Source organism: Peromyscus leucopus, chromosome 15 (assembly GCF_004664715.2).
Source record: "Peromyscus leucopus breed LL Stock chromosome 15, UCI_PerLeu_2.1, whole genome shotgun sequence".
Classification (NCBI taxonomy): Eukaryota; Metazoa; Chordata; class Mammalia; order Rodentia; family Cricetidae; genus Peromyscus; species Peromyscus leucopus.
Window position 1 is genome coordinate 65,834,456 of NC_051076.1, and position 72,089 is coordinate 65,906,544.

Genomic DNA, 72,089 nt, shown 5'->3' on the forward strand with positions numbered 1-72,089 from the left:
GAGCAAATGAGTGCAAGAGAATGAGCCATGGGGACATGGAGGAAGAGAGAATGCAAGACAAGATAGAAAGAAATTTGTGGGAAAGTGTTGTATCTATAAAAGACCCTCTGTGGAATTTACGTTTTCAGTCCTCCTTGCATGTGTTTTCTTACTAACACTTGTTTAAAATAACTTTTAAAGGATGTGTGAGATGGTTCAGTGGGTAAAGCATTTGCTTTGCAAGCATGAAAACCTGGGTTCAAATCTCCAGTAACCACAATATGGTTGCACATGCATCTGAGATCTCAGCACTCCTATGGAGTAGTCTGAAGGGAATACTGGGAAGTTTCCTAGAAACTTTTCAGCAGTCTAGAATGGTGCACACAGCAGCAAATAACAAAATGATCCTGTCTCAAGCAAGGTGGAAGGTGAGCACTGATATGCAAGGTTATCCTTCATGCAACCCAGCCCCTACTAATACATGCACACACAGATACACAATCATCACACACAAAGATTCGATAACGAGAAATAATGAGGTATAGCACTGTACATCTCCAAGGTGTGGTGACTGGGAGATTCAGGCTTAATGCATGTGAATGCCTCATGCTGTGGTGCCACCCCTCAGCTTAAATGCAACAGTTTAACCTTCCTCAGAAATAAAGGCCAATCATGGGAGCCCGTAAAGTCACCCTCTGTAAGACAAATCCTACTGATTTTAAATAGAGAACATGCATGCACAATCTCACATTTGGTACTGAAGTGGGAAGTTAAAGAATTCACTCTCATTGGTTCTAAGTCAATTCTGAATGAAAAAATTATCTCCTCACTTATGAGTTCAAGCCATAAACACAGCTTTAAAGTACTGTGTGTGTGTGTGTGTGTGTGTGTGTGTGTGTGTGTGTGAATTTTAAGCTCATCATTTCATGCCTTTATGATATGGAAGATTCAACTTGCAGCAGAAGCATGGATGCCTCTCTCCCTCCAGGATGACAATACCATTATGAAAACAGCATTTTGCAAGGGTCAGACCTAAAGGCAATAGACAAGAGAAGGAAACTCTGAGGAGATTTTCTTTGTGAGACTGTTTGCCCTACTTTTCAACTCCCAATAGCTCTACCTCCCCATTGCTAGCTCACAGTGCATTCAAGGTAATCCCTTCCCTCTTTCATAGACTCCCAGGCAATCACTCCTGCCTAATCAGAAGTGCAGTGAGTTACCAAGGAGACATGCTTGTATTCAAATGAAACAAAGTAGAATAGAAATATAACTAAAGCATGCTTAAGCATTCCAACAGTCATGTCTTCACTATGTAGTACATGTGAGAGAAACATTTCTGTTAGAAACAGAAGACACATAGTTGGCCTTGCAGAGGGTATTTAATTAATCTGCACACTCCTGCCCTTATGGCAGACATCCTTAATATTGAATGATCTTGAGATAATACAATGATATTTCAATGCCTTGTAGGGAGGTCTCTTATAACCTAATTCCTCCCTTAGTTCCTGGAAGCAATACCAGGGTAGGAAAGCCTAGCTTCCAGGAAGATTCTCAGAACACAAGCTTCTCTGGAGCCCGGAATCACCTCACCCCTGTCTTGTAAATGTTCATAGTTTTGAACTGAGAAGATAAGCAAGATCAAAAAGAAAGAGCTGTGAGGAAAAGAGAAAACTGAGACCAGTGAAACCTCCTGTTGGCGTGGCTGACATTCATGTCACTTGAGCACATGCTGTAGGCACCCCAGAAATATGTTATTAATTACTATTAATGATAGTCACCTTTTAGATGAACAGGAAATAACTATTTTCTAAACTCATTCTGTTTTGATAGTTCCCTTTACTATAGCCGTTGGGCTGAGCTCTTTATCATTAGTCTGCTTCATGAAGCATTTCCTTACACTTCTCTTCTTGGTTGGTGTGTGTGTGTGTGTGTGTGTGTGTGTGTGTGTGTGTGTAACAGAAGAAAGAAAGAATTAATTAGTATAAAGGAGAAATGACGACAACTTTATTTCACTCTTGCATTGAATGTAGTTTCCACTTTTTATTCCATGTTTATGTGTGTGTGCCCACACTGCAGCACACCTGTGGAGATCAGAGAGCAAGTTACAGGAGTCAGTTCTCTCCTTCCACCACATGGTCTTGGGGATCCAACCTAGTCATCTGGCTTGGTGGCAGGTGCCTCTTACTCACTGGGCCATCGCGCTGGCTCCTTGATGGCCTGATTTTGTTCAATATATGAGGATCCTTGTGTGTGTTTCTCTTTGAGGATATTCTTGGCCGTGATTAGCTCAATCATTTCTTCTTCTTGGTGACTCTTCTTTGGTGTTTTAAAGGCTTTGTTGCTGAGCCCCATGTGGTTTTCTTATGGCTCTTGGAGACTTCCCATTTAGTTAGCCTCAGTCTTACTGTCTTTGACAGTCTTCATTTATATTCATTATTTAAAAAAAAAATAATGCTTTCCTTGTAGCTCTTTCTTAGGATTTCTATATCTCTGAAAGCATTGGCTACATGTTTTTTCTATGTTTCTTTCCTTTTTAAATTAAGTCTCTTAACAAAGTAAATTCAATTCCTGCCTGATGATTTGGAAAGTTCTTTTTTTCCCCCAATTAAAAAAAAAAGTTTAGTATTGATACTGGTTCTGTCATACTATAATTGGTTTGGATGGTTTGTACATTTTGTATTTTTGGTGTTGCTAAAATTCAGACATTGGAGCTAGGGATGTGGCTAAGTTGGTAGAGAGCTTGCCTGGTATTCCTAAAGCCAGGTTCTGTCCACAGTGCTGCATTAACCAGCCATGGCAGCTCAGGCCTCTAACCTCGGCACTTAGGAAGTGGAGAAAGGAAGATCGTGAGACTCAAGTTCATCTTCAGCTTATATAGCAAGTTCGAAGTCAACCTGGAATACATAAAGCCCTGGAGAGAGAGAGAAGAGAGAGAGAGAGAGAGGAGAGAGAGAGAGAGAGAGAGAGAGAGAGAGAGAGAGAGAGTCATTGAGTTGGAAAGAGGATAGACAAGTCTTGTAAGGATTTATGAACTTGAGGTGAGAAGCAGAGCCACACTTAATGCTTCCTGGGCATTAAATATGGGCACAAAACAGCATTCCTGTTTTCCAGCATCTTCTTGCTCCCATTGCCTTTGGGATTCCCTAAGAACTCTGCCTCAGAGAAATCCCCTGCCTTGCAGCTGTTGTCTGTCATCCCCACGATGGCACTGGAGTCAAGGCTGTGAAGACGATGTTTGTGCACCAGTAAGGGTTGTTAAAATTCAATTTTAGCCTCAGAGTAGAGCCAGGACTCAGATTTTTGTCCTGCACCAGCGCGTAGTATCCTCTACCCTCATCATCAACTTTGCAAGTCAAGAAATGGCTTAAGCGGGACAACGCCCCCCTCACCTAAGAAAGGGGTCTGATGAAAACTGTTTCCTCGGGCTTGTGACAACAGTTGCTCCAGGCATGTTCACAACTGTCTGGGCCCCCTTTCCTTGCTGGAACCAGGAATCCTCCGCAGATCCTCATCATGAGAAGCCAGTGGGTTTCACACACACACAGAAAAGCCACACAGTATGGGGGCCCCTTCACGTACAGCCTTCTGCGGTTTCTATTGCTTGCCCACACTCGGCCCCTGGACATTAATCAAACTTACCATTTAATCTTTCTTCTTGGCTTTTGCCTCCCGTGGCTTATTTCCAGGGAAGCAGGTGTAGGCTGTGACCCCAGTTGTAACTGTTCCCAGATTCCTTTTTGCTCTGCCATCTCAGTCCAGGAAAAGTCATTAATGTCCAGTTGCTTCTGCTGCTTTCGGATTCTGGTGACAGATTTCAAGGTCGCTGCACATGAAAGTTGTGAAAAGAATTCTCCCAATTCCCTTTGATATCAGTAACTGAAAGACACTACCCAGCAGCTTGTAGCAGCCTTAAGCTCATGAAGAGTGGGGCTGTCACCTCTCAGAAAACGTTTTATGGGGGCTGGAGAGAAGACTCAGGGTTAAGGGCATATGCTGCTCTTGGAGTGGAACCAAGCTCCCAGCACTCACATTGGATGGCTTTCACTGTCAGCAACTTCAACTCCAGAGGTCTGACACCTCCGGACTCCACAGACACCTACCTGTACTTATGTGCACAAGCCTGTATACAGACATGGACAGAATTAAAAATAAGAAATCTTCATAAATAAATGTTTTATAGGAACATGCATACAAGAATGTTTTCTCTCTCTCTCTCTCTCTCTCTCTCTCTCTCTCTCTCTCACACACACACACACACACACATACACACACACATATACACATTCCATTCGTGATCTCCCAATAATGGGGGACAGACCACCAAAGTCAAGTAAACTAGCAGCAAACCTTATTCCAGAAAAAACAAAAAAAAGAAGAAGAAGAAAGAAAGAAAAAGAAAATCACTGCAGGGCACTAAAGCTTATTAGCTAGTTGAGACCATAGCCAATGTTCAGGATTCTGAGGCTGTGGCAGTTGGAGGGGGGTTATGAGCCCCTTTTTATAGTAAGGAAGAAGGCATCAGGCATGTGGTGCATCCTAGGAGTCACGTAGAAACATCTATTAAAAGTTAACTTTTGTCCAGGCAGTTGTTGGCTATAAGGGGCAAGGGGGTTAAAAGTTCACCCCTGGCTGTTGACAGAGGAGCTGACTGTAAAGCAGACAGCCATTGTTAGAAGCTAACCTTTAGAGCTGATGACTGTCAGTTTTCATCTCTTAAGCTTATGATTTTATATTTCTATATTTCTGGACCTTGCACACACACACACACACACACACACACACACACACACACACGGATACATACAGACATTTAAAGAAAGGAATGTCCCTAGGAACTTGTATCAGGATCCCTTACTTTGAGTGGAGAACAAAGTTCAGATGTAGCCACACAGTAAGGAAGTAGGTTAGAACTCCAGGATTGCCTGTTTCTTTGTGGTGATCTATTGATTTATTGTAGCTGTCTTGTGCCCTCCTCCCCATGCCCCCATTACAGGAAAATGGCTAGTTGGAGATGCAGAAGTTGGACCTTGTAAATGGATGGAATTGGTTTTGGTGCTACAAGGTGGTATTATCAACCTGTTGAGTAGCAATGGCAAGAAGTTATAGGCAGCAGTGGAAGATGAAGGTAATACCACCCCAAACACTTATTTCTGTCAAGTGGGAAAATGATTGTGCGTTCATACGTTAAAGACACAAAAAAGCTCAAGTATCATTTTTACCCAATAGTCAAAATAATTGAATAGCTACACATCAATGATTCACTTAATCTAAGAATTCCTAGAACAAAGAAAGGGTTTCAGTGGTTAAAACTACACACTGCTCCTGCAGAGAGCTAGAGTTTGGCCCCTAGCACCCACATTCTGTGGATCACAGCCACTGTAACTCCAGCTCCAGGGCATTTAACACCTTCTTCTGGCCTCCACTGACACTGCACTCACATGCACATACCCACCCACCCACATACATGCAATGAAAGTAATTAAGAAATAAGTTATATATCTCGTGACATTTTCCTACCTATAGGGCAACATGCTTTGTTCCTGTGGTCCTCCCCTCTAACTGCCCTCTTCTGTTCCTCCCATTTCCCTCTTGATGTTCCAATACTTTCCTCCAAACATTCTCCCATTCTCACATGCCAGTGAATGCATCCCACTACCTTTCAGAGTTCTGAAGGGAAGACACTAGAACAGAAAAGGCTGAGTTAGCAGGGAGAAACCAACCAGGGGCTGAAAGCCACCTGCTGTCCTGGACCTGGGGGTTTGCCCTCTGCTTAGGAAGCCCACACGCCACATCTTCCCTCTGTCCTTTGCTCTCCCTCTGCAGTTTGGTTCACGTGCATCATTTTTTCTGTAGGTTTTTTTTTTTTTCTTTCCATGAAAATTCTTCTTTCTCTGAATCCCTATAGCATATGTGATTCTCCCCCATTTCCACCAACTCCCACAAGGCATTCTTGGGTTTTAGAGATGTATTATTAACATATTAAAACTGTTCATTAAAGTTAAAGCACAGAAAACCATTAACTCAGCAGTGGCAACTGGAAGTAATTTGATGTGTTCGGTGGTAGAAGACCAAGCTGCAAAAATGAGTTATAGCCAATTTTCAAAAGGCCAGACCAGGCATGCTAAATCAAGGACTTTGGGGTTTGTTTATTTCTAGAACTCCTTTAAGGACATCTGAAGCAAGAAAAAGCTTTATGTAACCAACTGGAAGTGTGATCTGATTGAAGGGATCACACAGTCACTGACACAGGTTCTGTTTTTGGTTTTTTTTTTTTCTTTTAAAGCTGTATTTATTTATTTATTTTTTTTTTTGTTTCTGGGTATGTGCCTGTATCTGTGCCTATAGAGGCCCAAAGAGGAAGTCAGATCCCCAGGAGCTAGAGGTATTTATGGTCTGCCTGATATGGGTCATGTACTTAGGTCATGTACAAGAACAGCAAGTGTTTTTAATCACTGAGCCATCTCCCTTGCCCAGACACAGGGTTATTTTATCCTCCTGACAAAATCCCTCAAGACAATTTGCATAAGAAAGGCTCAGGGGATTAGTAAGGTTTTGTTTCTGGGTGAATGTCAAACTGAAACTTGGAGGCTGCTGGTGATGTGCACACATCATGACACAGACCATTCAAGTCCTATAATCCAACGCTCAGTGAGAGACCTCTGTATTAACTTCCATAACAGCCTAACCAATGAATCATGACCCTCTCTGGACCCCCCTCCTACTTTTTCCCAGCTCTATCCACACTTATACCTGTTTATGTGCATACATGAATATATTACAGGCCAGGATCTGCATATAAAGGAGGAAATGTGGCATTTGTCTTTTCCTATTTGAATGACCTTGCTTACTCTTATGCTTCCCAGATCCAACCATTTTCCTGCAGGTTTCATGTTTCCTTATAGCTGAATGAAATTCCACTGTGTGTATGATCCACATTTGCATTACCATTCACCTGCTGATGGGCATCTAGGCTGGTTCCATTTCCTTACTATTGTGCACACACACAAATGCAATGAACGTGGATGCGCAAGGTATGCTGCGACTTTCAAGATGTCATAATGAAATGTAACATCTTATATACCCATTTAAAAGTAAAAATAAAATAAAAAAGCAAGCCGCCAGGAACTCCCTGGCTCCCTTTATATCTCAGTTCAAGTTCATGCTCATGGTTTCAACTCACATAATTTCACAGTGCAGTGCTCAGCACCTGCTTGTTGATAGCCTATGCATACCAGTACTCATTCCTGCCAAAGCAGATCGAGGTGATCAGAAAAAGAGAATAAACTTATGATGTATGAAGGGAATGATGCCTTGAGCCTTCCTAGTCACCTCTGTGATAAGTTCTGGCATATTCCATCTGGACCCTGAAGCATAAATTATGAGACAATATAAATCACTCCCACTAAAAACTACCAATGAATCACTGACTGTCACCTGATACACTAAAGTACAGAGAGAGGATATTTGTAGCCTGGAACTCATAGCAGCTGCAATTACCTCCAGAAGGCCTACATAAGATTGAGCCTCTCAGCTGGGTGGTGGTGGCGCATGCTTTAATCCCAGCACTCGGGAGGCAGAGCCAGGTGGATCTCTGTGAGTTCGAGGCAAGCCTGGGCTACCAAGTGAGTTCCAGGAAAAGGTGCAAAGCTACACAGAAAAACCCTGTCTTAAAAAGCCAAAAAAAAAAAAAAGAAAGAAAGAAAGAAAGAAAGAAAGGAAGGAAGGAAGGAAGGAAGGAAGAAAGAAAGGAAGAAAGAAAGAAAGGAAGATTGAGCCTCCCAACATTCCATCAGAGACTGGGGGGGGAGGATGTCTCTTAAGGCCCTTTTCCTGCCTAGGAGCTAGAGGCAGTTAATGGTCCTTGGGGAAAGGAGGGGAGTGTGTTGCAGCCTCTGGTAACCAAACCAAGTTGTTTTCTTATGGGGATGATGGGAGTCCAGCCCCTCAATAGTCCCCTCCCAGGGTCCAGGAAGAATCTACAACCAGCTGATAATTAATCTTTGATGAAAAGAAATGAATCTATGTACACAACACTCCTTAGTTCATACACTTTATTATTCTGTGATAGTTCTCTCTCTACACAGCTTCTATTCTGCTCTCATGTCTAGCCCCTTCCTTGCCTGATTTCTCTCTATATTTATCTTTTGTCCCCTCTAGGTTCTATCTTAATTCCTTCATCTAGTTCTGTCCCTTCTAGGTTCTCATTTGTCTAGTTCTTTCCCCATCAGCTCCTCTCCCATCTCCTTCTCTCTCATCTGGTCTTCCTCATCTTGTTCTTCCCCCATCTGGCTCTTCCTCAGCTTGTTCTTCCCCATCTGGCTCTTCCTCATCTTCCATCTCATTCCTCTAGTCCTCTCCTTTAGCTCTTCAACCTAGTTCTTCCCCATCTCAGTTTGTTCCTCTCAAGTTCTTATCTATCTAGTTCTTCCATTCTCTTTTCTCTTCTCCGTCCTGTGCCCTGTAAGTCCCAGTATATAAAGGGAGGGTTCGAGCTAAATTGTGTAAAGCTATTTACTTAACCTCCATCTCACCTAGGAGGTGTCTCTTTGTGGAATTTACCTTAAGTCAGGAGACTTGCCTGTGGGCTGCTATCATTGTTAGTCCTTGGAAGTTGGGCGCCCACCTGGGTGTGGTTACTTCCTGTAGTCCTTGAAAGTGGCTACGGGAGATAATCTGATTCCAGAGAAAGCCTTTCCTGAGGCTGTTCTCCAAATACCTGGAATGTGTATGTCCAGAGAGTGATCAGTCCACACTGTTAGCCCTTCTTAGGGAAAAGTCAATTGGGAAAACTATGAAGGCACATGTGATTTTCATAACAGAATACAGCTGATATATAACAAACCAAGTAACACCAAAAACTCCTTGGGATTTGGCTTCCTCTGGAGGAATTCCCTGATTCCTCCAGGTAGTGACTTTGCCATAACCAGCTGAGTTCTTATGATATATTCCCGTGACCTGCAGCATTTTCTCAAATTTCCTAAAGGTTTAAAGTAGATCATAAAGTAGGAAAGCCACCAATTTCACTTTCATGCATACCTCTTACACTTGGACAGTAACTTTGATTATCAGGTGACAGTTCCTCAGGCCAGAAGGATAGAATCACACCATCTCATTTATGGAGTTTGGTAACTCCCTGTAAATACTTGGAGGAAGAAAAATTCAGTGAGACGTCTTATATCTAGATGATTATTTTATGTCAGTAAGGGAGAGAAAATTACTTCTGACCATTGAAATTTGTTGTGATTTCTGATAACATAAGCTAAAGGAGAATTATTTAATATCACAGTAAAAAAAAGTATCACTCCACTTGTATCCTTATTTAGTTTCTGTATATGATTTTCAAACTTTTTTATTTGATTTAAGCTTAAAAACATAAATTTTAGGGGGCTGGAGGGATGGCTCATCTCACAACTGTCTGTAAATCAAGTTATGGGGGATCTAACATGCTCACACCAATGCACATAAGAAAATAAAATAAAATAAATTTTTAAAAATTATATGTAAAGACATGTTCATTAAGAGTTAAAGTCCAGGCAAACCTCCCTATTCATGTTTCTGCCTATTTTAACCATTACTAAGTGCACAGTAACTTACTGTGCATATTTCTGAGTATTTCGATATGTTTATTTCTCAAAGATTTAGATATTTTAATGTCTTAAGTGTAATATTAGGTTGTAGACACTTAATAGGTTTTCTGTATTGGGATAATACGTTTCTCTGGCAATGCAGAGAACAGATTTATATAAGCAAAGCAGCTCCAGGGTGAGTTCTCCAGTCCCAGAGATCAAGATAGTAGAAGTCATACACCCGAACTAAAGCAGGGAGGTATATATAGCCTGTAGGCGAGGGGTGATATGTGTCTGCCACAAGCTGGGTTTGTGCCCAAGTACAGCGAAAAACTGAATGCTTTAGGTGGGGAATTGGGCTGCCGGCAACTTCAGGGGAGGAGCTGCCGTAGCCACCAAGAATGCGGAACTGGGCTTTTTGGTGCCTTTTCTATGTTGGAGATTTTCTAAGAGGACTTGGGAGAGAGAGAGAGAAAACCCCCTCTCAGACATCTCACACAGTGCAAGAGTGAGCTGGAGGTTCCAACAGATAAACATTGAGTTGATTTTTGTCTTCATGTGATCATGATGGAGGAAACACTTTGTAACTATAGTGTTGTGAGGTTCCAGAAAACACAGGGACACTCTTAACACCTAATAGAAAGTTCTGTGGGATGGTCTGTATGTCAAATTGCTCTGATTGGTCAATAAATAAAACACTGATTGGCCAGTGGCCAGGCAGGAAATAGGTGGGACAAGGAGAGAGGAGAATTCTGGGAAGCGGAAGGCTGAGGCAGAGGAGATACTGCCAGCCGCCGCCATAACCAGCAGCATGTGAAGACGCTGGTAAGCCACCAGCCACGTGGCAAGGTATAGATTTATGGAAATGGATTAATTTAAGCTATAAGAACAGTTAGCAAGAAGCCTGCCATGGCCATACAGTTTGTAAGCAATATAAGTCTCTGTGTTTACTTGGTTGGGTCTGAGCGGCTGTGGGACTGGCGGGTGACAGAGATTTGTCCTAACTGTGGGCAAGGCAGGAAAACTCTAGCTACAAGAAAGTCTGTATTGCTGGCCTGTAGCTGCATGGGAAACTTACTCAAATCAAGCAGCCAAGAGCCTCACCATTCTTTGCCTTTGGTCATCAAGAACAGTGATAAACGAAACTACAGAAGGCCAAAAGAAATGTTAGTACATTTAGAAACTTTCTGGGATCCGGAACTATGGGCTGCATCTTTTATGGATTAGGTCTTTGCTCCCATTTTGGCAGGTGTTGGGACCTACCTACATGCTAGGTTCTAAGGTCAGAATGGTGTCTCTAACATGTTGTGTTAAGGTCTCAAGGCCCATTACAATAGGAATAAACTCATATACATATTTCATCTGTTGTGTACCGTGTCATTCTCCAGACTCTGTCTCTACTTTGCCCTCCTTGCTCTGGCCTTGGGACACTGAGTTGAATTGCCCACATGAAGTAGCTCACTGTCTTCAGCACCTTCCTTGCCCTGCAGCTTTGGACTGTTTTTGTTGTTTGTTTGTTTTTGCTTTTGCATTTTCTGTTTTTTTTTTTTAATTTTTCTTTCTTTATTTTTTCTTTTGGAGAGCACTGGCATGAGATCTGGAGAAGAGGGGAGAAAAGAGATGGGTGTATATATCTCCCTTCCTCCATACTTATTTTCTCCAACTTTGTGGTCTTCCTCTGTTGTGGATCAGACCCCTAAGCTCCACGACCTTCCACACATAGCTGTCACTGGTTTCTGCGTAGTTCCAGATGATAATGGGAATTTCCATTGTGATTTATTCCAAAGCACTGAACCATCGTTGTTGCCATTTTAAACTTATAAACAAAGCAGGTAAGAAACACCTTCATTAAAATGGTCCGTTGCCCATTTGGTCTGGACCACCTGTTTTTCTTGCCTTTGATGGATAACTATAAACTCCATGCACTGACAGCTGTGTCCAATGTTTGCTGGTTCAGGAAAAGCTTCAATGAGCAATTTTAAAGTCCTTTTCTGTGCGTGCTATGAGTACTTGTTCATAATAAATAATTATTTTATATGGTTAATATATGGGCAAATATATAGCTTCAATTCAAATATTGACACATACTACTTACTGTAAGTGTTGTTGAAAGGGTGATCAATCATTGCCTCTCCAAACTGGATGAGAGAACATATTTCCCCACATTTTTGTCATTTATAAGCCTTTCTTCCAGTAAACACAAAACTTAGTTTGCTTTTATTTCACTGATTGCTAACAAGATGGCCATTCTTAGGTCTCATCATTTACACTCTCCTTCATTTGGCTTTTCAGCCCCTTTGCCTGTAGAGGCCGCAGTGGCCTGGGTGCCGTGAGAAACACAATAGCATCTAGACCAACCAGCTGGGACCAGTTCACCAAGAGATTGCGGACACCCAAACAAGCCTGCTTCTCAGCAGCAATTCCATCAGAAGAGCAAAGCCTCCTGGTTGGTGCTGACCTGTGACAGCCAAAAGGAGATGAGAAACAGCTACGTCAAACCCACGGGCTCCAGTGGTGGACATACTCCCTGGGGCCACTGATGCAAACCATTCTTGTTCATAGGAAACTCTCCTGAAGAAACTGCTCCTCAAGTCACTTCCTGTCTTGACCCCCTGAAGTACTCACTGTGTCTTACCTATTGTCTTATTCTATCTGTTTTCTTTCAAAACATTCACCTTTGATAAAGCTTCCCTCTCACCCCTGACAGCATCATATTCAAAACTTTCATTTGAAAATGATCCCTAGGTGGGGTCATCGAGATGGCTTAGTGAGTGAGGCAGTTCTTCTAACCCTGAGGGCCTGAGCTCCGTCCTGGGACCCCTGTGGTGAAAGGGGAATGGATTCCCACAAGTTGTCCCCCAACCTCCACATGCATGCTGTGTCATGCACACTCACTCACATGCATGCACTTGCACACACAAGCACACACATTCATGAAATAAGTAAGTGTAGAAAAATGGAATAAATGTAGAAAAGGAGTGTAGAAAATGGGCTTCTTCAGACTCTTCCTTAATATTTGACCTCCTGGTGAACTTCCTTCATAATCCCTGAGAACTTAGATATTGATAACAATAACTCAGTCAACAATCAGAGCCATGCCCTCCATCTTACAGTTGAAGCAAAGTGCATGCAGTCCATAACCACAGTACCAATGTGCTTCTTCATAATTGTTAGCCTTTTTCTCACTTCCATGCTCTGAAATCTCACTGTTCACAGCCAGAACCTATAATGTGTGCATTTTCTCATGTTATTGTTACTCTTTAATTTTCAGCCCTTTCTATCTGGATCTGCTTTGATAAAGTTCTACTGTAAAGCCTTGTAGCCCATCCCTTGTACATGCCTGTGACTCTCTTAGTAACACAGCCCTGGTTTACTTCCTTCGTGTAGCTTGCACCTGTGTGTGTCCACGGACTACTGAGATGAAGAATGTTGTGGAAGGCTGGGGTGTTGGCTGTTGGCATTTAGACTCATATTTTCCATCCCTTGACACTTATGGTTGCATGGTAAGGACATGTGTTCCATTTTTCTGTACAGATTGCATGTCTTCTGCATGATCATTTCATCAACTGTTCTTTTATGAATCTTCAACATCCATGCACTTAGCAGATGATCTATCTCACTTTTTCTTCTACTGAAAAAAAAAATAGAAGGTAAAAGAGAATATAGAAACTGCCACTGCTTTTCCAGTTCACTTAATTGAATTTGTGATTTACATACATATTTCTGGTTAACTATTTTATATATATAATATACACATATATGTATATATTATATATGCATATATTAGATATATACACATATGGCTATATTTCCATATCTAATCTGCCAGGTCTATCATCTTTCACCATCCATATACCATCTATATCATTATCATTTCTGTATGAACCAATTAATCCACTCTGAAATCTGTTTCACTATTTATCAGTTCTCTAACATGTGTCTATCATCTGCCTATCATCTATCACCTATCTCTGGATCACAATAAACAACTTGCCCACACTTTTATGCAAGGACACTGCATTAAGTAGGGCCACAGAGTCTATTGTCACTAGTGCTGTGAAGAACACGGCTGCATCAGTTTTTGCTCCTGTGGCATTCATAATTTTCAGGCATCTCTGGAACTCTTCTTCACATCAATGTTAAAACCTACTGCTGTTTCTTCTTTCAAAGCAACAGCTCTTCAAGATTCTCATCTGTATACAAACCCATTGTATTTTCCTTTATCCCAAGACCGCTTAAAAGACTTGAGAAAACTCATTTATTCTAATAGTTTGCTTCCCTGGAGCCCACTTCTGACAGGCTGATGACGCCTACTACTGCACCAAAGATCTTCCATGATTAACAATGTCTTAAGTACCAAACACAACCAGTAGTTCTGCTTCCATCCAGTGACATCTGTCTGCAGTTCATGTCTCCCTCATCTTTAGAACACATTTTTAACTTCTGTTTCAACGGTGAACACACTACTGATTTCCTACCATCCTCTGACCTCTTATTTTGTATTACCTTCACTATTTTTCTCTCTTTTCTTCCCTAACAAAACTGAATCCCAAGGGCTGAGTCTTTGGGTCTTTAGGTTATTTTTCATTTACCTGTCTCCACTTAACAAATATAATTCATCTATGTGTTTTTAATAACCATTCTCTATTAACAACTTTGTGTCTCCTGATTGGATTTTAGTCCTGACCTATAGACTGTTGTGCCCAGATCGTGACCCCCAGAGAGACCACCAAAGACGAGCATGCCGGAATGCAAAAGCAAGGTTTAATTCTCGATATCCAAAAGCAATACAAGCCTAGGTAGGGACTTCGTCCAATACATCCAATGCAATGGAGGCTGGAGGAAGTGCCCACCTGTCTGCAAGCTCAGCTTTTAAAGGGAAATGTCACAAGGTTACATCATTTAGGGGTGCTAGTATGGATACAATTCTGATTGGCTCGCTTCTAGGGACTTCTAGAAATTACTTCTAAGGGAGTGGTTGCCCGCCACCATTTCTCACTGGCTGCCCTCAGGTGGGGGCATTTCTGTGGTCAGTTACCCTGGAAACCAGGGAGAAGACATTCCATAGTCTGGCAGGCATTACCTTGTGACTATCTTGTGACTCTGTACTTTTACACTTCCTGGTTTCTGGAATCTGAACTGACTGGTTTCAGTAACTAATGGCCTATTCCCAAAGGAGAAATCGTAGGCCTTAATTTTAGGGTGAAAGCATTTGTCTTATTTCTAAGATGGCTCATTTTGGTCTCACATAGACCAGCTTTAAAAGCAGCTGTTCATGTGGCAGCCACACTTGGTCTTCCACCTGTCAATTCAAAAGAAAAATGCTACCAACTGAGCTCTCAGCCTAACAGGTCATAAGCCCTAAAGCACTAGGACTCAGAGAGGAACAGGGCTCTAGGTTGACTACTGTAATTTTCATTTCAACAGTTAAGATGGCTGGCTTCTGATTCTTTTCCCTTTCCATGCTAAAGACTGAGTGGAAGATTTCCTGCTACAGGGAATTGTTTAGTAGGACTTTCAAATCTCCCATGTACAGTGGGTGGAGAGCAATCAGCTTCGGTTTCTCTGCTTTATCCAACTCCCCCAAACACCCTGAACCAGTCAATTTCTAGGGAGAAACAGACAAAAACATATACAACTTCTGATTTCTCCAGAAAAATTCTGATTCTGGGTGCAGACCTCCCCACCACTGGAGGACTCTGTCTTTTTAAAACACACACACACACACACACACACACACACACACACACACACCAATAGATTAAACTTGGCTGAGTGCTGAGACCTGGCCTTCTTGCCCCTTTGTTCTTTCCATCAGCAGAGTAAAAGAATCCTTTCTGAAATCAGAGGACCTCACCCCAGGGTATCAACCACCCACTACACTTCCTTTGTTCTTAGCCTTCTCCCTAAAAGCAACAGCTTTGCTTATAGTGTAACCCTTTTATTGAATGAACTAGAGTGTTTGGAAGGAATTTAGACTTTAATGCTCATGAAGAAATAAATCTGTCCCATTCAATGCAGTCACTGATCATTTGCTTTGCTCTGGTATCAGTATGTTAAAACGTCTGTTTTTCACACACATCAATAAGCTTTTCTTCACTGTATCATCTGCCATTCTCTTAGTACACAATTTTTAAATAGAAAACCAAAAACAAAAAAAATCCCACTATTTTTAAATCCAATCAAAATCCAAGTATCTAAATGGTTGAATGTTATTGTTTGTGCTTGTTGTGACGTTTAGATTATATTCTGACAATTTACTTTATGCTTTATACATTTGCATTTGCTGCTTTTCCAAATCAGGGGCTGGAGTTAGGACTGAGCAGTCAAGAGCACTTGCTGTTCATCTGGAGGAATTGAGTTCAGTGCCTAGCACCCAAGTCAGATGACTCACCACCACTTGGTACCCCAGCTCCAGAAGTCTCACACCCTCTTCTGGACTCTGAAGGCACTTGTGTATGCATGTGCATGTGCACACATACAATTTTTAAAATAAAATGTTTTTATACAAACCCTCACTCTTGTTGAATTCATGCAGATTTTTAATAATCCATTTTTTTTAATAGTTTGAAACTCTGACATCTCATTAATATTTTTCAAATGGCTGCACTTGAAATTTCAATGTGTATTTAAAATTTGCTTCTTGTATGCAATGTCTTATGTTAATCACCTTCTTTGTGTTTTTTTTCCACATTAAATCAAGACTCTTAGCATTCAGACTAACTCTTCTTCCAACTCCTGGAAAAATAATTGTTTTACTTTGAAATCATCAACAGTTAATTTAATTTTAAGATGACTCCTTTATCTTTTAAAATACTTTTATTTAAGCCTAATTATTTAATTATTTAAGCATAATTTGTATGCCTTCCTTCTCCATTTTTTGGGGCCTTGGATGGCACTTTTTCTCAAAACAAAGTGCTACCTAGGACTTTGCCCCATCCTCAGGACAGCCAGAGGAGAACTGGGTACTGGCCACTAGGTCTTTGGAAATGGAATGAGGCTATTCACACTCCCTAAGAAGAGTCAGGAGACCCTTTCCTGACAGAGTCTCTCCCCCGGCTGCAAGTGCTTTAGGGAGCTGTAGACTGTGAGGTTTATTAAAATGAGGGCATCACAATGCAGCTTCTAGGAAGTCTCCCTCCCTCCAAGATGGGGTGGGAGTTTGTGCTGACGCAGCTGACTGGGAGTCACCCAAGCTCTTAATTATTGTATATACTTCATGAGATTGCTGATTTTTTTCACTGCTTTTTCCACTGTGACAGGTTGGGCCTGTTTGTGATTTCCACTATGAATGTGTGCCCCAATAGCTTGGAACCCAGTTATCAGTTCCAATTATTTCAATTAATTCCATTAAAATAACACAAAACTCATTTTCTTCTGAAAATGACTGCCAAACTCCACTTTCAATATTTTAGAAGATTGGATTTTAATTGCAATTAGACAAGCTGTAAGGTTTGAACATCCTTAGTGACATAGATAACTTCACTGGATTAAAAGGTAAGCCAACAGAAATAAAGTATTAATAATCCCAAAGAGACAGAGTACCATTCCTATGATAATCATTCCCTTTTATGGAAAATAACTAAAGTTTGAATCTTAGCCATCTATTATTTAAATATTTTCATGGGGCTAGAGAGATGCTCAGGGCTTAGGAGCACTTGCTGCTCTGGTAAAGGACTCAAGTTTCCATTTTAGCACCTACATCAGGTGGTTCACAACTACCTGGACCTCAAGCTCCAGGAATTGGACACCCGTTTTTGGCCTCCATAGGCACCTGCCCTCATACATGCACATACTCCTACACAGACACACCATATATACATAGACATATGAAACACATACATACACACATACACATTACTTTAAAATATAAAGCAATTCTTTAAAAGTACATATCATGGGACTACTAATGAATGGGATAACTCTCCTATCCTTGTGATTCTCAGCACTAGAGAGTAAATGTATCTTCCTATATGTTTTATGATGGCATATGTCTGGCTTTAAGAGAAAAATAGGTTTATTTACTTTCACTTTATTTGTTTCTATATCATCAATAAAGTGCTACTTCTCTGTGAAGGGAAAATATATGAGATCACACAAGTCATTGTTTAATACCTGCAGCAGAATAAATCCAAGGAGTTGTATCGTATCTGGTGCCTGAGAGGAGACGATGAGGACATAACGTGTGTGTAATTAGATCTGAGACAGAGAGGGTATATCATGTCTGCAGCTCGAGAGGAGAGGAAGAGCAGCCCTTTCCATAGCTCCCATCTGCTTGTCCCCAGACAAGCTGCCCACATAATCAAGTCAGGTGGCTATTGATCTGCAGAAAATAACTACATTCAAAGTCAAGAATATTTGTGTCCAAAACCCTGCTTCTCAATAACGTAGTAGGGCAAACTTAGACATATCTTTCAGGATGGTGATGTATAGGGGAACCACCATGACACTTAACATCTGAGCTAGCACGGGCACTTTTTAAAAGAAGTAGCAGGCAATATGATTTAACTATGGCATTCTCAGACAAATTTGTTTTTGTTGCTCCCCTCCCTCGACATCTTCTCCATCCCCCTGTCCCCTCTTATATCCTTCCTCTCAGGCACATCTTTCCCGTTGTCCTAACACTTGTGCCCCGTATGCTCCTGCCACTTCCTCCTCACCCATTTCTTCCTTTTGTGCTCCCTCTCTGGTTTCATAACCTATGCCTACAATATCCAAATCTGCCTACTTCCTTACATTGAATAATTTCATCTTTTTCTAATCCTGAATGTAATTTCCCCCATCTGTGCATATTTTCACTATCTATTCATCTTTGGATAGACATCTAGGCTGTTTTCATTACCTTGGTATTATGAATGGTGCCCCAATAAGCATGGGTGAGCAAGGATCTCTGTGTTATGATATAGATTCCTTTGGAAACATGCCCAGGTGTACTTTGGCTAGGTTAAATAGCAGTTGTATTGCTTAGAAGAAAACCCATACTGATTTTCATAACAACATGGTCACTGAATGGCTTAGAGTTTTTGAGATTTAATGTCATGTGTGACATAATGGGAACTCTGAAATAAATGTTCAATTTGCTGACATGTATATCATGCCAACATCAAATACATAAAATGCCAATAATAAAGATTTACAACTTAATAAATTATATACACAAAATGTAAATCCTCGTAATTAATATCTACAAATTATAATACCTAGTCATCTAACTGATATAGGGATAGTAATACCAAAGGGATGTGTTTTTATCTTAATATTCTTTTTCTATACTTACTCTAAAGACCATGAGAAAATAAAGCATTAAAGAAGCAAGGAAATTCTTTAGCTATGGACAAGAAAGAATGAACACTTTGAAGTAAAGACAATCCTGCAGATAAATCCTCTAGAATAGTTAGTGCAGTTACAGCAAAGTTTGGTTGAGCTACACAAACATTTATGTTGAGTTGCAATTCGGTAAGTGTCAACTGGCAATGTCTGTGCACACAGTGTTGTTCTAGGGATCTGGAGAGACAGTCTCCCTTATACATGTCTTTTATTCTCATCTTGTTTGGTAATCAAAGCTACTACATATTCAAGTTAGTAACCAGCTGTGTGCCATGGGGAACACTGAGGTATACAAAAGGAAACATGCAATTAAAGGGCCCAAAATGAAAGAAATAGACCCCTGGAATGAGTTGCCATGCAGGACATCTGTGGATGTGTGTGAGCACAAGGGATCTGGCTGAGAGAAGTGGAAAACGAGGAAGAAAAACAGTACTTATTGAGTACCCAAAGTCTACTTCCTAGTGTGCTACATTGTTAATCCTCACAAGAAAGCTATGACCTTGGGTTGCAACAATTCATCCACATATCCATCTCCATAATGTCCTCCAAACTAACCAAAGTATAATTCCATAATAACACATCCTGGGGCACCCATACATATTTTGGGTTACTTACGCAACTTAGATGAGGGATTGTTCACAGTATTAGATGTAAAAGTAGCCACAATGGAAAGTCTTCACTCAGCATGGATGATAGATTACAATAGCCACATAGATGGAAACTGTTTGTGTTAGCATTTTCAGGCCTATATATACTCTAGCATCTCCTGAGGGCCCAGCCCACTCAAGTACAATTAGGGCAGAATTGAACATGCATGGCTATGGGGAGTGAATTGGTCTTAGGTGAGCTTTCCATAAGGCACATATTACCCTTCTCTGAGAGAACATGAAGAGTTTGCAGGCCTTTCTGGTCTCTAACAAGCAGGCATCATGGATCTGAAGAAGATGGTGGTAGACTTCTCTGAGTACTATATCTTCTAACAGTTGGGATTTTTGTTTCAAAGGGGAAAGGTGATGATTGCAAAATTTGAAAGACCTCAGGGTTTACTCAGATGTTGGGGTTGGAACTTGACTTCATGTTATTCTCATTCCATGTCAGTTTTCAAAGCAGCACATGGCAAGCCAAGTACTAAGACCGTAATCAGCTAGTGTGCTCTCTGTTGCCTACTCGGAATCAGAGTGTTAAAAAGGACTCGATCTTCCTGGAAAAAGACAGGGACAATCCTGACAGGCTCCTTTTAAACATGCTAGAAAGGTTACCATAATTTTTAAAATTACTGTTACATTGAGAGTTCTTATCTGTGAAATACTTTGGGCATAATTTACCAGGGCCATGTTGATTAATTCCAATAAATTTCAACGTATGAATTTATATGTCATAAATGTATTGTGTAATGTGTTGTAAGCACACTGTGCTGGAAATACAGTTGAGTGCACTTTTGTTTTTCTATTTTTCAAAATTTAGTGGGTAACAAATTTACAGGTTCCAAGGTTTCAGTCCCAACATGTGTCATAAAATCCACTATCATTGTAGCCTTCTCAGGTGAAGGCAAGTTATTTTGTTCCAATCTTAGTTACCAACATTAGCTCTCAGATCACATCACATAGCACACCATAGCCATATATATCTACACAGCTACATATGCATATATGGGTTACAGAATGAATGCAAGTTCAAGTGGCTGCAGCAGAGTTCAAATGTGGGCAGATGTGTGTTGAGAAAGATAATGAACCAGGTTCAGGCTGGGAGGAAGCTGCGGGTGGATCCTTGGGACTCAGGTGTGAACTTGAAGCTACTTGAATGAGAGACCAAAATGGGTCCAGAGCAGCAGCAGGAAACAGCTGGGCAGGCCCATGTCCTGTTGGGTGAGCAGCTAGAGAAGCAGGTGCTCAAGTACACTGTGTAAACAGTGGGAGACCATGTGGAGCTGTAGCTATAGGAACAGTGGGGAAGTCCTCCATCCTGACATACACACACCAGGTACCAGATAACAGGTTAGTGTGGGGCCATGGCCTCCCAGTGTTGGGCGCTTTATGGGATCCAGATGAGAGGTACAGCATATGCTTGGTTTGGCATGACTGTTAAGTTCTCAGACCTGTCTTCCGTGATTTTAATATGCCCAATGCCGTGACAGCAGTGGGTCATGACCCCCTTGGCAATCCTCTATCTCTCAAAATATTTATATCACCACTCATAACAGTAGCAAAATTACGGTTATGAAGTAGCAACAAAAATAACTTTATGGTTGGGGGTCACCGCAACATGAACTGTATTGAAGGGGCTGCAGCATTAGGAAGGTTCAGAAACATTGCTCTACAGTCTCAGTTTACCCAATAAACTTCTATGGTGGCTCCCTTTCAGTTCCCAGTATTAGAAAATTATCAGTAGGCTGGGTGGTGCTGCCTGACAGATGGTTCAGTTTCTGTACAGATTTGGGCAGCTGTTTTCAACCTGTGGGTGCTTTGGATGTCACATATCAGATATCCTGATATCAGATATTTATATTAAGATTTATAATAGTACCAAAATTAGTTGTGGGGTAGTAATGAATAGTTTTATGGTTGGGGGTCACCACAACAGGAGGAACTGTATTAAAGGGACACAGTGTTGGGAAAGTTGAGAACCACTGATCTTGGGGCTGGAGTCACCCTCCTCCATTAAAATGGAGTCAAAAGCTACTTGTTAAATGGAATTGCCTAGGGCAGAAAACACCTTGAAAAACAACACTTGTGAAATATGAAGTAACTTGGAGTAGGTTACAGACTGGTCTCAAGAGTATGCAACTATCACAGTAGAAATTAAGAACACTTTCTATCCACAGTAACTCCTTGTGTGATTATGGGCCATGGAGATGCTGAGTTTGGGCCAGGGCACTTTCCAGTTGAAAGGACAAAGAGGAATGTAAGTAAGCAGAAAGGGTGAAGGCAGGCTTCCTGAGATGATGATTTCTTGTTGGCAGAATGTATGTCAAGAGAAAATGGTGGGTAAACATGGGGATAGGTATCTAAACAGGACCAAAATGAAAAGGGAAGAACTCGAAAGTGGGAAGGAAGGACTCAGTAGCCCTATAAAAGACCCAAGCCAGCACCCAGCTAGCAAACTTTCAGCCCCAGGCCTCTTCCATTCCAAAGGACAACTTTCCCTTTTCTGTGGATTGGTCTTCTACTGTGGGATGGTCTGTATGTCAAATTACTCTGATTGGTCAATAAATAAAACAATGATTGGCCAGTGGCTAGCCAGGAAGCATAGGCAGGACTAACAGAGAGAAGAAAAGAAAGAACAGGAAGGCGGAAGGAGTCACTGCCAGCTGCCACCATGACAAGCTGTATGTGAAGATGCCGGTAAGCCACGAGCCATGTGTCAAGGTATAGATTTATAGAAGTGGATTAATTTAAGCTATAAGAACAGTTAGCAAGAAGCCTGCCACAGCCATACAGTTTATAACCAATATAAGTCTCTGTGTTTACTTGGTTGGGTCTGAGCAGCTGTGGGACTGGCGGGTGACAGAGATTTGTTCTGACTGTGGGCAAGGCAGGAAAACTCTAGTTACAAATGGCGCCCAGCATGGGGCAAGAGTTTCCACTTAAAACCTGAGTAAAAAGATTCTAAAACGGAGCTAAAAACAGTTCCTAGTTGTCTCTTTCAAGCTAGTAGCAGCCTGTGTGTTTGAGCTACTATGGCGGTTTCCTGGTGTGTGCACTTGACCTGCAGTATGGCGGGAATGAGGCCTCTGCAAGTGGCACATTAAGCTGCGTGGTGGATTTAGCCTTTGCTAGTACAAAACAAAAAGGTTTCTGGGCTACACGTTGCTTTGATAGAAACAATAGCCCCACTATTTCTGAGAGTTAATGGTTCCTAGAGCTGGCAGAAAAGGTACTACCACCATGTTGGGAAGCTGAAGTGGTCAGAACCAGCAGCCACAGTGCCTTTTCAGTCTTAGAGGGCTGCAGTTTAAAGTAATGGTTTAAGGTAATATAAAAAATAAGCCACATAAAGATGGCTACAACACAGAGAATCTGGATTATGTTCTCTTTGATATTCGTAACTGAAGAAAAACATTTGATTGTAAAAGCTGTTGAGTTATGCCAAAATGTCTATTTTAAAGGTACCTTGACTTCAAAATTTGGATGTAAGGATATGTTACTTTGGAAAGGAGGCTCTGCTTTTGTTTCCACAGAAAGTCAGAGGCTATGGATTTGTTCCAGATTAATATACGTCAGGTTTGACCAGCCAAGACCCCCTGAAAGGTCTCTGATGACACCAAGGCCCAGATGATCCAACATCCAGAACAGTTTCAAGGCAACTGGCTCAGATGATACACCCTCACAGACTACTCCATAATCCTTAAATTTTCATTGTGTCCCCATAAGATACAGCACCCCCCTCCAGCAGGAAGTAGTAAGAGAAGCTACGCCCAAATTCCCAAATATACCAAGCTGGCTTTGGAGATGTGTAAAAGTTAAAACCTTCCTCTTTAAAAAACAAAAGAAAAAAGAAAAGAAAAGGGGAAGTACTGTGGGATGGTCTGTATGTCAAATTACTCTGATCGGTCAATAAATAAAACACTGATTGGCTAGTGGCTAGGCAGGAAGTATATGTAGGACTAACAGAGAGGAGAAAAGAAAGAACAGGAAGGCGGAAGGAGTCACTGCCAGCTGCTGTCATGACAAGCTGCATGTGAAGATGCTGGTAAGCCACGAGCCACGTGGCAAGGTATAGATTTATAGAAATTGATTAATTTAAGTTATAAGAACAGTTAGCAAGAAGCCTGCCACGGACATACAGTTTGTAACCAATATAAGTCTATGTGTTTACTTGATTGGGTCTGAGCGGCTATGGGACTGGCTGGTAACAGAGATTTGTCCTGACTGTGGACAATGCAGGAAAACTCTAGCTACAGTCTTCTATCTTTTTGGACATTCAATTCTTAGTCCATACTAGGAATTAAACTTGGTAACCCTTAAACAGACACCAACATACATGTTACACATATTACATACAATGTAATGAAAAGGGACTTGTGGGGCAGCATGGAGCCTGTATGGCTCCCATATAGCTTGTACTCACCATGGACCTTGAGGTTATAACTAAATTGTGAATTTCAATAATCTGTCTCATTCTTGTCTGACAAAAATTCCTAAAAGTAAGAAAGTTCCACACTTTGTGTTATCATAACATTCTGCCACAGTACCCTTTTCTTTGAAAAGTCTTTGGTATCATTGAATTTCCTGTTTCCATACACCATGGCTACAACACACTAAATGTCAAGATAGAGCATGTACACACACACACACACACACACACACACACACACACACACACACACCACTCTACAGGTTAAGAAATGTCTAAGAATAAAGGCAGAAAGAATGTGAGATTTGAGGGCTGGGAAATGCTAGCTTATCGAAATTTCATGGTTCTTTCACAAATGACTTGACAGTAGCTCTGGATTCCTAAACAGGATAAAGCCATTTACTAATTCCAGCCTGGATCAGGGAGTGAATCCCAACGTCTCACCCTAACTCAGAATCATTGGTAGTTGATGGCTCCTAAACAAGGAAGAATCACTTTTCTTTGGGGCTAGGTCTTGGCCACTGATAGGTTGCCTGTGCCCTAGTGGAGCAACTAATTGGACATAGCAGTTTTTGATTGTTTGTTTGTTTTTAAGGAGAAATGAAATTGAGATGGAGATGTGTGTTGGTGGAGAGGCTCTGAGGAGTTGAAAGGGAGAAATGGGGAATATTTATTACTATTATATTAGTCATATTACACAAGGTGTACATGCATGAATATTTAAAGCCATTTGAATAAAAACAAATTTAAAAGTAATAAACCTAACCAAGAAGGTGAAAGACCTCTACAGTGAAGACTTTTAATCTCTGAAGAGATTGAGGAAAACATTAGAAGTTAGAAAGACCTCCCATACAAAAGGATTAGTAGACTTAAGAGTATAAAAAACACCGTCCTACCAAAAGCACTTTACAGATTCAACTCAATTCCAATGAAACTCTCTATGACATTCTTCACAGAACTAGAAAAAAAAATCTTAAAATTCATTCAGAATCACAAAAAGCCTTGGATAACAAAGTAATAATAGGTAAAAAGAACAATAAAGAAGAGATTACCATATCAGATTTCTAGCTATATTATAGAGCTATAGTAATAAAAACAGTATGGTACTGCCACAAAAACAGACATGTAGACCAATGGAACAAAAAAGAGCTATATGTGAATACAAGAAACTACATCCACATGATATTTGGTAAAGAGGCCAAAATATACCCTGAAGAATACACAGCGTCTTCAACAAATGGCATGGGGAGAACAGGATGCCCACATGCAGACTAATGAAATTAGACTTCCATCTATCATCTTGCACATTTTCAGATGTGAGTATATAATCGGCATTAATTCTAGAAACAAGGACATTTTTTTAAAAAAAGGCTATGGGGACTATTTTTAGAGAAGGAAATAGTAAGATACAGATATTATGAAAGAGGAACTGAGAACGTGGGGGGGGGTTAACTTGGGAGGGGAAAGAGAGTAATGTAGAAAGAAGTGAGAAGAAGAGAAGGATAAATAACACTAAGTATATTTGAAAATGTTACAGGAAAAAGTTTTATTTTCCCTTAAAAATAATACACTTACTTTTATGTAATAAAAGTAAGACATTTATAGTGTATGTATACAAAAATCTTCATAGTTTAAATGTAGTTACACCACTTGGGGTGACATATTCTCTCAAGAGCCATAGACTGCCTAACTAAAACTCTAGTGGGAAAACTCCTTTTGAGTTGGTGGTTAGGAAAGTCCAAAAGATTCCCCCCCTCAAAAAAAAAAAAAAAAAAAACCCAGAATATTGTAATTGTCCTTGTTTTCCTTCCAGAATTTGAAAGTAAAGTCCCATTGCTGATACCACACAGTTCAGAGCCAGTACTCAGAGGAATCAAATGTAAATGCCATGAGAGTCTGCTCTGATTGGATCTGCTGCCAAAGAAGAAGAACAACTTGTAGTTCTCCCAAGCTATAAAGCTTATGACCACCAGAGTGACCTGCATGGTAAAGTCTCTATGCTGCAATAGTGAGTGACACTTATATCCTGAAGAAACTAACAGCTACCTAATTAGATTTAGAATTGGAAGGAATTCTTTCCTGGTATTATAAACCTAGCCAACTACCCATGGCTGGAAAATTGTGAACCCTAGAGGAGAACCTACTACTAGCATTTTCCTAGAAAAACATATAGTTTCTAAATGCATTCTAAATATTTATCCTTATATAACAGATAAATGTAGTTCTGACCCCTCATCAAAGATGTGTCTTTTAAATCAGCAGATGGAGACCGTTACAGAGCTCCACTAGTTAAAATGCAAAGAACAACTGACCATAGGACTCCAGCCCCCAAATGCGGCATCTAGGCCGGGCAGTGATGGTGCACGCCTTTAATCCCAGCACTCGGGAGGCAGAGACAGGTGGATCTCTGTGAGTTGGAGGCCAGCCTGGGCTACCAAGTGAGTCCCAGGAAAGGCGCAAAGCTACACAGAGAAACCCTGTCTCGAAAAACCAAAAAAAAAAAAAAAAAAAAAAAGCTGCATCTACAAGAGAGTATTGTGAAAGAGAGGTTAGAAAGTGTAAGCAGCAGAGGACCAGAACATCTTCTGGAGATAATGTCTTCTATTCATGACAGGACGCTGCACCCAGGAAATCTTAGCAATATGGTCATGTAAACAAGACCTGCATAATGGCAATGCCAACTGACATGACATTGTCAGTGGGGGAGCTTTTCTCTAGGTAGACTCTCCTGAAGATGCCTAAACACATGTACATAGGGCCAACAATCAAGAACTCAGAAGGTTGTGTGTATATATACATATGTGTGTGTGTGTGTGTGTGTGTGTGTGTGTGTGTGTGTGTGTATAACAATATTTATTTAAGTAGATGAGGTCATGAATTAAGAGGGAACGGAAGAGAAACAGGAAGAGTTGGAGGGGCTAGGGAAAGGGGTGGGAATGATGTAAATGCAGTACTCAAATGAAATTCTCAAATTCAAGTTAAATGAAGAACTGGGTATTCAGCTCCAATAGTCAGGCTTCATTACACATTATAACTTTCTTGGTGTTTCCTCTCATATTATTACAAAATTGTGAGCATGTATTAATGTTGATATAGCATTCTGTTACTACACCATCTCCTTCATTAATGTATCTGTTTCCCACACTCCAAGAAAGGGTGTGATGCACTCCCTGGTTTTTGCTATGTCCTTCTATTGTCTGAAACACTACACAGTGTGTGAGAATTGTGTGATAAGTATTTCTGAGATAATAAGATAATATTTCTTGGCCTTTCTTTAGCTCTGACCATCTCTTGAATAACTACTTGAAAATTTTTAGAGTATAAAAATGATGATTTGAAGAGATGATGTTAGTGAAAGCAAATATGCTTTCCATAAAGGTGTTGAAGCCTTCTTATATTAGTCACACACTTTCATCCTTCTCCCTAAGGAGATGGCTTTAGAAAAGCAGAGGTCATCAGAAAGAAAGGTCCAGTTAATTAGCTAATGATTGTGTGGAGTGTGTCTGTGGTGTAGGCTTGTGTGCGCATGTACACAGATCAATTGGGTGTCTTCTTCCTGCATTCGCACCTTACTTCATGGATACAGGTTCTCTCATTGACCCAGAAGCTCACCATTTGTTTAGCTAAACTGCCTGGTCAGCTTACGAAAGAAATCCTTCTGGTCCGTCTTCAGAATGAGATACACTGAGAACACAGCAGAGTCACTGATAGAGATTAGCAGGAGATAGATGCTTGGCCCTTCTCCCCACAACAGCTTGCTCCTGTTGTTCCCAGAACTCTGATTGTTTGGAAGTTGTAGCGAGCCCGCTACCTCACTGAGCACAGGATCAGAAACCGAGCGATAAAAAGACCCAAATTATTCATCAGGTAAGGCTTTGCATCTTGACCCAATCAGACAGAAGATTGGGGGAGGGGACTATGTTAAAAGAACCCAAAGGCTGTGACCCTCGAAAGTACCAGCCTATCGAAAAGGAGGTCAGAGGTTTCTCGCCACCCGGGATTCTACAAATCACTGTGCCAGCCAAGTCAGCACACCAGCCATTTTTGCTTTTTCTCCGTTTTCTTGCCCCTTTCTACAGAACGACAGTAAAGACTGCTTGGCTTTTACTACATTTTTTAATTTACTACAGAGTGAGGGTAAGTTTTCCACGTCAGCTATCTCACCTTGGGCTCTCATCTGTCTCTCCTTAATCCCCTCAGCTCAACTCTAGGGTCACAGGCACTCAGGGTTACGCCTGGCTCTGTTAGGTGGGTTCTGGGGATCCAAACTCTAGTGTTCATCCTTTCTAGCCACACAGTCTTATCCAGCAAGCCAACTCAGTCCGAAGAAAAGCTGATTTTAACACCCGGCACTTAGTGAATCGTAAAGTAATTTATGTTAGTGAAGCTTATCGTCTCCTCCACAGTTTGATTAAATGACTTCCCCACAAACTTAATTCTTTTTCGGACATTCTGCTTCTCCACATAGACTGAGACACCGTGAGGTGGGCTGGGTTACATATGCCTACAAATTCCACAATTTATGAAGCCAAGATAAATAAGCCAGGAAAAGATGAATCTTCCTTCTTAACCAGGGTGAAGAGGCATCCATTCCCTTGTTGTGAACCACACACAACACTTACGGACTGTATATCTTAATTAACATTTACACAACAGAGCAAAAATAACAAGAACTTGGCATTTTTCCATCCTTCTATGTTTCATAATTTCAGTTCGTTTTTCTTACAGTGCTCCAGTTCTGCAAATACAGCCAATTTTCTTAAGTAATTAGCTTGTCTATTTTGAGTAAACATGCTACAATGTGAGAATATAAAAGAGTGCCTGTGTGACTCAATATAAATCGTGTTAATTAAGCACACTATTGTTTAGAAGCCACATCTAAAAGCAACCACCAGAGAATGCTGTGTCAGTGCAATAAACAGGCTCCTGGGCTTGGATGCCTTAAGCCTAGGAAACAACATCCAGTGGAGATGCTGGACCACTCTGGGTCCATTAGCTAGAGTACAGGGTGCAGGGAAATAACTAAGGTCATGGAACAGAAAGGTAGTCCACACGGGCTACACTGAGCCCAGGTCTGAATGAAGAGGAGTGTATTTCCTCAGTATACACTGCAAACAATAACCCAGACCACATGCTAGGTGATATGCAAGACAGTTCTTTATAATCTGTTCTGTAACCATTTGGAGACCTCATGTTTCCTCCAAAGAAAGACCACTACAACCCAAAGTAACTCAGAGGTCATAAAGCAGAATTACAATCACTGACTTTCACATTTTTATAACCTCAGAGAAATAGTGATTCAAGGTTAGCAAGTGTTGTGTGTCTCCCTGGGGACTCAGGGACAAACCTCACCTCAGATAGCACACTGAGCACAGAGCAGAGAAACATAACCCACCTAAGTCTAGCTTAGTGAACTGGTATGTTTATTGGGGTAGTTACAGGAGCATAGAAGAGGGGTTACTTCTAGTGGTGTAGATTATTTGAAGGCAACTGCATCACAGGAAGGCTCACCCAGCTTGGGGGATGGCTTGTGAGAAGCTGCCTCTCTAGAGCTTCCTGAACAATTTGCAGGGAGCTAGGCTCTCTGGAAAATACCCTTTCCCAGATGGTTTGTTTGTTTGTTTGTTTGTTGTTTTTTATTTGCCTAGCCTTGAGTAGGTACTCTGGAAATCTTGGAAATTTCAGGAGCTTTCTGAGGTTTTGAAATTGTGTTGACTTCCTGTGCACTGTATGCATCCTTTACTTTTTGGTCTTAGGAGCCTCCCTCTAGGAGGGAGTGTTTCAATAAAAACCAAATAGCAAAGTCTACTGGGGGTTATTGGGCCAAAATTAAGGTAAAGAATAGATGGATAAGTGGGATGAGAATGAGGACAAAGAAATTAAGAAAAAATGAGCAGACTCCCTAGGGAAAATAGAAAATTAAATGTGGAGTTCTAAAGCAGCCACCTATGAAAGTGAAAAAGGCTTAAGAGTCCAATTCCAGAGATGTTTTGCTGCTTAGTAAAACATCCCCCAAACAACACAGATTAAATCAGTTACTATTGTGGCTCCCATGTTCTCGTGTTGCAAGAGTCACTTTGGAAGGATTGGCTTGGGATTCTTTATGTAGCTGAAGTCAGATGTTTGTTGGGGTGGTAGTTACCCAAGAGCTTGAAGGGCTACAGGAAAACACGATTCATTCCTGTTTACATTGGCAGAGGGATGAGCATGCAGCCAGGGCTACAGATGGGACATTATTTTGATCTCTGTGTGGGTGTGGTACCTATGCTTAACACAGTGTAGAAGTGGGATTCTGGGAGCTAGCAGCAGCTTTTATTTAGGACAGGGACAGTTGTGCTAGGTCTTTAAAAAGGTATATGACTAATTGCTGTGGGATGTCTTTCTTTATGCTGTGAATATGCATTGCTGTGATTGGTTGATAAATAAAGCTGCATTGGCCTGTGGCAAGGCAGCTTAGAGGCAAGCAAGAAATCCAAGCAGATATATAGAGAGAAGAAAGGAGAGGAGAGAGAGAGAGAGACACCAGCTGCTGCCAAAGGAGCACCAAGATGCCAGCAGACTGGTAATGCCAAGGCCATGTGGCAAAACATAGATGAATAGAAATGGATTAATTTAAGATGATATAGCTAGCTAGCAAGAAACTTAAGCCATTGGCCATGCAGTTTGTAATTAACATAAGCCTCTGAGTGATTATTTCATAAGCAGCTAAGGGACCATGGGGCTGGGTGGGACCTGAGAAACTTCCAGCTACATATAGTACTCACCATTGGGCATTGATCCACACATACCTAAGAATGCTTAAAGATTCTGAATGCACAGAAACAGAGCCTCACTGGGCTTCTTAGTCTCTCAGTCTTATGCCAGCAGCAGCTCAGAGACCCCTCTTCTGACAGCGTCTGTGAGATGGAGCTAGCCACCAGCTGCCATGAGCTAAGCAGCATATCAGATTCCCCCCATGATACACAGTGGCAACTCCAAGCAGCACAGCATGCTGCATGGTGGAATTAGATTTTGCTAGGACAGGCATAAACAAAAAACAAAAAATCAAAACAAATAAACAATAAAGAGGTTTCTGGGTTACACACTGCTGGATGAAGGCATAGACCCACTGCTTCCTAGAGTCAGGTGGTGAGCATGAGTGGGTGGGTAATGACTCCCCCAGAGCTGGCAATAAAGTTTCTTTGCCATGTTGGGAAGCTGAGGTGGGTAGAGTCAGCAGACAGGGCTGTGGCTTCAATCTTAGTCATGCTGCAGTTTGCAATGATCAGAAAAGGATTATAGATACACGAAAGACAGATTCAAATGGAATAAACCTCTAAATGGTTTATATTATGTGTAAAAATGTACATAGGCTTGGAAGAGAGAGGAAAATGAGGACAGACAGTTATATAAACATATAGATAATTTAAAAAAAATAAAGTCTTTAAAGAGATTGTAAAAGTAATATAAAAAATAAACTATGTAAAAAACAGAAATCACACACACAGTCTGGATTATATTGTCTTTGGGATTTTTAACTGCAGAAAGACATTTGATTGTAAAGGCTTCTGAGTTAAACCAATATGTATATTTTAAACGTATCTTGACTTCAAATTTTTTGTCTAATTATACATTGCTTTGGAAAAGAGGTTCTGCTTCTGTTTCCACAGATGAGAACCTATGGATTGCTTCCAGGCTAATATGGTTTGATCAGCCAAGACCCCCTGATAATCCAACATCCAAAATCAGCTTCAAAACAACTGGCTGAAACGATCTATCTTCACAGACTACTACAGCCGAAGTTTAACTATAATTCTTAATTTTCTAGATCCCTGTAAGATTACCAGCTCCCCCAACCAACAGGAAGTAGCAGGAGAAGCTATGCCCAAATTCCCAAAATATTGTTTATAAATGTTCATTTTTACTTAAAGGGTTAATTATAAATGCAATCTCTTTCTAAAGAAGAAAAGAGGATATTATAGATGTGATAGGATGAAAGGGTATATTATTTAATCTACTTTTAAAGAGCAACAACTTGTTTAAAATGTTTTACATTGTTATAGAATTAATTTTTACAAATTTAAAGTTAATTTTGTTATACTGTATGTATATTTATACTCTTGTTTAAGTTGCTATGTTTATACAGATCCTTTAAAATTGCAATATATGATTAAGAAATACAGATTAATAGTGATATAGGATAAGCAAACTTATAGTTAAATTTTTAGATATATGAAGGTATATTTCAATTAGGTAGAGATTCTTCAAACACTTCAAAGACCTACAGAATATGACATTGAAAATGTTTTCAAAACTTAGACTTTCTGGACAGTGAGACATGTCTGCTCTTGGCAGCACCAATTTACTTCAAGATGGGCATTGAAGACACTCAATATGGAGTTTATCTTCTTCTTAACACAAAATGGCCTGCTGGGCAAGAAACTGCTCTTGCCTGGACTGCATGACAATATTTTATATAAACTAGACTTGCAGGACCCATAGAAAATGACCACTAAATTTTTCCAAAACAAGGTGAGACTGTCCTTCAGTTTCCTGCTTCACAGAGGAACTTGGACTGACTGTCCAGGCAGTTAGCTGTCTCTGTCATTCTAGATTTTTGGAACTTGTTTACAATGCACTTCCTGTTTTCTTAGGTAATATTATATCCTTCTGGGTTCTTTGATGTAGTTGAAGACTAAGAAGTTATAATTTTCCTTGATAAATGATAAATTAGATATGAAACCTTAGAGTCACAAATATAGGATAGATAGAATATTTTCTTTAACTTTGTCAAATACAAATAGACTAGATATTATAAATGTAATTCTTGCTTGATAAACTGTTCTAATGTATGTAATTTTACTGTGTTAAAGTTAAAACCTTTGTTTTGATTAGACAGGAAAGGGGAAGTGCTGGGGGATGTCTTTCTGTTTGCTGTTAATATGTGTTCCTCTGACTGATTGATAAAGCTGCATTGGCCTATGGCAAGGCAACTTAGAGGCAGATGGGAAATCTAGGCAGATATATGTAGAGAACAAAGCAGAGGAGGGAGGGACACCAGCTGCTGCCAAAGGAGCAGAAATATGCCTGCAGATTAGTAATGCCAGAGCCACATGGCAACTTACAGATTAATAGAAATGGGTTAAGTTATAAGAGCTAGCTAGCAAGAAGTCTGCCATAGGCCATACAGTTGATCATTAATATTAAGCCTCTGAATGATTATTTTATAAGCGGCCAAGGAAGCATGGAGCCAGGCAAGACCTGAGAAAACTTATGGATATAACCAATGCTCAAATTAATCCACAAAATAGAAACACAAGGAACCATTGTGAAATTCATTTTATCATGCCACAGTTACCTTGATAACCAAACCACACAAAGATTCAACAAATAAAGAGAATTAAAGACCAATATGAATGTAAATGCAAAAACATGCAACAAAATATTTGCAACCCAAATTAAAGAATGTATCAAAATGATTGATCATCAACCACAATTAAGTAGGCTTTATGCCAGAGATGCTGGCATGGTTCAATATACAAAAACCAGTCAGTGTAACCCATTAAATAAATAAACTGAAAAAAAAAAAAAACCATGATCATCTTATTAGATGCTGAAAAAGCCTTTGACAAAATTTAATACCCCTTCATAATAAAAGTCTTGGAGAGAATAGGAACATACCAAAACATAATAAAGGCAATATATATAAAGTCAACAACCAACATAAAATTAAATGGAGAGAAACTTAAGGTAATTCTACTAAAATCAGGAGCAAAACAAGGCTGTCCGCTCTCTCTATAGCTATTCAATATAATACTTAAAGTTCTAGCTAATGCAATAAGACAGCTGAAAGAAAACAAGGAGATACAAATTGGAAAGGAAAGAGCCAAAATATCATTGTTTGCAGATGATATGATAACATACATAAGTGAGCCCCAAAATTCTACAAGGAAACTATAGCTGATAAATACCTTCAGTGATATGGATGGATACAAGATTAATTTTTAAAAAAATCAGTAGGTCTCCTATATACAAATGACAAGCAGACTAAGAAATCAGTGAAACAATACCCCTCACAGTAGTCACAAAAATGTAAAATACCTTGGAGTAATACTACACAAGCAAGTGAAAGGCTTATATGACAGAAATTTTATGTCTCTGAAGAAATTGAAGAAGATATCAGAAGATGAAAAGGTCTCCCATGCTTATGGATCGATAGAAATAACATAGTAAAAATGGCCATTCTACAAAAATCAATCTACAAATTCAATGCAATCTCCATCAAAATTCCAACACAGTTCTTTACAGACCTTGAAAGGACAATACTCAATTTCATATGGAAAAACAAAAAACACAACAAAGCTAAAAACAATCCTGAACAATAAAAGAACTTCTAGAGGTATCACCATCCCTGATTTCAAACTATACCACAGAGATATAGCAATAAAAATCACATGGTATTGGCATACAAACAGACGGGTTGATCAATGGAATTGAATTGAAGACCCAGACACAAATCCACACACAAATGGACGCCTGATTTTTTTTTTATTAAGAATCCAGAAATACACAATGGGGGGGGGATCTTCAACAAATGGTGCTGGTCTAAGTGAATGTCAGCATGTAGAAGAATGCAAACAGATCCATATTTATCACCCTGCACAAAACTCAAGTCCAAGTGGATCAGTGACCGCAACATAAACCAGATACTGAACCTGATAGAAGAGAAAGTGGGGATAGCTGTAATTGGAGGCTTTTCTCTGTCCTGTTCCATCCATAGCTATTTCTAAATAACCACTCAGAGGCTTATATTAATTATAAATGTTTGGCTGATGGCTCAGGTTTATTACTAACTAGCTCTTACATTTAAGTTAACCTATTTCTAATCTTAGTATCACCACATAGCCTGTGGCTTACCAGTGCTTTGGCGTCTTGCACCTTTGGTGGCTGCTGGCAGCTGCCTCAATTCCACTCTTCTTCCCCTTGTATCTCTGCTTATATTTTCTGCCTGGCTCTATCCTGCCTTGCTGTAGGCCAAAATGGCTTTATTTATCAACTAACAAAATCAACACACATTCATAGCATACAGAAAGGCCATCCCACAGCAACAGTCTCAAACACATTGGCACTGCAGACAATTTCCTAAACAGACCACCAATAGTACAGGCATTAAGATAAACTATTAATAAATGGGACCTCATAAAACTGAAAAGCTTCTGTCAGGCAAAGGACACCATCAATAGGACAAAACAGCCTATAGAATGGAAAAAGATTTTCACCAACTGTACATCCAATGGAGGGCTAGTATCTAAAACATATAAAAAACTCAAAAAACTACATCTCAATAAACAAAACAATACAATCAAAAATGAGGTATAAATCTAAATAAAGAATTCTCATTAGAGGAAGCTGAAATGGCTGAGAAATATTTAAAGAAATGTTCCAAATCGTTAGCCATCAGGGAAATCAAATTAAATCTACTTTAAGAGTCCATCTTATACCTGTCAGAATGGCTAAAGTCAACAACACAAATCACAGATCATGCTGGTGAGAATGTGGAGCAAGGGGAACACACATCCATTGCTTGTGGGGGAGCAAAGTTGTATAGCCACTATGGAAATCAATATGGAGGTTCCTCAGAAAATTGGAAATCAGTCATCTCAAGATCCAGATATACCCTTGGACATATACCCAAAAGACACCTCCTACAACTACAAAAACATTTGCTCAATTATGTTCATAGCAACTCTATTCATAATAGCCAGAAACTGGAAACAACCTAGATGTCCCCCAACTGAAGAATGGATATAGAAAATGTGGTATATTTATACAATGAGCTGTTAGAAAAAAAAAAAAAAAAAAAAACAACATCATGAAATTTTCAGGCAAATGGATGGAACTAGAAAATAATCATATTGAACAAGGCAACCTAGACACAGAAAAAGACAAACATGATATGTACTCACTTTTAAGTGGGTATTAGCTCTTATGTAAAGGATAATTCCATTACAACCCACAGACCAAGGGAAGTTAGATGAATAGGAGAAGTTTGGGGGACGGGGGTGATGCATGGATCTAGCTTAGAAGAGGAAATACAATAAATTTTGTGGGTGGACTGGGGGTGGGTGGGGATGGGAATAGAAGGGCTCAGGTGGGGGAGGGAGGGACCAAGGGCGAGAGCAATGGGAGAGAAGATGGAAAAAGATGGGGATATAGGGGGTGGTTTGAAAACCGACTGTAGTGGAAACTTCCCGCAACCTATGAGATTGACCCCAACAGGTCTTCTAGTAGTGGAGAATATGAAGCCTGAACCAGCCATCTTCTGTAACCAAGCTAGGCTTCCTGTGGTGGGATTGGGATTATGACCCACAACCTATCCTGCCTGCAAGATGCATTAGAGCAATGGTGGCTTAGAGGTTATGAGAGTGCCCCAAAATGACTGGTCTAACCTGAGGCCCACACCATGAGAGGGAGTCCATACCAAATACTGCTTGGATGACCAGGATCCAGAAAACAGGTGCCTCAGAGACCTAGGTTAGAACCAAACACAACTGACCAAAAAAAAAAAAAGTCAATGAAATGATTTTATGATGTTCTGCTAGACTCAGAGGTTTGGTAACTTCCCCAGACATCATTAGAGAGGCTCCCTCTGGCAGCTGGTGGGTACACATACAGAGACCAGGGTCAAACATTAGGTGGGGCTCGGGAAACTCTACAGAAGATGGGGAGGAAACATTTTAGGAGCTAGAGGGTCAAGGGAACCAGGAGAATACAGCCCACAGAACTAACTCAGAAGATGTCATAGGGGCTCACAGAGACTGAAGCGGCCATCATGGAGCTTGTGTAGGTCTATGCGAGGTCCTCTTCATGTATGTTATGGTTGGTAGCTCCCTGTTCTTATGGAACTCCAAACAGTGGTAGTTGGGGTAGTTCTGACTGTTTTACCTGCTTGTGGGACCTATTTCCTCCCACTCGGATGCCTCATCCAGCCTTGATACGAGGATATAAGCCTAGTTTTATTGCATCTTGATATGCCAAGTTTGGTTGATATTCCTGGGAAGTCTGCTCTTTCTGAAAGGAAATGGAGGAGCAGTGGATCTGAGGAAGTAGGAAGGTGGGGTGGAGATTGGGAATCTGAGGTTGAGATGTATTTGTGTGAGAGAGAGAAGAAGGTACACAGAAGCTACAGCTTTGACAGCAGTCCATTAGGTAAGCAGTCACAGCACAGTCCAGACTTGAAGGAAAGAGGAATTATTTATTGGAGGAGGAGAAGTCTCCTAGAATATGAAAGGTTCTCAATGAGCTTTGTTGGGAGAGTTGAAGACAGGTTACCACAGACAACCAGGGCAGGCCTTGCAGTGAGAATGTATTACAAGAAAGCAAGATGGCCGTAAGCAGCATAATGAGGCTTTGAATGAAAGGACCTTCAATTCCAGAGGGCAAAGGACAATTCATAGAATTCCATGGTGTGAGCAAGCTCCATAACACATGATAACCTAGCCTTGCCTACATGCCAGGACTCATAAGACAATGAGGTACTGGATGCAAGTAAATAAGTAATTCAGGATTATGGTGAGTTTTCCTTCATTCTCAAGAGGGAGGGGCCTACAAGGCCACTGCACAGCAAGCTTCCTTATCTAAGGAGAGAAAGGCTACAGGGAATGGAGCCTGATTCCTCTTCAGAGAGAAACAATTAGAAGGTCTGCTATTTAACAGAAGCTCCATCTCCTAATTTAGGGACAGAGAAAAATTGGGGCTATTTCAGTCCACCTCATGAAAATGAATGAAGAAATTGAACCACAAGGGGCTGAGTGCTAGCCTAGCACCCTCAAAGCCCCAGGTTCAATCCCCTTCCCAGCAGCAGAAGATACCAGGAACTGTGGACCAGGTCTGGAAGCTGGATACTTGGTAGACTGAAGCAGGAGGATTCCAAGTTCATGGCTTTGCATGGTCTACAGAGTGAGTTCAAGGGTATCTAGCTGTCCTAGCGAGATCCTGTGTCAACACAATTCCAGTGAAGCAAACTGAAGGATGGACTTTTAAGGAGTTGGTTCAGTGGTAGAGTAACTGCCTAGCATCTAGAAGGACCTGTAAGGAATTTCCAGTACCCAAATTAAAAAAAAAGTTTAAAGAAATACTACTATAATGACTGATAGCATACTGTGGATATTAATGCAAGGAAGACAATGTATATAATCAAAAGCTCCATCATTTAAAATCTTGTCACGAAGACAACTGAGAAATACTATACTTCCTTTATCCCAGATGCTGCTGGAAAAACATAGAAAAAGAGTAGACATTTAAGGATATAATCTATCAACAGTTCACATGAGGCTAGGAGAATATTTTAAGGCAGGAGAATAAAGGTCATCAATCCCACTTAGATTATTTGATATAAGAATAACAGTTGAAGTATGCCTGTCAAAGTGAGCTACTAAGTTATACAGTGGGCCAGTGACAGGTCAATGGTGACTGGATTTTTTTAGGCTTACAAATTTGTGTTAAAAATATTAAAGTCTTTTTACATTAAAAAACTAGCCATCACATATATTAATTTGGGTTTAAATTTAGCCACACAGGAAAATTTTTGCCAGTTAGCAATCTAGATATTACTTTGAGTACATTCACAGCTTTATTCCAGTGCAAGCTTCCCCAAGGAAGGAAACAGATTTAATTGCATAATATGCATGTGTGGGATTTAGTATATGACTGGCACATGGCATGCAAAAAAGGGGGGTGGAGTTGGCTTTCTCCTTTTACTAGTGAGATCTTCACTCAAACTCAAGTTCTCTGGTTTGGCAGCAAACTCCTGTACACAGGAAGCCATCTCACTCCAGTTTTCACTTTTCTAAATATTCTAACAGAGAATATAATTTGTGCATCTGATTTCTGTCCTGAATGGTTAGGCTGGTTATATTTCATTCCTGTATTTCTGTTCACTGCAAATTTCCAAGAAGCCCTTTGGGCTCCCACTGCTACTACATGCAGGAGAGCCAGGCTCTCCGAATCACAGACTCTGTAGCCTGGGATACAACTGCTCCACATGACCTGAGGACAGTTGTACTATCATTTTCTGCTTCTCTTCATCCTTCCCTCCCTGATGATGCAGGAACAGAGAAACAATAGAGAAGAATATGCTGGGCCAGCAAGATGGCTGCCAAGCCTGACTACCTGAGTTCAATCACATGTTACAAGGATGGACTTGACATTTGCAAGTTGTTCTCTGACATCCACATGGCTGGATGAGACACACACTTATATGCACACAAACACTCTAAATGAATAAATAAATACACTTAACAAAATTAAAGAAGATATTTTGTTGTTTTGTTTTCTTTTTGCTTTGTACTTGGATTAAGTTTGTTTGGGACAATTAAGCTATTAGTGTGAATAAAATGAAAGAATGTATCTAAAAGGGTCACTTTTCTTACATAAACCATAACTAAATAGCAGTTATTCACATATTAAAACATAGGAACCAAAGATGCAACATTACTCAGGGAATGAGGATAATTTATCATCATAATCATCATCATCATGATTGTTATTATTACTATCGCATGTGTATGTATGTTGAATGTCTGAGGGCATTCATGTCACAGTGCACATGGAGGTCAGAGGACAGTTTTGTGGAGCTGATTCTCTCCTCCCAGCTTTGTGTGGGTTCTGGGGCTAGAGCTTATGTAGGCAGGCTTGTGTGGTAAGTGCCTTCCCTAGCTGAGTCATCTTGCTGGCCCATGAACAATTTCTAAAACAAGAAAGGACACTGGTAATGAGACATATCGCCTATGTTAAATTTAACTTTAGTTTATTCATTAAAAAATGATTTGAAGGCCATTCTGAGATAATGTAAATAACGTGCCAGATTGGTCTCCTGTTGCGTGCACTTCCTTCATTTTCAAATCTGTTCATTAAGTGATGCCAAGACTCATCAAATGAAATACCTAAATCACATTAGTCCCAATCTCCAATTATTAAAAATTTCATATTCAAATATTTTCAAAAGGTTTCCTTGAAGTAAAACTCGACAGCGACCTAGAAAATGTATTTAGAATTCTGTCACCCATATACTGAAGATGAATGGAGTGTGAAAGGACACTAGGTAAGAACAAATACCGGGCTCTCTGACTTCTATGGGGAGATATGGGCTCAAGGAGACCAAAGAATCTGGATCCACATGGATAGGCAGCCCCCTGAATTCTCAAATATGGAAGGACATCTCTCAGGCTTCTGCTTTCTCTGGGCTGGGTTCTGTGACTCTGAGAGAGAAATGCATAGGGCTTAATATTTCAGACTGGATTGAAAGGGGAAGGCATAGGATTGCTGTTGCATGAGAGCAATTGACACTACACATTTTATTAATAAAGTTACAGTTGAAACACACTTATGTAATATATATTGTATAATTCATTAAGAATTAGCATTTGTTAATGAGTTTGGGAGTGATGAAGTAGCAATTAAATGTAATGTTACCAATATTCTTGGTAGTTTATAAAGATGCCTCCCTGCAGTGGGAAGGCAGCCAGCCTAAGACCAGTCCAGTCAGAGAAACTCTGGAGAGAGATGAACTTAAAGTTCCACTAATCTGCCACCTCAATGTCAAGGCTATGCCAAGAAGGAAAGTACTCTGAAACATTAAGTAGGAGATATTAAAACATGTGAAACCTTCAATCTTCAGTCTTTACAAAAGTGCTCTACTCTTCATAATGAAGGCTACTGTGACCGTGTGCTGGAAGGCCATCTGAGGCCTCTTTTAATTGTCCCACAATTCCATTTTGTCCAATACACTAGGAAAGCATAGACAAAGAAATGGTGAGCATTGACCAGAAGGAAAATTAGCATACAGTAAATGCGCTATGGAACTAGTCAAAACATACAGGCATTCATGGGGATATGGGAATGGGTCCTGAGACTGCAGAACCAGGAAGCCAGCCTGGAATATGAGGGCCTCCAGAACTAAGCTTACTTAGGCAGGCCCCTCTTCTATCACATAGGATTTAACATTGGAAAAGAACACTGGCAATTGTAATGGACTGGAAGCTTGGAGACATTGAGAAACATCGAAAAAGAGTAGAAGTTCTTGAACTACAGTGATGAACTATGAAATAGGTTTTCAGAAGCATGGAGTGTGTGTTTCATATAAGTCTGGAATGCCACCCCCCAAAAAACATAACTAGGGCGTGCTGATGAATTTGATACCAGCATCACTCAGAGGCCCAGTATATGCTGCCGGGAGTCTCTAGATAATTGTAGGAGACATAGTTGCAGAAATCAGATGAGTGTTAGAATGGGAATTGTAGGCTTACTTCTGAATGAAAGGATGGAAACCAAAGTGATCAGGATTGTTATAAAATGCTGGTTAGAGAGGAAACGGGTGTCCAGCCTGGGGAAATGCCTTATAGTATATTGTACTTAGAAACTAACAAACTACATGGACCACACTGACTCCTCCCTTCCTCAGTCCATCTACTCAGGATAAACTTGACTCAGTAGCAGCAGCTAAGATCAGTGACTATCAGACCAGCTGATTCCAGGTGACCACCAGACCCACTCTATAGCTAGATGGTCCAGGAATGTTCTGGCATTTTCCAGAAGCTGCTGGCCTTATCCAATGTTGGGATAGCCTTATGTGAAGGGACAACTGAGCCACTGGTTTCAGGTACATCCCAGAGAAGAATATCTTGGAAATCCATCAGAATCATGCATGATGATGGCAGAAATAAGAGTCAGGTGGAACTCACTGAGTTCCTGGAGCTCTACCTGGAGGATTCATCACTCTCTTTCTTAGTGCTCTGTATTCTACAGAATCAGGCACTGCTTCCCACACAGTAATGTCCATTTTACATTTAACTTAGAAAGACATGGTTTGGTGTGGTGAAGATTTCAAGACTATCTAGCTGCAAAAAAAACTAAATTATGAGCATCTACTCAGTTTGAGTATCTGTTTTAAGAAAAAAAAAGGGCTTATTATGAATGTGGAAAGAATCCTTAAAATGTAGAGGACCTGAATTTGATTCCCAGTGCTCACACCGGCCAGCTCACAGTTGCCTGTCATTCAAGCTACAGGGACTCCAACACCCTCTTTTAGCCTGTATGGGTGCCTGTACTCAAGTGTATACACACACACACACACACACACACACACACACACACACACACACATACACACACACAGTTTTAGAATACCCCATCTAACCCTCTGTGTTTCTCAAAGATTAATATACATGGAATTCTGAAATTCACATCACAAGATCAGCTAGAGAGTTAAAAGGAAGTACAATCTTACTATTTTAATTTTCTTGTTTTGTTTTGTGACAGGGTCTTGTGATATAGACCAGGCTGTCCTTGAACTAGTGATCTTCCTGCCTCAGCATCCAAATTGCTAGGATTATAGGTATCTGGCATCATGCCTGGCTGAATACTTTTTGAATGCATATTTTCACTTTATAATAACATTCACTATGGAAGTTGCGTGTGAAAATTTAAAAATATGCTTGATAGTCTTTTCTTCAACTAGTTGTGTTAAAAAAGAAGATAAAGTAAATATATAAATAGAATTATATTGTTGATATTTAATTAAAGAAAGTGATATTTTAAAAAACTGTGATAGCAAGCAAAAAGTTTAAGAACAGTGAGTTGAGTAAGCAACTGAAGTGTCTACCACCTCCTGACACCAGGGAACCAAAGTCAAAACAAAGAGGAAATGTAGCAGGCTTTCTTTTGGCCTGGAAACAGCTCCCAAATAAAGACACAGAGACTTATTACCAGTTATTAATGCTAGGCCTTATCTTATGCTTGTCCCACCAGCTCTTATAACTAAATGTGTTCTCTTCATCTATGTCTTGCCTCAGGAGATTTTTTACCTTTTCTTCATTGTGTATGTCCTACTTTTCCTGCTTCTTCCATGTTTGGCTGGCTGGTGGCTGCTTGACAGGCTGGCCCTGGGCATCTCCCTTTCTTTCTCCCTTCTAGATTTCTCCTCCTACTTATTCTCTCTGCCTGCCAGCCCTGCCTATCCCTCTACTGCCTATCTATTGGCCATTCAGCTTTCTGTTAGACCAGTCATGCGCCTTAAGCAGGCAAAACAACATATCTTTACATCATTAAACAAATTTAGCATAGATAAATGTAATACACATTTACATAGTTAAAGTAATATTCCACAACAAGGAAATATAATTCCCTAAATACTTCTCAGAGACAAATTCAAACCACAGGATAACAAAGAAATATTTAGTGAACTCTCTCAAGTGTTTGTGAGCAAAAGAAATTGTAAAGTAATTAAAATTAATGAAAAGTTTTTCTTAGAAGATTAAATTCCAAAGCTCCCTTAAGACATGATAATTTATTATTATAGTATCTGGAGACCAGGAAGGCAGAGAAAAATCCCTGTCAAGGCAGTTTGGGAGCTGGTCAAAAGTTCCGTTCTGTAATAGAGTGAAAATGGTAGGGAGTGACAAGAAAGAAAACACCATTAGCAGGCTGCTGGTGTGTGTACTGGTGGCCTTTGGGGTGTTATATGTGTATGAGAAAGAGAGGCAGAGAGAGAAAAAGAGAGGCTATTGTTTATGTGCAAATAGTACACACACACACACACACACAGACACAGACAGACAGACAGACAGACAGACAGACACACACACACATACACACACACACACACACAGGGCAGTGCAGATGGATTCCTCTGTCATTCTCTACCTAATTCCTTTGAGACTCTCTCTCTCTCTCTTAGCTAGACTAAATTGACCTGCAAGTCCCAGGGATCTTTCTCTCTCTGCAACTCCATTTAGTATATTTTTTTTAAAATTGAAATTAACTCATCTCAGAAGTTATTGCCTTGAAATCACTGAGTTCATGTGTTTTATCAGTCTGAAGAGGTAACATCATTCTAGTCTAACATAACAACAAATGCTCATTCATAAACATGATGAGTTTGACTTTTTTCCCATCATGACAAAGTTGAAGACAGAATGAGAAGATCAAAGAAATTCTTGTTCTCTAAGGGGATTTCATTATTACTTTTAAAAATTCATTTTATTTTATCTATGAGAATATGAGTGTGTCTGTGTAAATTTACGCCACATGTGTGAGGATGCCCTCGGAGGGCAGAAGAAAGTGTCGTATTTCCTAGAACTGGAGTTACAGATGCTTATGAGTTCCATGGCGTGGGTGAGAAGAACAGGACTCTGGCCTTCTGAAGAGCAGTGAGTGCGACACTGTCCGGCCCTTCTCCTGCCTTTCTTCACTATGTTTTATCAGAACACATCAACATAGCCTGGAACCTCCTGTTTTAGTGGACAAAATTAATTCTGAGTTTTCTTGAAATTAGTGGGCATTATTCTGATTTCTCTCTGACTGCATGACTTGATACACGCTGGTTAAAAAAAAAAAAACCTTACAAAAATCATCTTTTCCATAGAAACTCCATCCTGTCTTATATCTAGTATTCGGAAACATGATGATTGACTGACATTGTCATTTTTCCACTAGAAATTCTGGCAGTATGTTGACCCAGACTTCATCTCCCAAAGACCCTTTCTGAACTAGAATCTTATTTCACATCGATTGGCATATTGAAAAATCACATACGTTTTGAGTTCCTGTTACTGGGCTACAGATTGGGAAGAAAAGAATCAAAGGAGCTCCTACAGCTGAGCTGTCTCCCAAGAGCCTCAGATAAAGGCGGAGTCCACACTTGACACTACTGAGAAGCCCGTGCTGGGCCTGGAAGCAGGACTGCTAGAGACTGGGGGCATGTCCTCCAAAGGGCTCTGGAGCCCAGGTGCTTCTCGTTCTTCAGCTTCCAGCCATCAGAAAGGCTCTCTGACGTTTGTCATTCCCGCCTTTGCCATCTGAGATTCCCTAAAGAGGTCTAGAAGCAACAGGTTAACCCCCCAGGGGTGTCCAGTCCTTTCACATTGTGACATGACGTTATCATCTATAAAGTTTGCCGTTTAAGAACTGTTCAGTTGGGGCTGGAGATATGGCCCAGTAGTTAGAACACTTGCTGCTCTTTTACATGAGCCGTATTTGGTTCGCAGCACCCACATCGGGTGGTTCACAACCACCTGTGACTCCAGTTCCAAGAGATTTAATACTATCTTCTAGCCTCCAAGGGCATCTGCATGTGTGAGGAACACATATATCCACTCGGGCCAGCACAAAAACACATAATTAAAAAAGAACTATAAAAACTGCTCAATTAACAAAAAATGAAAGAAAATTATCTCATAATCTTTTAATATAATGTGAATATGGAGGGGGTGTGGTGGCTGTACTGGTTGGTTTTGTGTGTCAATTTGACACAAACAAGAGTCATCAGAGAAGAAGGAGGCTTGGCTGAGGAAATGTCTTCATGAGATCAGCTGTAAGGCATTTTCTCAATTAGTAATTAAATGAGGGAGGACCCAATCCATTGCAGGTGGGACCGTCTCTGGGCTGGCTGGTGGTCCTAGGTTCTATAAGAAAGCAGGCTGAACAAGGCATGGGGAGCAAGCCAGTAAGCAGCACCCCTCCAAGGCTTCTGCATCAGCTCCTGCCTTCAGGTTCCTGCTCTGCTTGAGTTCCTGTCCTGAATTCCTCCAACAACATACTATAAACTGGAACTGTAAGCCAAATAAACCCTTTCCTCCCCAACTTGTTTTTTGGTCATGGTGCTTTGAGGCAGCAGTAGAAACTGGAACTAAGACAGAGGCCCACCTGTAATTCCAGTTTAATGGAGGGAAAGACAAGATGGCTAACTAGAATAGCAAATCAGTGTACTCTGGGTTCACTGAGAGGCTTCGCCTCAATAATTAGAGTGGAGAATTATTGAGTAAGAAACCTGAGGTTAACTTCTGGCCTGCACACACATCCCCACATACATGTAAACACACACACACACACACACACACACACACACACACACACACACATATATGCACACATATCACACAGATATATTCATGCATACCTCAAACACCTACACATGCAAAAACAAACAAAAATGAAAGGAGTGACAACATTGGACTCCTGGGATAGAATCACTATTAAAAACTGGGACAACTGAAGGAGATTGTGTTGCACAGAATAAGCACAGTGTCAACTGTATTGCCCGAGGCTTAACATAGGGAAGACGAATAGCATCTCTGTAATCATTTTTCAGTAACCCCCATTGGTTATAGCCAATTGCTAATACTTTGAAAGTAAATGAAAGCCATCCTACCTCATATACCTAGCATGTATATGGATGGGGGCTGAACAATAGGAGGTATGAGCATACAAAAGCCTTGGATAGACTCAAAAATATATATTGTAATATGTTTATATATATATAAATGTATGTGTGTGTGTGTACATATGCATTTGTATTTATGTATTGTATAATATTTTCTCCTAATTGAAACATTCCATTTCTTCCTGGAGACTACTACTCCCTAAGGTCCAGAAAGTAAAACCCAGAAATACCTGGAAGCCCCTAAAATTTACAAGACTCACAAGGCCTGTCCAAAAATTTCACATGCAACAATTTGTAGGGAAAGGAGATTCTGACTGGCTGAGCTGCATGTAAGTCATGCAGGGAGCTCCAGAGATGCATCTGTCACAGTGGGGTGGGTCTTCCAGTGATGTAGCTGCCTTTGAGTCACCCATATTTCTATAATTAACCTCGACAAAGTTGATAAATTATCATTGTTCATCAACCTACACTTTGGTACAATCTTAGGTTTGTCTTGCTGATGATGCCTTATCTGAGGTGAATAGATATTTGTTCATGGCTCTTCTGGAACACAGCATTTTATAAGCCTTGAATTGGTATTGTCAGGAAAACATCTTGCAAAACTATATTTATATTGACCATCTAATAGTAAATATATGGAATTTTCACATGGAAGCGTGTTTATGTTCAGAATGTCAAAGCACACAGCCTTCACAGATCTGTAATATATAACAAAAATAGACTGTTGTTGCTATACATGTGGCAACCGCCTGATTTCTTACCCTTCTGTTGTATGAAGTGAGACTCAGAAACATCTTATACAAAATAGCTATTAAGATGGAATACTCACTCAGAAGTGATTCATTCTGCCCATGCATGAAGCAGTGATGGTTTCAGTCAGGCAGACATCTTGCATCAGTTCCATGCATTCACTATGCTGCACCTCTTGGCTTCCCTCATCCCTATGATGACATCATTATGGAAGTTTATTTTTTCACTGAGGAAGCTCACACAAAGACTGCCAAATGTGCCAAGAGCAAACATCAGTCTCTTGAAAACCCATGCAAGGTCTAATGAGATCCATGAATAATCTCAAAAAGTTCTATTACTGAATTCTGATGTTACAGAAGTTATGTCCATTTTCCTCAGTGAATAGAGACAGAAGAAAATGGGAAAATATAGTTATTTTTGAAGTGCTTATTAATTAACAAGAAGCTACAATCAAGACGGTTTTGTTGAATATTGAACATTTGAGGCACAGACTATCATTTATAACTAAAGAAAGAATGGGTTTACATGAGATGGTCAATAAGGCAATGCCCAGAGCAACTTCTTATGATCTTTACTATGAACTAGTGTCACAGTCAGCACTAATGTCACCTTCTGGCTACAATGCAACTCCTACCTGTGCTCATCAGAGAGCTGGTTGTACTACCACATCACTACCACAAAATATTTACTTATTTTGGTGTGTGTTCGTATGTGTGATCATGTGTGCATGCTTGTGTGTGTGTGTGTGTGTATGTATACATGCACCCTTGTGTAGATGCCAGAGGCCATAATTAGATTTTTTTTAAATTTTTTTTAACAATCCACATTTTTACACAGGATCTTTCAGTGAACCTGTAGCTCCCTGGTCACTGATCAGCTTGAGTGGTAGGCCTGTGAGCTCCAGGAATCTTCTTGTCTTTGCCTCTCAAGATCTAGGATTTAAAACATTAGCCACCATGACAGGATGTCTACATGGGTGTTTGCTGTGTAGTACTTTCCTCCCAGGTTAAAAATTTCTATCTTATAGGGAAGCTCATTAAGTATAGGGTCTTTATAAGAAAAAAAAATAAAACAACAACAGAGAAGGTTAAACATTCTACCTTGCATGGAAGCTCATTAAGACAGGAAGTAAACAACAGGAAGTCTCTGAAACTTATCAGATTTAGTGGAGCCCTCAAGCATAGATAAGCAGTAGGGCCTACTGATAATTACTCTTAGATGAGCTGACCTTCCCCGAAGTGGCTTAGACCAGCCTATCCACCTGAAAGAAGCAGTGACCAGCTGAGCTGCCTGGAAAAGGTTCAGGCCAATTCTGACCAAACCAGGAAGGATACCCTGTTGACACCCTACTACCTGTAGGCTAGGCAGTGTGCTCTCAGAGTTCAGATACGATGAGCTATCCCCCATGTTGGGTAGCCTTTGGTGCAGCTATTCTTGAGTCATTTCTGGTCTGGCAAATAACTCCAATGAAACTCATTGGCTCATTGAGCTGGGCTTTAGTGTTATCCTTACTTTGGCCTCTTGTCTGCTACCTATCTCGGATGAGTAGACATTTGTTCATATCTGCTCAGGAATAGTGCTACAGAGCAATACTGGGTATCCAAACTCAGGTCCTCATGTTCTCATCGCAAGCCCTTCACCAAATAAACCTTCTTCCCAGCCCTAAAAACACTTCTTTTTTTTATTTTATAACTTAATTTAATTTTACATATTAGCCACTGATTCCCCTGCCCTCCCCAACTCACCCCCCCATTCCAATCTCCTCCAGGCAAGGACTCCCCTGGGGATTCAGCTCAGCCTGGTAGATTCAGATGAGGCAGGTCCAGTCCCCTCCTCCCTTCACCTAGGCTGAGCAAAGTGTCCCTGCATAGGCCCCAGACTCCAAACAGCCAGCTCATGCACTAAGACCAGGTCCCAGTCCCACTGCCTGGGGGCCTCCCAAACAGTTCAAGCTAATTGACTGTCTCACTTATTCAGAGGGCCTGATCCAGTTTCATGGGGGCTCCTCAGCTATTGGTTCATAGTTCATGTGTTTCCACTAGTTTAGCTATTTGTCCCTGTGCTTTTTTCAATCTTGGTCTCAACAGCTCTTGCTCATACAATCCCTCCTCTTTTTCGCTGATTAGACTCCTGGAGCTCCACCTGGGGCCTGGCAGTGGATCTCTGCATCTGCCTCCATCAGTCATTGGGTGAGAGTTCTATCAGGACAGTTAGGGTGTTTGGCCATCCTATCACCAGAGTAGGTCAGTTCGGGCTTTCTCTTGACCCTTGCCAGTAGTCTATTGTGGGGGTATCTTTGTGGATATCTGGGGACCTCTCTAGTACTTTGCTTCTTCCTATTCCCATGGGGTCTTCATTTATCATGGTCTCTCTTTCCTTGTTCTCCCTCTCTGTTCTTGATCCAGCTGGGATTTTCCTCTCCCCTAAGCTCTCTTTCCCTCAACCTTTGCCCTTCATTAATGCCCTTCACGTTCAGTTTGCTCATGTAGATCTCATCCATTTCTCTGTCACTGGGCGACCCCTGTGTCTTTCTTGGGGTCCTCTTTACTAGATAGTCTCCCCCAAGACCCAGCTATACCACTCTTGGGCATATTCCCAAGGAATGCTCAATCATACCACAAGGGCACATGCTCAGCTCTGTTCATAGCAGCATTGTTTGTAATAGCCAGAACCTGGAAACAACCTAGATGCCCTTCATCTGAAAAATGGATAAATAAAATGTGGTACATATACACAATGGAGTACTACTCAGCAGAGAAAAACAATGACATCCTGAGGTTTGCAGGCAAATGGGTGGATCTAGAAAAAAATTATCCTGAGTGAGGTAACCCAGATTCAGAAAGACAAACATGGTATGTAATCACTCATAAGTAGATACTGAATGTAAAACAAAGGATAACTAGACTGCTACTCACAACTCCAGGGAGGCTACCTAGTAAAAGCACTTCTTTGTTTTCTTTTTGTTTTAAAAGCAAGATGAGTATCAAAGTCTCTCACCCTGCATTTGACATGTGAAGCTTTGAATGAAGCCCTCTCTTTATATCCTGCATTCCTCAAATCAACTAAGCATGAAAGCCATTGTGACCAATATACCAGATAATATATTTAATGATCTGATCAGTATTTCTTCCAGTTTTCTACCCATATACTTGCTTAATTTCCCCTGTAGAGGATGCATACTAGACATAAAACACTCTGTAGGCCCTACCTCCTGTTTAAATAAAAACTCTTAGATCTGCTCCTTCACAAGTTATTTGCAAATAAATATACTTTATTTGGTCCAAGATGTTCTGAAAAATGTTTCCTTGCAATTGTGCTACAAACACTGTTTTGCCAAGACAGGTACTGAAGCCTCGTATAAACTGTTTTGTTTTGTTGTTGTCTTGAAGTAAAGGCTAGGTTATTTTCTCACTCCCATATGCTAACATAGGACTGGGAGCACATTCTGTATTTGAAAACATGTCTTTAATACTCTATTTTTCTTTTATAGATACTATAAAATACATCCTTATTTTATAGATATTACAGACAAGACTCCTTAAAATAACTACAAGCCAAGTTCTGTTTGATTTATGCCATCATTTATAGCAGCCACCCTTGCATGGGTTTCCCAGATACAATTGACCCTATTACCCATGCTAGATCTCCATTCTTACCCATTCCATTGCCAAGATCTGTTGGTTAGCTCTGCTGGTGATGCCTGTGCTGAAAGGCATTATATAACCTGCTACCTAACAAACTTTGTAGGTAAAGAAAGCAATGTAGCCAACTATTTACCAGTGTAGAGAAATTATTTTAAACATGAATGAGTAAATGAGCTCTCCATGAAAAGTCTTCTGAATCTAATAAGCACATACGTTAGGGAACATTTTCTACTCCATTCCTGTTCTATTGGGGGAAATGTCTCAAGGTTTCTTTCTTAGCTTTCAACTGTATTCTATTTACTTTTTTTGGGCATGACTTTTCTTTTATTGAAAATAGATTCTTCTCTCATATAGTACATCCTGACCACAGTTTCATCTCCTTCTACTCCTCTCAGCTCCTTCAATGTAAACATTCCTAAGATAATTTTTATTTGTTATTTGTTATATTTTTGTATACCTTTATTTATTGGATGCTTTATTTATCTGTTGTTCTTATTCTAAGCATATTTCTTGCTATTTTAATTAGGGCATTATATTATATTGGTATTATTCTGTGAACTATGAATTCATATATCAGAAGCTTGCTCCCTGGAGCAGCAATGCAGAAAGGTTGCCTCTTAATAGATGGAGATGCCATCTAAGGTCACAAAGACACTGCCCCCAAGAATAGGTTAATGTCCTTATTGCAGTAGTAGGATTCTTTAAAAACAATGTGCCAGGGGATTAGAGAGATGGCTCAGCCATAAAGAGCCCAAACAGCCTTTGTGGAGGACCTTGGTTTAGTTCCTAGGACCCATATTGGGTGGTCCAAAAATCCACTATAACTCCAGCCTCATGATATTCCATGCCCTCTTCTGGCTTACTCAGACATTTACACTCATTTGCATGTACCCTGTCCCCTCTCCCCCGACATAATTAAAAATGAAAAGAAATCGTAACAAAATAAGAATGTGTTAGCCAATTGATGTCTATATTCAAAATTTTCCCAGAATCTTACCCATTGTTTATCCAGATCCAGACAAAATGCTTTTCCAGATGCTGGCACCTGGGCATTGCATTTTTCATGTTATAGAACTACAAGAAGGCATTTTTCTATATCAGTCATGCATGTCAGAATTATGCTATAGTAATGCAGACTGGATTAAGACACCATGAACTCCCAACATTTGTAAAGTCATAAAATGCCCCACAAAATTTCTCAGCAATTCATATTACTATGTAGCTTTCTGTTCTTCATATTTAATCTAGAGTTATGGTAAGGGCTCAATGAATTGAAACATCATTTCTTCTTAAGACATATAACTTTAGGGAAATTAAAAGTGGGTTTTCCATAGACAAGCATGCTATAATATATTATTAGCTCACTCTTCCTTCTGGTAAAGCTGTTGATATCATTTTAGCATTTCACTGCATAGTGTAAGGAGGAAGCCATACTTTGGTGAAGCAAAGTCTCCTGTGGCCCTTTCTTAATATCAATTGATTTTTTAATTCTGATAACAGCTTGTAAGACCATCAATATGAATGCCATAGACTTTTCTAGATTTCTGTACTCCCTCAAGGATGTTGGGAGGATTATTCTATATTTACTTTCCTTTTGTATATAAACATTGTTTACATTTTATAGAAATGTGTTAATTTTTTGCCTTTATTTTAGGCCCTTCATTTTATGCATTAAATCTTATAATTTAAGGAAAGTCTGAGAGTTCCCCCTTACCCCAAATGGTGACATTTTTCTGAACTTCTTGATGTTTTCAAAGTTGAATGCTTTGTTTTAAAGCATGTTCTTAGGAATATTGAGATAATAGAAGAATACACAAGACTTACCAGTCTCAAAAGTCTTGGAATTGTTTATATAAATCTGCACTTGTCCCTCCATACCCACTTTCCAAGCAAGATGGGTAGGCCACCTATGAGGCTGTTCAGAGCAGAGGGAACAGGAAATATTTTCGGGAAAAATGTTCAGGAATTTTACTGAGGGTGTGTGCACATACCTATTATTTATTTTCTCCTTATTATAAAAATAAATTCAAAGTAAAAGTTTAAAATCTCTAACATTTCTGACACATAGAAGGGCTAACTTGAGAAGGAAACTAAAATGAAGAGTTAAAGGAGAGAAATTCCCATGAAAGGATCTCTTATTGTGACCAACAGTGCCAGCCACTCTGTGAAGGCTCACAAAGGTTGTGTGTGTGTGTGTGTGTGTGTGTGTGTGTGTGTGTGTGTACATGTTTATGTATTTCAGTGTGTATATACATGTGTAGAAGCCAGAGGTCCATGCCTGTGTCTTTCTTATTCACTTCCCACCTCTTCTTTTTGAGACAGGGTTTCTTGCTGAATCCAGAGCAGATGGATGAGCCTCAGGAATTTTTCTCTTTCCCCCTCTGCTCTGAACATCCCAGCATATATGATTGGAAACCAAGAAGGAAGAAATACAAAGGAACAAAGTAAATGTGCCTTTCTGTTTGAAAATATTTACTCATGATAGTCATTTTTTGATAATTAGCTGCAAATATGAAAAACAGGGGAAAATATACCAGGTGAAAGAAGACATGTGTTTTGGTAAATGTAATAAATCATATTAATCCTTAAAGGTTACCCTGAGTTTCATGTTTATATTTGATTTCTATTTCTGCCCAAAATGTCAAGGTTAGAAGCTAAAGCATGTTTTGTGTGTTATCAATAAGACACAAGAGCAAATGTATCTGCCACATGTCACCCCCAACACTACAGAACAGGAAGACTCCTCTCATTGACAGAGCTGTGCTTCTATTACAGGTGGGACAATCGGATTCAGTCCCTGCTACCTTTATGAAGTGTCTCCAGTGAGTGCAGCCAATGCCTTCAATAAGGCGAGCTTACCCTAATGAGGTGATAAGACATCATGATTGTCATTGGCTTATTTACATCCGCAGGAAGAAATCTACTCTCTCACCTGTTTGCACTATTAAAGTGCCTTTAGTGGAGCTGAGGGAGAGTAGAAGCTTGTCACTTACACAGTGGGATCTGGAGACAGAGCTTCAGGCAGCTTGGTCCCTGGCTTCTCAGCTTGCATTTACTCATCTATTAAGTTGCAGCCTCCTAGATAGTCCTGTCATCCCTGATTAGTATGCAGAGACTATGTATTCTTCTGTATTTTCCCACTGGTTCATGGAGGTTAAAATATGAGAAGAATATAACTGCCAAGAAATTACAGCAAACCTCATTTTTTCTACTTGTGTACACTGGCATCTTCTAGCTCATAAAGCATCATGAATAACAATTATGGGACTGTGAGACCACAACAGCAAATGTCATATCTGAGATTGGGGAAATGGCTCAGTGGGTAAAGTGCTCGCTGCACTAGCCTGAGGCTCTGAGTTCAGATTTGCAGCACCCATAGACAAAGCTGTGTGTAGCCACACACATCTGAAATCCCATTTCTGGGGAGATAGAGGCCAGTGAATACCAGGGGCTCATTGCCTGGCCAGCCTGTCTGAATCAGTGAGCTCCCACGAGAGATTCTGTCTCAAACACTAAAGTGGAGAATGATAGAGGGAGAATCCCTTATCAACTTCCAGCCTCCACATATACACAGTCACAGGGCAAGTGTATCCCCCACATACATATGTACAGACACAAACACAAATATTTACATCGTACAACCACTGACAGCTCTTAAAAATCTGGTCAAAAGTAAAATCACACATTGCATTTATTTTTCTTCACAAACTTGTATGATTGTACAAGTGGCCAGTAATGGTAGGTAGTAAACCTGTTTCTTTTATCTGATTGATGGAAAAACTCACAACACTTCAGTCGTTGGGGTGACATCAACACTGGGTCTCTGATGCAGAAATAAAGTTATAGGCTACAGAGGAGGAGTTGTCAATTTATGTCTTAAGTAGACAAAAAACATTTGAAATTTTTTACATGATTTATTCTTATTTTTATTAATGTGTATGTATGTGTGTGTTCATGTGTAAGTGTAAGTAATTATATGCGTGAAGGGACCCAAAGGGGCCAGACTAGGACATCAGAGCCCCTGGAGTTTGAGTTCCAGGTGTTGTGAACCACCTGACATGGATATTTGGAAATGAACTGGGATCCTCTGGAAGAACAGCAAGCACTCCTTCCTAATCCTTAGAATGTCTCTCTGGGATGGACAAAGTTTGCATTTTACTTTATTAACACCTGATTAGTAATAACAACTGGAATATCATTCATATTAAGTGTTTTTCTATTTAGTTGAACTCCATGGATTAACGACATCTGGAAACTATGTACAGCTAATAGAAAGTTAAGTTTAATTTGCTACACACACGAAGAAAAACTAAAAGCAAGGCAAGATAAGGATAACTCAGTAAGGGAGACTTGGGAAAGAAATCTCTGGTTTGAGCCTTGCTAATGGAGCCTTAGGGGAGACTGGGAAAGTGCAGTCTATGACTAAATGTCTCTAATTACTTGAAACAATGCAGTCATTGGGTATTTTACTACCATTAGGTAAGAAGTAGAAATGCTTTCTTGTATGTTTCAAGACAGAGTTTCATTTAATTCAGGGTGGGCTGATCTTCATGCTTCACTCTCCTAAGTGTTGGAGCAATAGGTTTGCAGCATGCTAAATTTATATGGTTCTAGGGATAGGATCCAGGGCCTCCTCCATGCCAGACAAAGATCTACTATTTCAGCTACACCCTGAGCCTGGAGGTTTGAGTTCAGGCAGCACTAGAGCTACAGGGAATGACAAATGTACCAGAAAGCTGTGAGTGAGAAGAGAGCTTAGGCATTTTTATGATCTTAGTGTGGCCCTGTTTCATCTACAGTAAAGGCCAGTCTGATTATCCAGTGGGAGAGTTTCTTTGAATTTATATGGTTGTATATGAGCTTGTGGACATGTGTGGACAGGTATCCATGGAGACCAGATTAGGGAGCCAGACCCTAAGGAGTTGGAGTTAAAGGTGGTTGTGAGACACTGACAGGGTCCTGGGAATGGAACTCAGGCCCTGTGCTCTTAACCACTAAGCCGTCTTGCCAGCCTGGAACCCCAGGGTAATTCTAAACTTCATCAGGTTGATTTTTTTTTTCTTTTTTGTAGGAGCTAATGAAAGTTTGATTACAGCACACTTGTAAAGAACAGGAAGTTAAAGTGGCTACTCTTGGGTCCTTGGAAGAAAGGTTTCACAGAAGGTCATTACCATACTTGTAGAAACATAAAAACACTTGAATTACCAAGTTAACAATCAGTTTATGGCAAATAAAACACTTTGCAGTAGCCCCAGATTCACTTAAGTAATAATTGTGAATTGAGAGAAAAAAAAAGTCCCTGAACTGGATTTAATAAAACTCATGAACAATAATATTTTCTTATTCCTGGAAAAGCATTGACAATTGCTATTTCTGGTCCTTTGAAGCACCTATACAGTAATCATGGTGTGCAGGCTCTGTAGAAATACCTTCTCTGACTACTGTTCCATTTCTGAGGCCTCTGTCAAAGTATCCCCTGATTAATTCCGATGAAACCCATGTAAATCAGCAGCCATTCTTCTCTGCCAGGTATCCTTCAATTTTGCTCCGAGTCTTATGGCAGTCAGCAGATGAAACAATGGTAAAGGTGTTGGGTATAATCATGAAAGGTCTGGGGAGGATAGGACAGGGAAGAGCAAATTTTAAAATCTACACTTCAAAGATCAGAACAGCCAGAGTGATTGCTGGAGACTGGAATGTGGTGGTATTCTAATTGTACTGAATTGTGTTTTGATTGTATGTTAATAAATAAAGTTGCCCGGGGGTCAGAGCTCTTAGAGCCATAGACAGAGTGTGGCGGTGGTGGCACATGCCTTTAATCCCATAGATCTCTGTGTGTTCAGGGATACAGCCAGCATTGGAGACATACGCCTTTAAGACCTAGAGGGCTGTACATACAGACAGTGACGAGGCAGTCACGTGTTTGGGTTTACAACCAATGAGAAGGCAGAATGACTTGGAAAAACGATTTACACACAGGAAATAGCTCTCTCTTTCGAGAAGCTGGGACACAGAGGAGGAAGGGTGAAATTTTAGCTCTGAGCTCTGACCTCTTGGCTTTCTCTTTTACATTGTTTCTGTGTTTCTTATTTAATAAGACAGTTGGTTACATCTACACTGGAACTCTGTATGCACAGTGCCACGTTAGAGAGGAGTGGAGGCACTCTGCCCAGCAGAAGCAATGACTTGTCAGAACACATTGAAAACATGAAACCAGGGCTAGAAAGACAGCTTAAGTACAAGAGCCTGCCAACAAGCTTGACATCCTAAATTCAGTCCCTAGGACCCACACTGTGGAAGGAGAGAGCCAATCCCAACAATTGTGTGGGGAACAGAGGAAGCCTGAATGAATGAAGTCTTGAAGTCCTGAAGTCCTGAGGGAATTTCTTCTGTTGACATGGGCACAGCCATGTCAAGGACCAAAATCTAAGACCCATGGGAAAATGGCAACCTTCCCACACAGGCATCCAGAGGGAGGCTCAGAGGGATAGCGAAGCCTGGTGGTCCTAGCTGATAGTGTATGCAGAAAATGTCCACCATGTTTTTTTTCCCCTGGGATATTTATGGCCCAAAGACTGCTCTTCTATAGAGATTGATCCAATCAATACTACTTAACCCTGTTTCCTTGGTCCTACCACATACCTTAAACCCTGACTCCTTATTTAGATGTATTTAAAAACCCCACGTCTCTGTTCGATTGCATATTATAAATACACTGAGCTTCCAGGGCACTGCTGTTTCTCCATCAGAGAGGCCAGTCCAACAGGTCCCAGATTTTCTGTGTCTGTCTTTCTTCATTCATTCACAGGCCCAGTTAGGTCCAGTATCTTGAGACATGCAAGAAGTTGTCGTCCTTTGACCAGCAGATGGGTACTGTGAATTTGCACCCAACCTCATACACAGAGAAGTAAATGTAATACAAAAGATTAGTGATTAAACATATTAGACTAAAGAGAATGATGACATTGTGAGCTGAAAATAACTAAATGTTTATAAAAATGACAAGGTGCACACTAAGATCTTCGTTCTATGAGAAAAAATGCAATGAATTATTTACATGAAGCACACAGACATCATCCCATTACAAAGACACAAAGGTGCTCAAAAAAAAAAAAACTTCAGAGCAAGTTATTTCATGACAGTGACATATCACTAAAAACAATTAAATTCATTTTGTAGAGAGGCTAAATTTAAATACTGAAACAATTATTGGGAGATATAGATAAGTGTGTTTTTCTTGGGGCTGGGAAGAGTTACTTTTGGATTATAATAATTAATTAACATCTGTGAATATCATATCCTATAAGAAGAAAATAGACCAACAACCACAAAATTAATGAGATGTTATGTGCAATTGGTTTGCTTTCAGCAGCCTTCTCATGGTGCTCTCATTCAGCAAAGAGAGCTCAAGGGAAATGCATCATAGCACAGACTCCTTTCAAATGCTTGTCAAATGCCCTAAGTGGCAAGCACCCAGCTCTCCTCAGCCTCTCTGAAGGGAAAGATTCATGAGGGTAAGACATAATGAGAAAAGAAAGTCCACACTGGTTCCAACTGGAAAGATGTTTGTACCTGACTGGGCAGGAGGAAAGAGTGTCCAATAAAACTTGAAAATGGTGTTCTATCACTCTTTTGTTAGCCAAGGACTAGCCTACACTTGAACTCATTGGAAGCCTTGCCTTCCAAGGACTTAAGTTTAATAGCAGAGGGCAGCCTTTAAACAAGTTTTGATCTAAAAATAAATACTCATGCTTTAATTAATTAATGATCATTAAAACAAACAACAACAAAACCTGGCCATGGTTATGAAGCCTTGTAGCTAGAGATGCACTTTAGGGAAAACTCTCCCAGGAACAAATGTCACGTGCCGGTCTCTATGGATTCAGTTGTATTCTGATAGATGTTTTTTTTTTCTTCTAGAAGCAATTGAACTTGTCTCCATGTGAACAGCACTTCTTTCCTGCCTTGTTTAGTAGCCAATGATTCTGGTCCATTCTATTGGTCTGTAGATACTGTATTTGTTTTCATGCCTTCTCTATTATCTAGAACCCATTAACTAGAAGAGAGTGGTTAATGAGAGGTTAATGAATTATTTGAGCAATTAATTCTCACTCTTGCCCTTCCTTCTTTCCCTTCTTCCCTCCTTCCTTCCCTCCTTCTTTCCTTCCTTCCTTTATTTCTTCTTCTTTCTTTCTTTCTTTCTTTCTTTCTTTCTTTCTTTCTTTCTTTCTTTCTTTCTTTCTTTTTCTTCCTTCCTTCCTTCCTTTCTTTCTTCTCTTCCTTTCTCTCTCTCTCTCTCTTCTTGCCAGTTTTGTTGTTGTTGTTCTAAATTTTCAGCTTCCCTCTTAGGTGAAGGAAAAAGCAAGGGAAAGTGAGTCAGACATGAGATGAGGGTACCTTCTTCCATTACTTGTGTAGAGGGGCCTAAAATAGCTTGACCACACAGCTGCCATGGCAGGCTTCCAGGCCCAGACACAGCTTGTGTGACAGGCTTATGGGCAGGCAACACCCAGATCCAGGAAAAGCCATAAGCTGAACCCACCCAGGGATGGACTAACATCTAAGGGGAAGTACCTGACATTCAAATATTCCCTATATCCCTAGACAAATGTCAGGTAATCAGGGTCTTGAACCCTGGAAATCTCCTCACCCCTACCTCTGTTATGATAAAAAAAAAAAAAAAAAACCCACCCTACTGGGCTCAGGGCTCTCTGCTCTCACCACTTTGTGGGATAGAGAAACCAAGTTCAAGCTCAACATAAAGGCTCTTTGCTTTTACATACTGAATTTGGTCTCTATGGTGGTCTTTTGGGCTCCCTATGATCTGGGCATAACACTGGCCTCCCTAATCTTCCTGCTTATAGAATGCTTTCTGTGGTATTCACTGTAGAAATCATTCTGAGATTGTGTGCAGATCAGAGACTTATTCTGGCTTTCAGAATCTGGTTTGTAAGGACTGAGTTTGTCTATGAATCTTCTCCTACCTCACCTCCCATTTCAGCCTAGGAGGCTGCAATTATGTTCAGCTGCAGGTGTGACCCCGCAGATAAGACCCATAAGCAAAGCAGCCACACTCCTCAACTGTTAATTAACAAATGCAATCTTTCAAGTGTAAAATTCCTCCCTTTGCCTGATTTGTGGCTCTTCCCAAGGTCTTCAAACTGTTGTTGTGTTGTTGTTTTAACATTTACTCGATTTGATGGCTGCGATTGCCAGTAAGGGGCACCCAAGAAATGTGTTGTATTATTACCAAAACCTGAGGCCAGAGTAAAATCTTATCTAAAGATAACATGGAGAAAAACAGGGCTGGAGAGATGGCTTAGCAATAATAGCTTGCAGAAAACCACGGTTCATTTCCTGGCACCCACTTAAGTGGTTGATAACTTCCAGTAGCTTCATCTCCAGAGGACCTGGCCCCTCTTCTGGCCACCACTGGTACCTGCCCACACATGGACTACACACACACACACACACACACACAAATAAAAATAATCCTTTATTTTAAAGAAAGCAGAAAAAAAAGGAATTTAAAAGGTAACAAACATCAAAACACTAGTGATTTTTTTGTTGATATCTGGCGGTTTTTTTAATTAATGTAAGTGTATTCTAAAACATATATCATAAGACAGAATACATAGTCACTAAATACTAAAAAATCTATTAGTTCAGTATTAAAGAGCCATCGAGGAGGCACCACCAGATTCTGTTAGGAAGTTGGTCCAAGAAAGGAGACTCAAGTCCACAGTCTTTCTCTCACAGCTTTTGTTCATGTAAAAGGAAGTTGATGTGGCAAATGGGCTATGCTCATGTGGGCAACTTGGAAAATAATTGAGTATTTAAATGCTTCTTAGGGACTTCACTAAAATTACCATGTCTGACATGTATTCACTATGCTAGATACTGAGACCAAAATATTGTACAAACTTGACCTTATTTGGATCTTAAGAAAACCAACTGTAATATCAGAATATTTTCCTTTTGTTAATTAATTAATTCTGTTAAAAAATTTAGCAACTTTTCAGGAGTAAAATCATTAATGTTAGGATTTTAACTTAGGAAACTGACTTGGAAGGATTCATTCTCAGGCACAGAATGATTAAACAGAAATTTTCTAAAGAAAATAATATATTCTGTAGGAAGAATTTTTCATCAAAATATATAAATATGAATATAGTTGAGCATGTGTCCTTGTGGTATGATAGAGCATTCCTTAGGTATGTGGCCAAGAGCTGGGTCTTGAGGTAGATTGATTCCCAATTTTCAGAGAAACCACCATACTGTTTTCCAAAGTGGCTGTACAAGTTTGCACTCCAACCAACAATGGAGGAGGGTTCCCCTTGCTCCACATCCTCTACAACATAAGTTGTCTTCAGTGTTTTTGATTATAGCCATTCTGACAGGTGTAAGATGGTATCTCAGATTCATTTTGATTTGCATTTCCCTGATTACTAAGGATGATGAGCAATTCCTTAAATGTCTTCCAGCCATTTGAGATTATTCTGTTGAGAATTCTCTGTTCAGCTCTGTAGCCCATTTTTATAATTGGATTGTTCATATTTTGACATCTAGTTTCTTGAATTCTTTATACATTTTGGAGATCAGCCCTCTGTCAGATGTGGGGTAGCAGCATTATTCATAATAGTCAGAACCTGGAAATAACGTAGATGCCCCTCAATCAAAGGATGGATAAAGAAAATATGGCACATATACACAATGGAGTACTACTCAGCAGTAAAAAAACAATGACATCATGAAATTTGCAGGCAAATGGATAGAACTAGAAAATATCATCCTGAGTGAGGTAAGCCAGATTCAGAAGGACAAATATGGTATGTACTCACTCATAAGTGAAAACTGGATGTAAAGCAAAGTATAACCAGACTACAACACACAGCTCCAAAGAAAACTAGCTAACAAGAAGAACCCTAAGAAGGATGCATGGATTTCCCTGGGAAAGGAAAATAGATGAGATCTCCATGATCAAACTGGGGGTGGGGAGGGCAGTGGAGGATAGGGTATGGAAGATGAGAATGGGATGATCGAACTGGAACAGGGACAGTATGGCAGAGAAAGGAAAGAGATACCATGATAGAGAGAGACATCAAGGGAACAGGGAGAAACAGGGTACTAGGGAAATTCCCAGGAATCCACAAGGAAGATCCCAGCTTAGACCACTAGCAATAGTTGAGGGGTGCCTAAACTTGCCTACTCCAGTAATCAGATTGGTGAATACCCTAACTGTCATCATAGAGTCTCTATCTGGAACTGATGGAAGCAGATGCAGAGATCCACAGCCAAGTACCAGGCTGAGCTCCAGGAGTCTAGTGGAAGAGAGAGAAGAGGGATTCTAGGAGCAAGGGGTATAAAAATCATGATGGGGAGACCTACAGAGAAAATCAAACCAAACTAGGGGAAACCCAGGAACTGTGGACCAATAGCTGTGGAGAATCCATAGGCCTAGACTAGACCCTCTGCATAGGCGAGACAGTTATTTAGTTTGACCTGTTCAAGGGGCCCTTGGCAGTAGGATCAGGATCTGTCCCTGGTGCATGAATGGGCTTTTTGGAGCTCAGTACCTAAGGTGGGACACCTTACACAGCCTTGGTTCAGGGGAAGAGACTTAGACCTGCCTCAAGTCAATGTACCAGCCTCTGCTGACTCTCCATGGGAGTCCTTGCCTTGGAGGAAGTGGGGATGGGGGTATATTGGGGGAAAGTTGGCAGGGGGTGGGAGGAGGGAGGAGAGGGACATCTGTGGTCAGTATGTAAAATGAACAGAAAATTTCTTAATAATAATTAAAAAGTATAAATATGAATATAAGAAAATGGGTTAAAATCAATATTATATAAAACAAGGAAAATGATACAAATTCAATAATAGTTTAAATAAAAATAATTTCCAAATGTACAAATTGTCAAATGATATATATAAAATATCTCAAACTAATATTTATTTGAATAAGCAAATGTGTTCAATTATACAATTATTAAAATGTCTGTAAAAAATTTAAAAAACACTTATTGATTTGGGGAAGGTTTATAGTACATATTAATAGCAGGATTTAAAAAGTGAAATATCATTTTCATACGTGGCTGATGCAGTTTTAAAAATTTTTTAACTACATTTATCTATTTTGTGCATATGTGTGCACATGAGTGGAGGTCAGTGGACAGCTTGGTGGAGTTTGTTCTCTTCCTCCACCATGGTTCAGGGACTGAACACAGGGTCACGTTTGGCAACAACACCTTCACCCACTGACCCATCTCTCACACCCTAATGAAGACACATTCAACCTTCATGAAAGGTACCTTGGTAACATAAACTTGAAAATAGCTATTTTCTTGAACTCATGAAGTAAGTATAAATATGTTTCAACTATTAACATTTTAGATATATCTAACAACAGAAGTGATATTTGTCAAAGATAAGAAGGAATTCCATCTACGTATATAGTGATAAAGTGAAATACTTGAAAACATGGCTGTGTCAGCAGCAGAAATGGAGCAATTTGAGCAGCATATGATACTTGAGGGTCAAACAAACAAATGAGAAAAACAAACTACAGTTACTCGAAAGCTGAAATTCCATTCTGAATTTATAATTTTTAAAAAAAGGATGATAGGAATTAGTTTATCCCAGCACACCCTGAGATGGGGCACATAGCCCCAAAGAGATATGAAACTCTGCATTTTACTAAAATACTAAAAGTAGATATGTGATAGACAGAAAATAGATAGTAGAAAAATAGGAAGGTATAGAATAGGAGGACAGAGAGAGAGATGACAGATAAATTGGTGGCATGTTTATAGATGATGGGAAGATAGATACCCATATGATAGTCAAAAGATAGGAAGACAGATGCAGATGGATAAATAGATGCTAAAAAGATATATAAGATAGAATTCATAGATATAGTAAGAATCAAAAGATAATAAAATCAAACTGAGCATATTGTGAATATGAATAGAGAGACAGATAGCAGATTCAGTGGACTAGCTGTCTTAGATAGCTCATTATGATTCAGTGAACTAAAGAGAAAGAAATAAAGATTAGTTCACGCTTATAAAAAATTAAAAGTCTGAAAAGGAAGAATGTGAAAAGAGAAGAGGACTATCGAATGAGATAAAGATGCAATAGAATGCTTCGAAAAAAAAAAAAAAAAAAAAAAAAAAAAAAAAAAAATATAGGAGATAAAGATGTCAGCTGTGAAAAGAGAGTGTGGAAGGAGGGAAGGAGAGAGAGAATGGAAAGGCAGATAGAGTAAGCATGTGTGGTAGGGATCCCTACTGCTGCAGCTTCTGTGGACCTTACAATCTTCTACAGATCCAAGTATCCAGGCTTTGATGGAAGCTTAACTTATCAGGACCAATGATATTGGCATTTACCACACAAAGTAATTCACACTTAGCACAAGAAATAACCTGGAACTGTCCACAAAACTGCATAGACAGAAACACTTACCTACTACCATTGACAGCTAGAAGTATCAGTAGACCCAAAGCTCTTGGTTTTTCTCCAAGTGAAAATATATTTCTAATTATTTGTTTTAGCAGAGAAATAAGTCATGGTTTACAGAGTTTTGATAGGTCTTAAAATTGGAAATAGTATAGTCATCATAAGGAAGTATCGAGAGTGTTTGCATGTGGCCTGATCAAAAGCAAATGTTAACAATTTTATGCTGAGTTATAGCTACGATCCCACATATACACATACATACATGGATTTGGGTGTCACTGAGATGGGAATTGTCTGTTCTTCTGCTATCAGGACATAAGTGGTAATTGGCAGCTTCGAGTACTAAAAATCCTTCCCTCCACCCCTGCCATTCATGATCTCCACTGCTATCCCTGCTACCCAGTCTTTCTCCTTCCTTGCCCCACATGTCCTCCTTCCAGCCATCATCTTCCCTTTCCACCTACAATTACCCTCTCTTGTCTCCTTTGCAGATTTTATGCTTTTCTCATTCTTACATCTGTTTATATGCAGGCACGTATACTTTACCAGCTAGGATACACAATGAGGGAAAGCATGGAGTTTTTCTTTATGAATTTGGATCATCATAATTTTATACTTTCCAGATCCTTCCATTTTCCTGATTTAATTTTTCTTTAGAGCTGAGTAAATATCCACTGTGCAAACATACAGCATTTTCACATGTTAATCAACATCTAGGCTGATTCTATTTTCTTTCCTAAAATTTTCACCAGAGTCTATGCACTCACTGATGCAGAAGCTGGGAAACCATATGTTCTGTTGATTCAGGGATATCTCCCTGTGTCTCTTCCCCACAAATGCCATGAGATCTGCCCTAACTCCCCTGTTGCTAAGCATGAATCACCCTTACAAACGTAACAAATACTACACCAGGTCACAGGAATGTTCTTCATTCCTACCATTATCTATTCAATAATACAATTCAATGAGCATGACTCAGAAGTCAAAATCACATGCCCAAAGCACTAGATACTTGAATGTAAAATATGGCATTTGGAGAAAGGGAGAAAGAGATCTAGGTTCAATGTATAATTAGACTGAAATATTTAACTGAATTGTGTTACTTTGATGTGTTTGGTTTAGGTTTTCAAATTTCACTTTGATTTTTCAGACAGGGTCTTAGTATTCTGGTATGGCAAAGACAACCTTGAACTTCTAATCCTCCTACCTCTGTCTCCTAAATGATTGGACTACAGGTGTGCATCACCCTGCCTGATGATGTGCTATGATGTGCTATAGATGACTCTTCATACATGCTAGGCAAGCAATCTACCAACGAAGTTACATCCCCCAGCTCCTCTCTCAGTGTGTAGTGCACTAAAAGTCAGGATTATGACTTATTAATTTGCTGATTCATTTGATAATATCCCCAAAAGGACTGCTTTTACCGCTGAAGCTGGACATATATTTGACCAAGCAATTATGGTGACTTTAAAACTTTTTGGATACAATATATAGTAACAATGAGTATAAAGATACATTAAAAATTTTAAGGCAGCAACTGTTCATCTGTACATGTGTGACATGCATGCATGATGCTGAATTACACACATTTGCATATGAAAATTGTTATGCTGTATAATACTTTATTCAATGTATAATAGTTTATTTGCACTTCAATTAATCTCACCATTTTACTTCAGTTTATTTTATATTAAAATGCCAGTTGTGACCCACTACATTAGTTATACAACACACAAATGAGGAGTAATCTGTTGGGAAAATAGTTCTAAAAATAATTCTTAGACTCCTGTACCCTGGAATACCATTAACACTGGTAAACATATCATTTGCAGTCATCAATCTGAAGGTAAGAGCCAGAATTTAAGAATTACTTTTTGTTGTTTTGAGAATTTATTTGTATTTTAAGTGCTTTTGTGTTTGCCTGAATGGTGTGCATGCCAAGTGTACAGGAAAGTGAGAAGAAAGTGTTGGGTTCCCCACAGCATGAGTTAAGGATGGGTGTGATCCATCACACAGGTTCAGGAAACAAAGTCCAGGTCCTCTGCAAGAGCAGCCTGTGCTGAGTCACCCCTCTAGCCCCATAATCATAACTTTTAATATCAAAATAAAATTCTTGACTATGTATCTAAGAATATAAATTAATTACATCTATGAACATAGATATCAATAGTTTTGAAGTTCAGAATTAATTGTGAGGAATATCAAGTCACAAAATTGTACATAGAATATGTTCCTTTTAGGTAAACCTTTATGTGGATAAAACCAACCAATGTATATTGAGGAAAGAAAGTACATGTGGTTAAGAAGAAATCTGAGCAATAAAACTAATGCACATTTTATTTTAAATATGACATTCAAGATAATGATGACCCTGGAGTTAGAAAGGCTGTCACATTAGGAAGTGATGATTCAAAACTTATTAGTAGTTTTCTAAGCAGGGCGGTAGAAAATGTTCATGTCTGTTTAATGAATTTCATTATTGTGCTACAGTATATGGTGCATGTTATATAATAAAATGGGTTATGATAAAATAATTATAGAGAAATGACTTTAGTAAAATGTTTAGAAGAATTGTTAAAAAAAAAATTCTGTGAAACTTGGGGAGTCCTGCTGAAGAGAGGGAGGAAGGATGGTAGGAGCCAGGGGGTTTCAGGGACATCAGAGGAAAACCCATAGAAACAGCTAACATGGTTTATGGGAACTCACAGAATCTAAACCATTAACCAGGGAGCCTGCATGAGACTGATCTAGGCCCTCTGCATGTATGACACAGTGGTGTAGTGTTGGAGCCCATTTAGGATTTACCCAGCAGGTCTGCATAAAGAGAATGATTGGACCACATGCGTAAGTACCAGGTGTCTGAGGTGGTCTGCACTTGGCTGTGCTGGGGGGAGGTCTTATGCTCCATCCCTTGGCATTCCTTTAAAAACTCTAGGACAGAAACAGTCAGGGCCCAATAGACTAGGATCCAGGTCCTCTCAAGGCTATTTTGTATTTCCTTTTTTTCCCCCTCTATACTTCTAAATAATACTTCCTGCTGCTTCTACTCAAGAGTACTCTGGGGAAAATTTAGGTGAGGTATGGACCCCAGAGTGTAGCTTGGTCAATTTGTAGGACTCCTAACCATGGAGCAGGGTTATCCTTGGTGCTTTGGCTGGTTCTTGGCAACCTATTCCTCATGCTAGATTGCCTTGCCCCACCTGAATACAGGGAAAAGTGTTTTACATTTTATTTATTTATTTATTTATTTATTTATTTATTTATTTATTTATTTATTTACCGGTTTACCTATCTATGTATCTAAGTATGTATCAGTGTATCTTTGTATCTATTTATCTATCATCTATTTATTTTACTTTTATTGATTCTTTTGGAATTTTTCACATTATGGATTTTTTCTCACTTATCTCCCTCTCTCCTTGCATCTGACCTCTGCACTTGCAACTAACTCCTCAAAACAAAACTAAATTTAAAAGAAAAACCAAAAGGCAAACAAAGCAAAGAAACAAAACAACAATTACAGCAACAAAAACAGAAGAAGCTTATCCTGGAATCTGTAGTGTGGCCCATTTAAACACACATTTTACTCTTTAGTCTGTTCATCTTTGCTTGCAAGTGTTCTTTACCATGAGTCATTTATCTGGCCTCTGATTCCTGCTACATCACCAATAATAGAGGTGTTTGTTCTTACAGTAGCTTGATATGCCGTGCTTTGCTGTTGCCCATGAAAACCCTGTCCCTTTCTGAGTGAATATGGAGGCAGGATTGAGGGGAGGTGGGGGAAGAGAGTAGGAGGAGAGGAGAGATGGGAGGCTGCAGTCAGGATATAAAATAAATAAATTGATTAATAAAACAGTTATTAAAAAAGAAAAGAAAAATACTATCTTAATTGTTTAAATTATATATATAAGTCTCTCTCTCTCTCTCTCTCTCTCTCTCTCTGTGTGTGTGTGTGTGTGTGTGTATGTATAAATTACAGGCAAATTAATTTCACAATATAACTTAGAAAGTGATCCTAAGAATAGAAAATATTACTGTACATGGTGGTGCATGCCTTTAATCACAGTATTTGGGAGGCAGGGTCTGGACGATTTCTTTGAGTTCAAGACCAGCCTGGTATACAAAGTGAGCTAGAGCAATTACACAGATAAAGCATGTCTCAAGAAACGAAACAAAATAGAAAATATGTTATATATAGTACTACTGAAGGAGCTAAATGAGTAAATTAGCATTCCCCTCATGAAGGCACACACATACATACAGACACATGTGTAGATTGAAGTTTCTCAGTTCTGCCCAGTCCAACCTGGGTAGCAGCAATTTTTATAAAATAATCACTCAAAGGCTTAATATTAATTGCAAACTGTTTGTTCTATGGCTCAGACTGCTTGCTAGCTAATTAAATTAAATTAACCTATTTCTATTAATCTATGTATTCCATTACATCTTACTTCCTGCAAGGCTCAGTCACCAAGGATGGTGGAGGACACCTGATCACCTCCTCATCCAGTAACAGTGGAGATTTTTTTCAAAGAAGGTGTTGTATGGATTATACATATTAGTGTTTATCATCTCTGAGTCTTGAATAATGCTTCCATGTTTCATTAAATGAAGAAATAAAAGCACTCCCCCTTGGGGTCATTTAACTAAGAGCAAGTCCAGATTTGAATTCTCTACTTTGTTCCCCATGTCTTTCATCCTCTGTCTGTTAGTTGAGTCTGAATTTGTGCCTGCCTGAAAGCTGTTTTGTAAATCTGTCCCTGTGTCTATCTTATATCTGTGTGTCTGCCTCTAACAAAGTCTCTGCTCTTTTTTTTATTAAACAGTACAGAAAACATCATCTAGGGAAGAAATGGGGGATACTTTTCAGCTATCTGTAACAGTATGTCATTGTAATATACAACCTCAATGGTAGATTTTAGGAAGTTATTTTCCACATTTGCATTTGCTGCTTTCTGTAGGCATACTTTTCTTCCCCACCAGGCAGTTCCCAAATAACCACAAAGAGATTTAATATTAATTATAAATGCTTAGCCAATAGCTTAGGCTTGTTTTTTGCTAGCTCTTTTAACTTAAATTAACCCATTTCTATTAATCTATGTGTTGCCCTGAGGCTCATTTATCTTATCTACATACTTCCCATTCTACTGGCTCTGCATCTCATGGCATCTCCTCAGACTCTACCCTTCTTCTCCTCAGCATTCTTTCTACCCCAAAAATCCTGTCTAGCCACCAGCTAATCAGCTTCTTATTGAAAAGCTTTTTAATAAAAGCAACACATATTCACAGTGTACAAAAGGATTATTCCACAACATCTTTCAGCAAATGATACACATGTATTGTTCTGGGTTGGGGGCATATATTAACATGAAGATATAATGAGATTACAGCTATGTATTATTTTAGGATTTAGAGTTGATTACATGGGAAATCCAAAGCAAGTAAGACTGGGTGTTACATAAAGGCAGGTTAGACAGACAGTTTGAATACACAGTGGGATAGCTGTCTTAAGTGACCTTACAGTGTATTATTGACTTGGTCTGTGAGGTCCAGAAAATGTTCCAGTATCTTAGACTGTAAGAGATATTTTTATAATATTTCACTGCCACAATGACATAATGGTTACTTTTCACTGTCAGCTTTACTGAACTTGTGATCAGCATAGTAACATGGTGTTAGGTATGTCTATGGGTGTGTCTCCAGAGACTTTTAACTGTAGGCTAACCCACCCTACAGTGGAAACTCTCAAAAGGAGAAAAGAAGCTGTACCAGCATTCAGCTCTCTGCTTCCTGAGCATGGAGGCAATATTACCAGTTGTTTCAGGCCCATGTATTTCCCATCATGTTGGAGTATTTCTGTGAACTGTGAACCAAAATAAACTCTCCCTTCCTTAAGTTGCCTTTGTCTGGGAAGTTCTCATCACAACTAAAAGTGCAATTAAAACAGATGAGCATGTCCACTTGTATTTTCAGTAGAGGACATGCAATGCTGTATCATGCAGCATTCTTATCAAAGCTTGAGACTTGCTCACTTGATAGCTCTTTTGTAGGATGAGTGTTTGAATATACTACTAATTATTTAATTTTCAATTTCTTCTTTACTAATGATTTATACATTTTTTGTTACTAGCCTTTGAGTTTTCTCAAATGTGAAAGTTCTTTTCATATTTTACCACTTTTTAAGGAATACTTTTCCTTTCTGTCTGCTATTAGCTCTTAATATAGTTGGGAAATCAGACCTTGGTCAGGGTCTTATCATGAAATATTTTCTCTGTATCCATATCTCCTTATTTCAGGCTGTGTCACATTCTCCTCCTTATACTTTGCAGACCAAGACATACATAGTCTTCCTATGCTTTCTTCCCAATGTCCTGTCATGTTGGGTGTTATGTCTATGTGAAATATATCTATGGTGTATTTTAAGTTAACTTTTCTTTTTAAGAGATTTTATTTTTAATTATATGTGTCCCTGTGTGTTTTTGTAGGAGTGTCTGCATGTAAATTCAGTGTCTGTGGAGGGCAGAAGAATGCATTGGACTACTTGCAGTTTGAGTTACACTTGGTTGCAAGCTGCCTGATGTAGATGTTCGGAACCAGACTCAAGTCCCTGAAAAAAACAAAAAAAAAAACAAAAAAAAACCAATATGCATTCTTAAATACTGAGCTGTTTCCCCAATCCCAGCTACCATAATAGATTATGTGGCATAGATAAAAAAACTGCCCTTCAAGGCTAGCCAATTGTGTCTATGAATTATAGAGTGAAACTTTTATTTACCCAGTGACTTACTCTTCAGCCTTTGTTAGACTTACTTGATTATGTATCAAAATGTTCATTTTTGAGAACTAGATTTACTAATCAGTCTGACTCCCTTTATGCTAATGGGATGCTCTGTTAATGGCTACCATTACAATAACTATGAAAAGAAAGCAAGTAAGTGTGGTAATTGTGTTTTCACTTTCAATATATTAGTGTGGTAACAGCTGCTGTGCATTTATTAAAAATATAAGAAAAATTAGCAATAGCTTAACACCTGCACAAAGAAAACCTTGTTGGGAAGTGAGCATGTGTCACATTTCTTCTAAAGACCAGTTTTCAGAGAAGTGAGGCCTTAGTAATGCTTGGTGTTTCCGTATGTACCATATGTGTCTGCATTTACTTACATGTTTGTTAAGAACTGTCAGGAATGCCACAGAGGCCTCATCCTACGGGGCCCCACACACCTTTGTGCAGATTGCCAGATTACATGTGAATACTGAGGGTGGTATACTCATTTCCAGCAGAGAAATCTGATTAATTTTGGCTGTTAATCTCATAACTAATAAGCTAGCTAAGCTGCCTCCTGTGTTCTATCAACACACTATAGCTGAGGTAGTATTTAATTCCTGGACAGGAGCAACGCCTACAATTACAGGCAGTTTTGTTTCTATGTTAGGTTTCCTGCTTTCATGCAATAGCAATGAACAGCATTCATTTTAAGGCTGAAATAGAAGAATAAGTATTTGTTTTCTTTCTTCTTAGCTTAAGACTTAAAGGATTCAATCTATGCCATTGCATTGGATATCAAAGGGCATTTTCCATATGTGACCTGTATCAGGGCAAGGAAGTACATTACTAGCCTGACATGACTGAGTTACATTAGAAACATTTGCCCTACTTTGTCAGATTCATTTGCTGCTACCATTATTATGCATGCATTCTTTTTATCCTATATGAGATTTATTGTTGCATTGATTGATTTCCTAACACTGAACTTTTTCTTATTTGTGGGAGAAAACCAGCTAAGTCATTGTATATGATATTTTTATTGTTGGAGGAGGTTTGCTCAAACTGGGTTAGAAATTTTTGAGTAGCTGCTTATGAATATATGTATAAATATGTGCATAAATATTTTTGAAGGCTTCATATGTTCCTTATAGTATATTTCCTTGCAAAGCACTGACCACATTTGCTAGCTCAGTACCACTGTCCTCAGAAGACATTAGGCAGAATGTCTCCTTAAATTGTACAAAACTGTGCAGAATTGGCACTATTTACATTGAAACACTTCCTGAAATTAATCAGTAGTATTATCTGTGTCTGGCACTTTGGGCAGC